This window comes from Moschus berezovskii, chromosome 9, assembly GCF_049115385.1.
Source record: "Moschus berezovskii isolate FMDL1 chromosome 9, NW_MosBer_1.0, whole genome shotgun sequence".
Taxonomy (NCBI): domain Eukaryota; kingdom Metazoa; phylum Chordata; class Mammalia; order Artiodactyla; family Moschidae; genus Moschus; species Moschus berezovskii.
In genome coordinates, this window is record NC_142468.1 from 104,615,080 (window position 1) to 104,687,168 (window position 72,089).

Consider the following 72,089-nt stretch of genomic DNA (forward strand, 5'->3'; position numbering starts at 1 on the left):
TGTGGGAGACCTGGGTTCAATCCCTGGGTTGGGAATGTACCCTGGAGAAGGGAACGGCAACCCACCCCAGTATTCTTGCCTGGAAAATTCCATTGACAGAGGAGCCTGGCTGGCTACAGTCCATGGGGTCGCAAAGAGTCAGATACAACTTAGCAACTGGACAACAACAATAACAATACAGACACAAATATTTTAAATTTATAAAATAAAAATTTACCTGTCAAATTAAACATGTCAATTGTTAGCTTAGGAAAGTACCAAGTTCCTTAAAAATACCCAGAGTTGTTTAGAATTATATTTTAATAACATTTATTGAATGCATATTATGTGCTTTATATGAATAACTTCCTTTATTCCTTAAAAAACGCTGTGATGTAGGTACCATTACCATTTTACAGATGCAGAAACTGAGGCAAAGGTACGTTATGTATCTTGCCCAAGTTTACAGCACCAACAAGCAGTAAAACAGGCATTTAACCCTGGTAGAAACATGCCCGAGTCTAACATTTTTGTAGAAGTCTAACCTCTACACTCAGGGTAGATCCAGGTTCTGCAGAGCCTAAAGTTTAGGTAATATAAGGTGACTTCTAAAAGAAAAAAGGAATCAAAATTAGTGAACAAGTTGTTGCTGGGATCCATTCCAGAGCTTTTGAAGAAACGCATGCAGAGGAGGGGTCTAAACCTTCAATGCAAATCCACCATCATCACACTGTATAATATTTTGAAATGTTCCTCAAATATTTTTGGAAGCATATAAAGTGTATATCATTTTTGGATTTTATTGTCATTAGTTCAGTTCAGTTCAGTCTCTCAGTCGTGTACGACTCTTTGCGACTCCATGAATCACAGCACGCCAGGCCTCCCTGTCCATCAGCAACTCCCGGAGTTCACTCAAACTCATGTCCACAGAGTTGGTGATGCCATCCAGCCATCTCATTCTCTGTTGTCCCCGCCTCCTCCCGCCCCCAATCCCTCCCAGCATCAGAGTCTTTTCCAGTGAGTCAACTCGTCGCATGAGGTGGCCAAAGTATTGGAGTTTCAGCTTTAGCATCAGTCTTTCCAATGAACACCCAGGGTTGATCTCCTTTAGAATGGACTGCTTGGATCTCCTTGCAGTCCAAGGGACTCTCAAGAGTCTTCTCCAGCACCACAGTTTAAAAGCATCAATTCTTCGGTGGTCAGCTTTCTTCACAGTCCAACTCTCACATCCATACATGACCACGGGAAAAACCATAGCCTTGACTAGAGGGACCTTGGTTGGCAAAGTAATGTCTCTGCTTTTTTGATATGCTATCTAGGTTGGTCATAACTTTCCTTTATATCCAATTCCTTAGTGTTTTACAATTTACATGTTGTCATTTCATCTAGACCTGACTTTTACAGTTTTTTTTTTCACCTGCATTTGATAATATTGCTTAATTGTACTAAACAGCTTTTACAGTTTTTAAGAACTCATAGGTTTGGTATTGCCAAGCTTCCCAAACACCTAAGGGAATATGAAGTTGTTTGTCAACATACTCTTCTTGTAAATTCTCCATGTCCCGATGTTCCCTTAAATGTGTTATTGGAAATTCAGATCATTTAAAGCTATCCTCAACCTGGTATGTTTATACTGGTTTCTCTTCATCTAGCCTGCTTTATAAAACATTATTTCTGCCTTTAGATACCCTAGTGGCAAATGGCACCATCTTACCTGTTTTAGGAGCCTGTGGCCATTAGACTGTATTTACCCTTGGTTAAAGAGTGTCAGCAGCATGTTGAGGAGACACGGCAATAAAATAATCCACCAGTGGCTCCTAGTTAAGTTTTTAGTGTTTATGTAATGTGTAGAAGTATCCAGTATGATGACTCCTCATGCTGAGCAATCAGAGAAAGTGGTAGTTCTCTTTATATATGGAAGTTGTCCAGAGGCTATCTATGGTCGTTTTCATTCTCAGCTAGAAAAACTTACTATCAATCCAAGTACTCAATCTCATTATTGACTTGCCTTACAGAGTTACCTGCTGATGAGTTATACTGTTGAGAGTTTGGCAAATGTCCTTGGGTTTTAGAATTATCCACATAAGCACTGAAGATTGATGGCATCCCTTTAAAAAGACTCCACAGTTTTATCTTGCAAAAAGCAGTTCATTTAAAAACATAATTCCTGTTCAAATAAAGATATTATTTGAAAGCATTACTTGGAGCATTTCTAAAACAACAGATAGAAAAATTCTATATAAATGAGTTCTTTAATCCTGAACATATTTGCACATGTAACTGAAACAGAGAAAATTTATGCATACAACCAAAATTTGTCCATCTGTATCCCTATTTCAAATAGAATTAAGCTATGACTTTGCAGCTATAGACACATTTTATTCTTGTGTTAATACTGCAGATGATTTTAGTCAACAATTTCAAAAATGCCTAGTTTAAACACAATATCACACTTTTAAACTGCAAGCATCCCTTAGTTTAATACTTTAATTAATAAAATTAAAAACACACACTAAGGAAGAAAATAATATTTCTCATTATTTGGCTTAAAATGAAAAGTTAAGAATTTCATTTTCTTAAATTCTCTCTTGTTAGTGGTATTTAATGCATATATAGTTCTTGGTTTTCGCTGTTTGTTCAATAATGCCAGGAAAGAATAACAACTTGATATTTATCAAACACTGTGGTGGTAACTGATCTTTCTTCTTGTAAATACAAATTGGATAATATATTGGACACCATATTTTATAAGTATAATTCAGTAAATTCCAAATAACAGTTAATTCTTTAAGATTTGCCATCAACTAAGCCAATGATTGAGAGAAGGCAATGGCAAGCCACTCCAGTACTCTTGCCTAGAAAATCCCATGGATGGAAGAGCCTGGTAGGCTGCAGTCCGTGGGGTCGCTAGGAGTCAGACATGACTGAGCGACTTCACTTTCCCTTTTCACTTTCACACATTGGAGAAGGAAATGGCAACCCACTCCAGTGTTCTTGCCTGGAGAATCCCAGGGACGGGGGAGCCTGGTGGACTTCCGTCTATGGGGTCACACAGAGTCGGACACGACTGAAGTGACTTAGCAGCAGCAGTAGCAGCAAGCCAATGATTTGCAAAGTAAAGCATCCAGGAGATACCACGACTTTCAATGCCTGCATTTCCAGTATCTGCCAGCAGGCGGTAATGATACCTTGTGTACCGTCAGTCTATTTGAACCTGCTGCTGCTGCTGCTAAGTCGCTTCAGTCGTGTCCGAGTCTGTGCGACCCCACAGACGGCAGCCCAGCAGGCTCCGCCGTCCCTGGGATTCTCCAGGCAAGAACACTGGAGTGGGCTGCCATTTCCTTCTCCAATGCATGAAAGTGAAAAGTAAAAGTGAAGTCGCTCAGTCGTGTCCGACTCTTAGAACCTAGCACTTACTTAAAAGTATTAGAAAAAACAAAACAAAAAACTTTCCTGACAGAAATATACTTATTATATTGACAATGTATTACTAATCACAAGTTTCTTATTTTTGCATCCAAATATTAAGAGGAAGAAGCAATTTAACAAAAGTGTAAAACAATATAATACTTTAAAGAAAAGCATAAGCTTTCCATTAATTCCCTATCATATACTGTATCTTTCATTTCATTCCAGTTTCAACTTTCCAGGCATTAAACTGACATTAGGGTCTGTATGAAGCAAAGTGTACTCTTTTGAAACTCATTTCATAATATCTTCTACTGGCAGAATTTTCTGGCCTCTTTTTTCAGTCTGTATTATGAGAAGGAGTTATCATGAATGTGTTTCTTATTAGCTAAAAGTGAGTGTCTACTTACAGCACTCACTTTGGACTTCATCAACATTTATAATAAAATATACTCAGACTTTCTCTAATAGAACTCACAAATTTGTTTAAATGTTAAGTAGTAATGTCAGGAATGTGCATAGATAATCACTGTTTATTGATCAGAGGCTACTCCTATAGCAGTATTGAATTTGTAAGGCGTACAGAAATTTACTAATTGTCATACTTTAGAGTTCTCTGAGTAACTCAGTTGTTAGTTGTATGTAAATGTCATTATCTTCTAGTTATCTTTTGATCAATACTTCCTCTTCTCATTTTCTATTCCTCTTTTCCAATGAATAGAATGCTAATACTGAATTTCCTAACTGAAGCAATCACTCTTGACATTTTTATAGATATTCTTTGCATCTGGAAAAATTTGCTTCTGCCAGCTTGCTTTTCTGAAATTTAAAATGTATTTAAAATACATGTATGAGGATAGTTTTAACATGAACTTGTGATTTCACAAATTTTGGCAGTTTCAAGTTGATAATAACTTGAGAAATAAAAGCCTAACGTGTACTGTGTACACAAAAAACTGTGGCAATTAATGCCCAGGAATAAAACTAGATGTTAAAACTAAAAATATTGCAATGGAGTTGCCTTGTTAGAATTCAGAAGCTTATTCTTCAGTTTCCTCATGGCTGTTTTCACTTCCTGATTTCTCAAAGTATAGATTACTGGGTTCAGAATGGGAGTAAAGATGGTATAAAACACAGATAGAATCTTGTCTATCAGAAAACTGCTTAGTGGCCACATATAGATGACGACGCAGGGCCCAAAGAACGTGAAGACAACAATGAAATGAGCTGTGCAGGTAGAAAGAACTTTAGACGTTCCTTTTGAAGAACGATTTCTGATAGTAACCAAGACAATAACATAAGAACTGAATAAAAGAATAAAGCAGGACAAGGCAATGATGCCACTTGTTGAGATCATAAAGAGGCCCAGGACATAAGTATTTACACATGCTAGTTGGAACACCACAGGAAGGTCACAGAAAAAGCTATCTACCTGATTGGGACCACAGAATGGCAATGTGAGAGCGAATATGACCTGGCTCAGTGAATGCATGACTCCTACAACCCAGGAAGCCACCACAAGGGCCACACACATCTGGGGACTTATGATTGAAGCATAGTGGAGAGGCTTGCATATTGCAATATACCTATCAAAAGACATAGCCATTAGTAAAATCATCTCAGTGCCAGTAAAAAGGTGTAGAAAAAATATCTGGGTGATGCAGCCATCAAAGGAGATGGCAGTGATCAAAACCAACCCCAAGAAAAAGAAATGCAAAAGGCAAAATGGTTGTCTGAGGCGGCATTACAAATAGCTATGAAAAGAAGAGAAGCAAAAGGCAGAGGAGAAAAGGAAGGATATACCCATTTGAATGCAGAGTTACAAAGAATAGCAAAGAGAGATAAGAAAGCCTTCCTCAAAGATCAATGCAAAGAAATAGAGGAAAACAATAGAATGGGAAAGACTAGAGATCTCTTCAAGAAAATTAGAGATACCGAAGGAACATTCCATGCAAAGACGGGCACAGTAAAGAACAGAAATAGTATGGACCTAACAGAAGCAGAAGTTATTAAGAAGACGTGGCAAGAATACACAGATGAACATTACAAAAAAAAGATCTTCATGACACAGATAATCATGATGGTATGATCACTCACCTACAGCCAGACATCCTGGAATGCAAAGTCAAGTTGGCCTTAGGAAGCATTCTATGAACAAAGCTAGCAGAGGTGATGGAATTCCAGTTGAGCTATTTCAAATCCTGAAAGATGATGCTGTGAAAGTGCTGCACTCAATATGCCAGCAAATTTGGAAAACTCAGCAGCGGCCACAGGACTGGAAAGTCAGTTTTCATTCCAACCACAAAGAAAAGCAATGCCAAAGAATGCTCAAACTACTGCACAATTGCACTCATCTTTCATGCTAGCAGAGTAATGATCAAAATTCTCCAAGCCAGGATTCAATAGCACATGAACCGTGAACTTCTAGACGTTCAAGCTGGATTTACAAAAGGCAGAGGAAGCAGAGGTCCACTGGATCATCGAAAAAGCAAGAAAGTTCCAGAAAAACATTTACTTCTGTTTTATTGACTATGCCAAAATCTTTGACTGTGTGGATCACAACAAACTGTGGAAAATTCTTAAAGAGATGGGAATACTAGACCACCTTTTCTGCCTCTTGAGAAACCTGTATGCAGGTCAGGAAGCATCAGTTAGAACTGGACATGGAACAACAGACTGGTTCCAAATAGGGAAAGAAGTACATCAAGGCTGTGTATTGTCACCCTGCTAATTTAACTTATATGCAGAGTACATCATGAGAAATGCTGGACTGGATTAAGCACAAGCTGGAATCAAGATTGCTGGAAGAAACATCAATAACCTCAGATATGCAGATGACACCACCCTTATGGCAGAAAGCGAGGAAGAACTAAAGAGCTTCTTGATGAAGGTGAAAGAGGAGAGTGAAAATTTGTCTTAAAACTCAACATTCAGAAAACTAAGATCATGGCATCTGGTCCCATCACTTCATGGCAAGTAGATGGGGAAACAGTGGAAACAGTGACAGACTTTATTTTTCTGGGCTCCAAAATCACTGCAGATGGTGACTTCATTCATGAAATTAAAAGATGCTTACTCCTTGGAAAGAAAGTTATGACCAACCTAGATAGCATATTAAAAAGCAGAGACATTACTTTGCCAACAAAGGTCCGTCTAGTCAAAGCTATGGTTTTTCCAGTAGTCATGTATGAACGTGAGAGCTGGACTATAAAGAAAGCTGAGCACCAAAGAACTAGTGCTTTTGAACTGTGGTGTTAGAGAAGACTCTTGAGAGTCCCTTGGACTGCAAGGAAATCCAACCAGTCCATCCTAAAGGAAATCAGGCCTGAATATTCATTGGAAGGACTGATTCAGCTGAAACTCCAATACTTTGGCCACCTTATGCGATGAACTGACTCATTTGAAAAGACTCTGATGCTGAGAAAGATTGAAGGCAGGAGGAGAAAGGGACAACAGAGGATAAGATGGTTGGATGGCATCACCAACTCGATGTACATGAGTTTGAGCAAGTTTCAGGGTGGTGATGAACAGTCTATGGTGTCACAAAGAGCGACTGAACTGAGCTGAACTGAAGAAGACTGAGTATCAAGTATATTGCAGCATAGCCATTATCCCAAAGAAAGGCATTCAACTGCTTCTTTATTTCTTTTTTTCCTTAAATAGGAGTATGTTCCTCCTACAAGTATTTGTAATGACGTGATTACATGACTTAAAATTTTACCTTGTCTTCTAAAGGATACGTCTCTTAAGGCTTAGTCCCACTTGTATTTGAATTCTCCCTTCGTATATGCTAACATATGCAAACTGTTTTAATGATCTAACCCTCCAGAGTTAGAAGGCGGAAGTAGGAAAGACACAGGAAAAAAAAAAAGAAAAGAGCACCTTTGCTTACCAGATCTATAGCGGAATCAGGGCTTTATAGTATACACAGTGTCAAGTGACTGAGCGATTGAATGTGGAGGAGTTAGTTGTAAATATAAATAAATGACCGAGGTGAATCATTAGCTGTGTAGCAGCTGTAGATAAAATGGAAGTTTTAGGGACTTGGGAATTGACCAAGAAATCATATTTCAATGGGATCTTTTGAACAACAAAAGTGGTATGATTTAGTTCACAACAGGAAGATATATTAATTTTCTCATGGGAATTTACAATGATTGTTTTTACCTGGACCTGAGAGATTCAGGGGATGGAAGTTGGGAAAGCCAACATTTAGAAGGTAGAAGGAGATGTCAACAAATTTTAATTAGCACTCTTGATTATCTAACCTTGTTCTAGAGGTCATGGGAGAATAAAATCCAGGAACATTTATTTCTGCTTTAAGTAATGTATAATTTTTTGGAGTAACTGAACACTCATAAATAAAGCAATTTGTGAAACAATGTAGTCATATATATCAAGTTTTCAACCTATTCTTAGAGATAAAGAAACTGGATTGTAGATAAGGGAAAAATTGTGGTGTGCTTAATCAATCAAGAAAATGTTCTTACAAAGGAAATATCATGAAGTTGACCTATAATGAAAACTTAAAATTTGTTTGGTAAGGGAAAAAAGTATGTGGGAAATAAAATAGTGGAACTTATTTGCAGGAACAAGATATTCAGTTAGCAGTTTAGAAGAATAAGAATGCCACTCTAAAATAGGACTTGATGTTAAAGACAACAAAGGCTCATTCTAAGACTATAGGCAGAGTTATGGTGACTTGAAATCAATATTTTGTAAGGATTTATACAGATGATTTGAGAAGAGAGAATTTGAAGGCAGGAAATTATTGAATTAAATAGGTATAGAGAGATCCCTTTGATTATAAAGTATTAGCAATGTGTATGTTATTGGGATAAATAAAATAAGAATTCCAAGTAACTATCATTATGAGTTATTTATTAATTGAACAATAGGCTATCTTATTCTACTTAGTTCATCTCTTCAGAGACCCTCCATTGCTGTTCAGTTCAGTTCAGTTCACTTCAGTCTCTCAGTTGTGTCCGACTCTTTGCGACCCCATGAATCACAGAACGCCAGGCCTCCCTGTCCATCACCAACTCCCGGAGTTCACTCAAACTCATGTCCACAGAGTCGGTGATGCCATCCAGCCATCTCATTCTCAGTCCTCCCCTTCTCCTCCCGCCCCCAACCCTTCCCAGCATCAGAGTCTTTTCCAGTGAGTCAACTCGTCGCATGAGGTGGCCAAAGTATTGCAGTTTCAGCTTTAGCATCAGTCCCTCCAATGAACACCCAGTATCGATCTCCCTTAGAATGGACTGGTTGGATCTCCTTGCGGTAAAAGGGACTCTCAAGAGTCTTCTCCAACACCACAGTTCAAAAGCATCAATTCTTCGGCGATCAGCTTTCTTCACAGTCCAACTCTCACATCCATACATGACCACTGGATAAACCATAGCCTTGACTAGACGGACCTTTGTTGGCAAAGTAATGTCTCTGCTTTTTAATATATTATCAAGGTTGGTCATAACTTTCCTTCCAAGGAGTAAGCATCCTTTAATTTCATGGCTGCAATCAGCATCTGCAGTGATTTTGGAGCCCAAAAAAATAAAGTCTGACACTGTTTCCATTGCTGTAAAAGGAGTATAATTCCCACTTTTTTTTTTTAACTAAAGCCTTGGAAACATGACTTAGTTATTTAAAATAATATGGGCAGAAGTTTTGTGCCAGATGTGCCACATTTGAGCAGAAGCTTTAAGATTCAATGCATAATTCTCCTGTTGCTCTTTATCCATCTTCCTGGGTCCAAGGATGAAAAGATGATGGGGACCAGACTGTGCTCATAGATAAAAAGACACAATACTATAAACAAGTTCATTATCTCCTAATTGTTGTATACATTTAGCATCATGCTAATCATTATCCCAGCAGGCTTAATTTATTGTAAAATTAATATGAAATTTCAAAGAACTTAAGATCACAGAAACAATGTGAACAGAACAAATTTGCTAGGCTCACAAAATCTGTTTTCAGCACTTATTATAAAGCCATAGTAATCATTATTGTGTTTGCCTAAAAAATAGATGCATGGAACAGAATAGAAAATCCAGAAGAATTTTACATATGTGATAACTGATTTTCAAAAAAGGTACCAAAACAATTCAATAGGAAAGAAGAGCCCTTTTAGCAAAGGACTGTATAACAATTGTTTTTTGTTATTGGATATCTGTATGGAAAGGGGCTTCCCCAGTGGCTCAGTGGTAAAGGACCTGCCTGCAATGCAAGAGACACAGGAGATGCGGGTTGGATCCCTGGGTCAGGAAAATCCCCTAGAGGAGGGCATGACAACCCACTCCAGCATTGTTGCCTAGATAATCCCATGGACAGAGGAGCCTGGTGGGCTACAGGGTTGCAAAGAGTCAGACACGACTGGAGAAACTAACCACGCATACACATCTACATGGAAAATAAATAAATAACTTCAATCCTTGTCTGTAACTTTATGCAAAAAGTATTTTGAAATATCTCCAGTAAATTAATAAGAAAAAATTTCAATAGGGAAAAAAATTGGCCAAAAAAAAAACAAAAAAAAACTAAATAAGTAATTCCTAGAATAAATTATACCTAATAACAAATAAACCTATGAAAAATATTTAACAAATAAACCTCATTAATGGCCAGGGAACTGCATATTAAAATAAAAATCAATGCCATTTTTTCTCATCAAATTGATCAAAATTTAGAAGAATATTTAAGGATATTTTGTATCATGGACAGGGCTTCCCAGGTGGTACTAGTAGTAAAGAACCTACCTGCCAATGCAGAAGACATAAGAGATGGGGGTTTGATCTCTGGATGGGAAAGATTCCCTGAAGGAGGGCATGGCAACCCACTTCAGTATTCTTGCCTGGAGAATCCCCATGGACAGAGGATCCTGGCAGGCTATAGTCCGCAGTATCACAGAGTCAGATATGACTGAAGCGACTTAGCACACACGCATATCATTGATGAATGTATTAACTGCAGTGTTAAAAACAAACAAACCCAATATCTTGGCAATAACTTCTAAAATTAAAATATACTTTTCTTCAACGTCATTTGACTCACAAGTCTTTCTTTTGAGAATCAATTCATGGAAATAAAAGCAGTGATCCTTTAAACTATGACAAAAATATTTATTTTAACAGAGTAAGCAGTGGGAAAAATAAGGGAAAAAAATCTGATTACCTATTAGTAGAGGAATTATTTAAGTTCCAGAGTACCCTTACATTAAAAAATACAGCTGTCATGAAAAGAAATACTTGAATTTGAATACACTGCATTGTCTACAATAAACCATCAAGTGAAAAGCACACTGTTTGGTCACGTGCATGATAGGATCTTAATTTCGTGAAAATCAGACTGTACAGAGCAGACTGACAATGGCCACGTCAGGGACTGAGAACAAAGAAGTTGATGCGTTTCCGTCTTTATATGTATTTGGGTATTTTTCACTTCTTACTAATTTTGTTTGCAGTAAAATACACATAATATAAAATTTATCTTTAGTGATATTTAGTATATTCTGATTACTGTGCAATTATCACCACCATCTAGTTCCAGAACATTTTTTTGTCAATGACTGGCACTATCCCCTTGCATGTTCCAGAATATTTTATCAAAAAGGAAAACTTGTATTTATTGAGCAAACACTCCCAAATCTCCTTTCCCCAGGCCCTTACCATCAGTAATCTGTTTTCTGAATGTGTTTGTCTATTCCTGACATTTCATACAAATGGAATAATATAATATGCAGCCTTTTGTGTCAAAAACTTGTACATAAATGTTTGTAGTAGCACTATTCACAACAGTCAAAATATGGAAACATCTATAAACTGATAAATGAATAAACTATATGTTGGATAGCCATACAATGGAATATTCAGTTCAGTCCAGTTCAGTCGCTCAGTCGTGTCCGACTCTCCGCGACCCCATGAATCACAGCACGCCAGGCCTCCCTGTCCATCACCAACTCCTGGAGTTCACTCAAACTCACATCCACAGAGTCGGTGATCCCATCCAGCCATCTCATTCTCAGTCCTCCCCTTCTCCTCCCACCCCCAACCCCTCCCAGCATCAGAGTCTTTTCCAGTGAGTCAACTCGTCGCATGAGGTGGCCAAAGTATTGCACTTTCAGCTTTAGCATCAGTCCTTCCAATGAACACCCAGGATTGATCTCCTTTAGAATGGACTGGTTGGATCTCCTTGCGGTACAAGGGACTCTCAAGAGTCTTCTCCAACACCACAGTTCAAAAGCATCAATTCTTCGGTGATCAGCTTTCTTCACAGTCCAACTCTCACGGGAAAAACCATAGCCTTGACTAGATGGACCTTTGTGGGCAAAGTAATGTCTCTGCTTTTTAATATACTATCAAGGTTGGTCATAACTTTCATTCCAAGGAGTAAGCGTCTTTTAATTTCATGGCTGCAGTCACCATCTGCAGTGATTTTGGAGCCCAAAAAAATAAAGTCTGACACTGTTTCCACTGTTTTTCCATCTATTTCCCAAGAACTGATGGGACCAGATGCCATGATCTTTGTTTTCTGAATGTTGAGCTTCAAGCCAAACTTTTCACTCTCCTCTTTCACTTTCATCAAGCGGCTTTTGAGTTCCTCTTCACTTTCTGCCATAAGGGTAGTGTCATCTGCATATCTGAGGTTATTGATATTTCTCCCAGCAATCTTGATTCCAGCTTGTGCTTCTTCCAGCCCAGCATTCCTCATGATGTACTCTGCATAGAAGTTAAATAAGCAGGGTGACAATATACAGCCTTGACGCACTCCTTTTCCTATTTGGAACCAGTCTGTTGTTCCACGTACAATTCTGACTGTTGCTTCCTGACCTGCATAAAGGTTTCTCAAGAGGCAGGTCAGGTGGTCTGGGATTCCCATCTCTTTCAGAATGTTCCACAGTTTATTGTGATCCACACAGTCAAAGGCTTTGGCATAGTCAATAAAGCAGAAATAGATGTTTTTCTGGAAATCTCTTGCTTTCTCCATGATCCAGCGGATGTTGGCAATTTGATCTCTGGTGCCTCTGCCTTTTCTAAAACCTGCTTGAGCATCTGGGAGTTCACGGTTCACATATTGCTGAAGCCTGGCTTGGAGAATTTTGAGCATGACTTTACTAGTGTGTGAGATGAGTGCAATTGTATGGTAGTTTGAGCATTCTTTGTCATTGCCTTTCTTTGGGATTGTAATGAAGACTGATCTTTTCCAGTCCTGTGGCCACTGCTGAGTTTTCCAAATTTGCTGGCATACTGAGTGCAGCACTCTCACAGCATCATCATTCAAGATTTGAAATAGCTCAACTGGAATTCCATCACCTCCACTAGTTTGTTCGTAGTGATGCTTTCTAAGGCCCACTTGATTTAACATTCCAAGATGTCTGGCTCTAGGTCAGTGATCACGTTATCGTGACTATCTTGGTCGTGAAGATCTTTTTTGTACAGTTCTTCTGTGTATTCTTGCCACCTCTTCTTAATATCTTCTGCTTCTGTTAGGTCCATACCATTTCTGTCCTTTATCGAGCCCATCATTGCATGAAATTTTCCTTTGGAACCTCTAATTTTCTTGAAGAGGTCTCTTGTTTTTCCTATTCTGTTGTTTTCCTCTATTTCTTTGCATTGATCACTGAGGAAGGCTTTCTTATCTCTCCTTGCTATTCTTTGGAACTATGCATTCAGATGCTTATATTCTTCCTTTTCTCCTTTGCTTTTCACTTCTCTTCTTTTCACAGCTATCTGTAAGGCCTCCTCACACAACCATTTCACATTTTTGCATTTCTTTTCCATGGGGATGGTCTTGGTCCCTGTCTCCTGTACAATGTCATGAACCTCCATCCAGAGTTCATCAGGCACTCTATCAGATCTAGTCCCTTAAATCTATTTCTCACTTCCACTGTATAATCATAAGGGATTTGATTTAGGTCATATCTGAATGGTCTAGTGGTTTTCCCTACTTTCTTCAATTTAATTCTGAATTTGGCAATAAGGAGTTCATGATCTGAGTCACAATCAGCTCCTGGTCTTGTTTTTGCTAACTGTATACAGCTTCTCCATCTTTGGCTGCAAAGAATATAATCCATCTGATTTCGGTGTTGACCATCTGGTGATGTCCGTGTGTAGAGTCTTCTCTTGTGTTGTTGGAAGAGGGTGTTTGCTATGACCAGTGCATTCTCTTGGCAAAACTCTATTAGCCTTTGCCCTGCTTCATTCTGTGCTCCAAGGCCAAATTTGCCTGTTACTCCAGGTATTTTTGACTTCCTACTTTTGTATTCCAGTCCCCTATAATGAAAAGGACATCTTTTTTGGGTGTTAGTTCTAAAAGGTCTTGTAGGTCATCATAGAACCGTTCAACTTTGGCTTCTTCAGCATTACTGGTTGGGGCATAGGCCTGGATTACTGTAATATTGAATGGTTTACCAATGGAATATTATTTGGCCATGAAATGGAATGAGGTATAAAATAGTGATACATGCTACAACCTGAATGAACCTTGAAAACATTGCAAGAAGTCACATGTGTTACTCTTGAAACTACAGTTGACCCTGGAACAACATGGGGGTTAGGAGCAAGAAGTCAAAAATTTGTGTATATCTTGATAGTAAGCCCTCTGTGTCCACCATTCAACATCCATGGATTCAACCAACCTCGAATTGTGTAGTGTTCTCATATTTACTACTGAAAAACATTCACACATAAATGGACTTTGACAGTTCAAACCTGTGTTGTTCAAGGGTCAACTATGTAACTATGTGAGTGTGTGTGTATAAAGAAATGTATATTGGAGGTGAACAGACTGAAAAAACAACTCTTCTAGGATATTAAGAGAGATGGGACGCAGGCAAATCTCTGCCTCCAATAAGGAGAGAAATGCAGGCAATACAGGAGTCACCAGTTATAAGAGCAAATACTCTTAGATAGAAATGGCCAGGTAACCAGGACAGGGTGGGAAAATTTGAACTGTAATTGACTAATTGTGGAGGCTCAGTATGGACAACTTTGAGTGTTAAAAACTAGAGGACCTGATCACAGGAGCAAAATTTTGTATTATTTATCTCCAAGAGTTAGACTAGATTCTCACAGTATATCAGAGAAAAATGCCCTCCAGCTTGCAGCAGAGGGGGAGAGGGAAAAGAACCATTTTGAAATATGTCAGAGCACACATACACACGTTAACAATGTCTGCCCCAGGAGAAACCATTTAGCCAGAGTCTAACCTGATAGGATATTATCAGAGCCCAGCTGACCTAAAGGATGAGGAATACCCGATCTCTAGTCAGCTTTGGCCTTCCATATGAGAGAAAGGAAAATCTCAACTCTAGCTCACTCTAGACTTTCTATCCCACCCAGTTCAGTTCAGTCGCTCAGTCGTGTCCGACTCTCCGCGACCCCATGAATCACAGAACACCAGGCCTCCCTGTCCATCACCAACTCCCGGAGTTCACTCAAACACATGTCCATCAAGTCGGTGATGCCATCCAGCCATCTCATTCTCGGTCGTCCCCTTCTCCTCCCGCCCCCAACCCCTCCCAGCATCAGAGTCTTTTCCAGTGAGTCAACTCGTCGCATGAGGTGGCCAAAGTATTGGAGTTTCAGCTTTAGCATCAGTCCTTCCAATGAACACCCAGGATCGATCTCCCTTAGAATGGACTGGTTGGATCTCCTTGCGGTACAAGGGACTCTCAAGAGTCTTCTCCAACACCACAGTTCAAAAGCATCGATTCTTCGGCGATCAGCTTTCTTCACAGTCCAACTCTCACATCCATACATGACCACGGGAAAGACCATAGCCTTGACTAGACGGACCTTTGTGGGCAAAGTAATGTCTCTGCTTTTTAATATATTATCAAGGTTGGTCATAACTTTCCTTCCAAGGAGTAAGCGTCTTTTAATTTCATGGCTGCAATCAGCATCTGCAGTGATTTTGGAGCCCAAAAAAACAAAGTCTGACACTGTTTCCACTGTTTTTCCATCCATTTCCCATGCAGTGATGGCACCAGATGCCATGATCTTTGTTTTCTGAATGTTGAGCTTCAAGCCAACCTTTTCACTCTCCTCTTTCACTTTCATCAAGAGAGCTGGTAGGAAAAAAAAGAGAGAGAAACACTTATGAAGTTCACCCAGAAGTACAGGCTTACTGAAACTCTGAGACCTAATCATGGGTCTATAGAAAACTTCCTCTCACCCCTGCATTTCACTGCTACATTATTTAAGGCCTGTTTATGGTAGCTCCTTTTACCCAGGTTTGACCATCCAAAAAAAAAAAAAAGAAATTACAAGGCATTCCAAAATCAAAACAACTTTAAGAAAAACCCATAGTTTGAAGAGGCAGAATAAGCATCAGAACCAATACATTGGGAATATTGGAATTACCAGATTGGGAATTTAAAACAAATGTTATGTACATGCTAATGGATAAGGTAGACAACATGCAAGAACAGATGGACAATGTAAGCAAAGAGATGGAAATCCTAAGAAAGCACCAAAAGGGTAATGCAATAGATCCAAAACACTGAAACAGAAATGAAGAATGCCTCTGATGGGCTTGTTGGTACCCTGGATGTGGCTGAGGAAAGAATATGTTGGCTTGAGGATGCCTCAAATATTAATAGAAACCTTGAAAAGTAAAGAGAACAAAGTTTGTAAAAAGAAAACAGAGAGAATATCCAAAGTCTGTGGGACTGCTACAAAAGGTATAACATACATGTGGTGAGAATTTCAAGAGAAGAAAGAGAGAAAGTAACAGAAGAAACATCTGAAACAATAATGAGCCTAACCATAGTCAAAGCGCATTCCCTGCCCCAGGGAAACTGCCCCAGAAGTATTTTAGAATAGCCATGGGCCAAGTCCCACTATGTGCCTTTTGTTTCTGTTCTTTTTTAATTGGTGTGTCTGTCACAATTAACTGATCAGAGTCTCATCATTGTAGGTTGGGTGTGTGGAGAGTAGAACAGAGATGTCTTTTGATTCATATGAAGAAGATCTGCACCCAAGGAACCACCTACACACACATGCACATATATGTGGAGCTGGTGCAGAAGAAAAGACCCTGGACTTCTAGCCAAATGGTTGAGAATTTGGGAGTCTTGAAATTTACTGGGCATACTTTACATGCAGAAGACTGTAACTAATTGTATACAGACAGTGAACAGAGATAGATTGGAAATCACAACCAGAATATATTACATCTTCTTCAAATAAAAACTGAACATTTTCCCAACCCCATGGATCTTGGCTGGCCTTGAAAATTGCTTTGAGCAATAAAATTTGGTTACAGAGTTGTGTGAGCTCCAGAGACCTGTGCGAGTTAGCAGGGTTCCAGTTTTCATTCCACTGTACTGGGATACAGTTCCTGTGTAAAGAAGTTCAAACTATAGTAGGTTTCCAAGCTGTTAGATTTTTATCTGATATAAATTATTTTGCATATGATAGTTGATAAACAGTGTCTCAGTGTAATTTAACAGCCTTTTTTTTTTGGCTGCACCATGTAGCTTATATGATCTTAGTTCCCCAGCCAGGGATCAAATTCTGGGCCCACTACAGTGAAAGCACCAAGTCCTAACCACTGACCCCCCAGGGAATTCCCTAATACATTTTCTTATTAAAGTTTGAACATCTTTTATATAGCTTGTACTTATTTGCATCATGCAAAATGCCAAGCTGGAATCAAGATTTCCGGGAGAAATATAGTAACCTCAGATATGCAGATGACACCACCCTTACGACAAAAAGTGAAGACGAACTAAAGAACTTCTTGACAAAGGTGAAAGAGGAGAATAAAAAGCTGGCTTAAAACTCAACATTCAAAAAACTAAGATCATGGCATCCAGTCCTATCACTTAATGGCAAATAGTTGGGGAAACAATGAAAACAGTGACAGATTTTATTTTCTTTGGCTCTAAAAGTAGTGCAGACGGTGACTGCAGCCATGAAATTAAAAAATGCTTGCTCCTTGGAAGAAAAGCTATGACAAACCTAAGCAGTGTTTTAAAAAACAAAGACATCACTTGGTTGACAAAGGTCCATATAGTCAAAGTTATGGTTTTTCCAGCAGTAATGTACGGATGTGAGTGTTGGACCATAAAGAAGGCTGAGAGCCGAAGAACTGATGCTTTTCAACTGTGCTGTTGGAGAAGACTCTTGAAAGTCCCTTAGACAGCAAGGAGATCAAAACAGTCAATCCTAAAGGAAATCAACCCTGAATATTCATTGGAAGTACTGATGCTGAAGCTCCAATACTTAAGCCACCTGATTCAAAGAGCCAACTCATTGGAAAAACCCTGATGCTGGGAAAGATTGAAGGCAGGAGGAGAAGGGGGCAACAGAGGATGAGATGGTCAGATGGCATTACTGACTCAATGGACGTGACTCTGAACAAACTCTGGCGATAGGGAAGCACAGGGAAGCCTGGCACACTGCAGTCCAAAGGGTCTCAAAGAGTCGGACACAACTTAGCAACTGAACAACAACAACACATTTGCACATATTTTTCTATTTCTCTACATGGTTGGTGGTCTTTTTACTTGCTCACTAGCTCTTTATGTATCATTGACTCGTCCTTAAAGGTTAGATATTTTCTTAGTATTCATTTGTGTCAGCTCTGCTTTTGCGTCTCTGCCATGAAACCTTTGTTTGTAATCAAAATATTAAATTTTCCCTTATTATTAATGAATTTTGAGTTACAGTTGGGAATGATTTCCTTCCCTAGATGTAGAAAGAAAATCAAGTTTTACAAATAAATATGTGCCCAATTTTGAATAGTGGCAGGTAAATTATGAGGAATTAATGCAGTTCTTTTCCAGGTGGCTATCCAGCTATCTCAAAATCCCTTGTTAAAAAGCACTAATTGCCCCCTACTCATTTTAGAAACTTCACTTTTTATATACTTTATTTCCATGTGCAATTAAGCCTATTCCTTGGTTTTTAATTTTGTTTTTCTAATTGATTTTATATTAATTCATCAATATCATTTGTTTTATTTATGGCATTTTATAGCATGGTTTCATGCACTCTAGAACTCATCCTTTCCCATTGCTCTATTTTTTAAAATGTTTCCCTGGCTCCTCTTGCATGTTTGAATTTTATTTTTCCAAATGAATTTTGTAGTTAGTTTATCTAGATCAAAGAGGCCTGGTGTAATTTATATTTAAATTGCATTAACTCTATAAAATCATTTAAGGCAAACTGACATCTTTGGAATGTACATTCTAATTCAAGATCATGGTTTATGTTTCCATTTGTTCAAATCTATATTTTAGTCTTGTAGGAGGGCTTTAAACTTTTCCTCACATAGGTTCTGAACACTTCTTTTAAGAGTATGAGTTTTTCTGGTCTCAAACAGGGAAACACATTCTCATTTATTTTTCAATGAACTGAGAGATTACATTTGTATCCCCCAAGCCAAATAATAGATCCTATTTGTCTTATCTTTGCTGTGGCCCAAGATAAGGATTCTCCCTTACATCTTTCCCATCATATTCACTCCATGTACAGAGAGCATTTAAGAATAATAATAACACTTTATGATCTATCTTTAACTCTAGACAAAACGTGTTGAATGTTCTAATAATTCCCATTGGAACTTGAATGAGTGTTAGTTCCTCCAGGGAGTAACTGGTTCTTTTCATGCCGTGAAATTTATTGAATCCAGTCATATCAGTACAGATGTTATAAATACAAAGGTCTCAAAGATTTGAGTCTCTTCTATCCAGAAATTAGGCAGCAGATTGATCTGAGGTCACTCTGGAGTGGTCGCCACTGCTTTCAGGGACTAGTTGAGTATTGGAAGGTTAATGTGTCTGTGGAAAGGATCCTAAAACCATCTAGATCAACCCACTTCATCATTATCCTATGAAGAATCAGAGGTACCCGTTAATGCAGTGGATTATCTAATCTTACATGTCTAGGACAAGATTTGAATCCACATTTTCTCAATCCCAGGTCACTGCTCTTTCTGCTACACCAATTTAAGTGTAAGCTGTACTGGAGGCATCCTTTTCAATATCAGGTATGTGAGTGCAGAAGCAAACCTAGTTTCTGAAATGGGTAAAGTCAGAACAGTGTGGAGTTAGAGAAAGGGCACCAAACATCAAAACAGAAAGTCAAGAGAATGAGTACTTGCCTGTGTAGATTTGCTTAGTAATGGAACAATTTATTTAGAATACATACTTACAGCAGAGTTTTGAGAAAGAAAAGAGAAGAGAAAAACTTGGTTTGATGACAAGATGAAAGGACTTTGATGTGAATTCTAGCTATACATCATTTCAATTGACTTTCAGTGTATTTTGTAAAGTCTTCTTAGATCTCAGTGAGGATTTCCTAAGCAGTCTAGTTTTCATGTTTACAGCTTATTGTTTTACGTAACTTCTTCTCCGTTCCGTTCCGTCGCTCAGTCGTGTCCGACTCTTTGCGACCCCGTGGACTGTAGCCTACCAGACTTCTCTGTCCATGGGATTTTCCAGGCAAGAATACTGGAGTGGGTTACCGTTTCCTTCTCCAGGGGATCTTCCCGACCCAGGGATCGAACCCGGGTCTCCCACATTGGAGGCAGATGCTTTAACCTCTGAGCCACCAGGGAAGTTCTCCATTATCTTTCTCTGTCTCTACATGAATTTGTTTCCTATTTTTCCTAAGTGAACTCTAGAAATAGGAAGTTTCCTGCTGCAAACTGCTTTGGTGAAAATCTATAAAATCCAGCGGTTAAAAAATAGCTGACTTCAGGCAGCAGAGTGTTTAACAGAGATTTTGTATTTACCATATACTTGGAACTATATGAAGGCTTCAGGCTTTAACCATATCACGTTCATAAGCCTTTGAGGTATATGGCATTGGTGGCATGGAACAGGATCATACATGCCTGCATAACTAAAATGGAGAACTAAGAGGCTATTTCATTTTTATTCTGAACCATGGCTAATAGAAAATTGAAACAGACTGTTTCTCTGTATCCATTTTTTTCAGGTTGTATTCCCTTACCCCACTCATTGCAAAAACACCAGTGCCTACCCTCCTTTGCATCATTGTGTTCCCACTAATAATCAATCATGATTCTCAAACATTGTTCACTCCAGTCTTTCTCTGGCATCATGATGTTTTGAAGAAGGTTGCCATTCCTTTCCCATTCAAAACTTGGCAGCTACGTATGAGATTTTTTTAAGTGTTTCACAAACTAAGGAGTAATATTCAAATAACTGAATTTTTATTTATTTTATAAAGATTGGCATCATACTTTAAGCAAATTGCAAAATCATAAGAATTAACCTGAACTGATATTTTAATTAGTTAGTTAAAATATCTGGAAAGGTCACGGAGGAAATATTTGAGCAATGTGAACAGAAGAATGATACAACAGAAAACTATTATCTGCTGGAGGGAAACCCCTATATTATTTTATGCAGAAAAATCTCACTTTGTATTTAATCACTGTGTTTTTCCTCATTCTCCTCCATCAAGAAGCCAGAGTCCTTCCTGAAATCAAACTGAATGGCCTGGAATAATCAGTCAGTCATAACTGAATTCACACTACAGGGTCTTTCCAGTTCTTGGGAACTCCAGATCGTCTATTTCCTGTTTTTCTCTATAGTCTATGCAGCCACTGTGCTGGGGAACCTCCTCACTGTGTCACCATTGTGTCAGAGCCACGCCTGCACTCCCCCATGTACTTTCTGCTGGGCAACCTCTCCTTCGTTGACATGTCTCTGGCCTCATTTGCCACTCCCAAAATGATTGCAGAGTTCTTCAGGGAGCCCAGAGTCATCTCTTTTGAAGGCTGCATCACCCAGATATTCTTCCTGCATCTCTTAGGGGGTGTTGAGATTGTGCTGCTGATATCCATGTCTTTTGATAGGTATGTAGCTATTTGTAAGCCTTTACGCTATTTAACCATCATGAACCGGAGAACGTGCCTTGGGCTTGTGACACTTTCCTGGATTGTCGGCATCTTCCACGCTATGAGTCAGCTCGCATTTACTGTGAATCTGCCCTTCTGTGGGCCCAATGAAGTGGACAGTTTCTTCTGTGATCTTCCCTTAGTGATTAAACTTGCCTGCATAGACACATACATTCTAGGAGTGTTCATGATCTCAACCAGCGGCCTGATTGCCCTAGTGTGCTTCGTTCTCTTGGTGATTTCCTACTCTGTCATCTTGGTCACTATTAGGCAACGTTCTTCTGGTGGGTCCTCCAAAGCTCTCTCCACCTGCAGTGCCCACTTCACTGTGGTGACTCTTTTCTTTGGCCCATGCATTTTCATTTACGTGTGGCCTTTCACAAATGTCCCAATAGACAAAGTTCTCTCAGTATTTTATACCATTTTCACTCCCCTCTTAAATCCAGTCATCTACACCCTTAGAAATAAGGATGTCAAGGATTCCATGAGAAAACTTAGCAGCTGTGTCTTGAAGTCTAGCAAGACTGATCATAGCCCTTGATTTGCTTTTGCGCGTACAAAAATGAGCATTTACTTTGTTGGCCAACATTGTCATGCTAGTGCAAGAAGTCATATATTTCATGGCAGAACTGTTTTCATCATCAGTCTCATCAGTTACTGAGTTTTGGTCATATTAAGAGTTCCTCACACAGCATACTATTTACAATGGAACATTATCAAACCAATATCCAAAATTTTACCTCACAAGGACTCACTTTTTAGAATATTCAACCGTTGTCAGATGTAGGTATTTATTTGAGTATTAAGACATTCACATGTTTCAGGAAAGAGTGGATTTCCTTACAGGCTCTTATGATTAAGAAAAGGAATAAATGTGAAAGTACCAACACTTGTACACTGAAATAACAGTTGAATTCTTTATTGTTGATGAATAACATTTTAGTTCAAAGGTCAGAAAAAATACTGCAGTTTCTTGGTAAGTGAGGATGTTTACTATTTAATATTTTGTAACCTATCATCAATAATAATAATAATGTTCTTTATTTCAGTCCCTATGCCCTCTTGTGTGGATTAAACAATTTTAAAACAGTACAGTAAACACTAAGAAAATTCTTATAATCATATTCATATAGAAAGACTCTGGAGTAATATATACCAAATCCCATCCACATTCTTGATCTCCAGAAGATGAAACTAAGATCCAAGGACATGGTAACTTTTCAAGGTCATGTTTTTTAAGGCAGAATTTGGGTCACTCAGGTTTCCCTGGTGGTTCAGAAGGTGAACAATCTGCCTGAACTGCAAGAGACCTGGGTTCGATCACTGGGTCAGGAAGATCCCCTGAAGAATGAAATGACAACTCATTCCAGTTTTCTTGCTGGGGAAAACCCATGGACAGAGGAACCTGGCAGGCTACAGACAATAGAGTCACGAAAAGTCTGACACGACTGAGCCACTAACACTTTCACTTTCTTTCTTTAGATCATTCACCTACAAACTGTTTGTTTTCTAACCAGTACGCTATTTTGGTACCATGATATTTACTGTATCATTTTGTAATCAAATGCCATATTGTAAACATTAAGTTCCTAAAAGATCCTTATGCTTAAACACAGTATTGGGGGAACGCATGTACACCCAGGGGGGATTGATGTCAACGTATGGCAAAACCAATACAATATTGTAAAGTAAAAAAAAAAAAACAAAACAGTATTTGACTTAAGAAATCTATGAAACAATGCTCCTTCAACTTAGTTGATATACCTAATAACTAGAGACTTCAGAACATAGAAATAACCTAGTAATATCTATTCATTTTACTGATGATGAAACTAAGAATCAGGAAATAAGGTGACTTTCCCAAGTTTGTATACCTTTAAGATGATAGTGCATAGGGTCGCAAAGAGTCGGATACAACTGAGCAACTTCACTTTCACTTTTCACTTTCATGCATTGGAGAAGGAAATGGCAGCCCACTCCAGTGTTCTTGCCTGGAGAATCCCAGAGACAGCGGAGCCTGGTGGGCTACCGTCTATGGGGTCGCACAGAGTCGGACACACTGAAGTGACTCAGCAGCAGCAGCAGCAAGATGATAGAGTCCTACTAAGAAAGTGCCTCTTCTCTTTCTGTCTCTCTTCTCCTCTACCAATTGGACAACAGCTAAATTGCCTTTAAGAGCAATTTGACTATTGTCATTCTGAGAGTTATACATAGGAAAAATGTTAATGCTTAAAAATAAACACTTGCAACCATTTATAGTTTGTTTTCCAATTATCCAGTTGGCTGGCATTGTCAAAATTTGCCTAATATTGTATGTAATATTATATAGCTTGGGTTTAGATAAGGACAGATGTATATATTGATAGATAAATAGATTGTAAAGAGTTGAATATAAAGGTAAATAAATTATTAGGTGAATGGATGGGCAAATAGATGGATATATGTGTTTGGGTGGTTAGATGTATAGCAAGATATAGATGGATACTTACAATAATGAAGAAATGAATATACAGCTTAATATATTGACTCAAGTTTCTGTGTCTGTATGTTGAATGTATACAACTATAAATTGCAATTGTGTTATTTTTTTTAAAATCTATTTGAAAAGTTATTGGACCTGATAGAATTCAAAAGATATATTCTTACATATGTTTCTTATGATGAAGTAGAAAAAATTTATGAATAGGCTTAATGTCACTGGGGAGATGGACTAATGAATTATGTTAGTGAAAAAATATTTTTAAAACCCTGAAAATATTCTCTATGAACATTATAAATCTGTCTTCCCACCTTCTCAACTCTGTTACATCAAATCTACAAGTTGGATGAATATTCATATTTAATTCTGATCAATAGCATATGGTTGGCTAACCACAGTAAGGAATGCTCCATTAGTTGTTTTCTATGCCCAGGCTATGAATTTTGTTTTCCACTTTAACATCCTAACATGCACACTGCTAGAATTATAGCCAAATAAATGTCATAGGTTCCATCACATGAAACTTTGCATGTGCTCTAGAATAAGATCCCAAGCATTAGGAATGCTACATGGAATATTAGCCCCAAAGACAAAATCTAGATAGTTGGTATAAGCACCAACCTAAGAAGTAAGAGTAAAGAATGATCCCAGTTCCCATTCTAAGCTCTCCACTGATGGTGGCTTCTCCCTCCTTGTCTCATATTTTCTATCACCAAATAGCTTTCTGAGGTGGTCTTCAATCTTTCAGTCTCATGACCATAGAGAAGAAATCTAACACTTAGTCCCAATAGTTCACTGTAAAAGATCAACCTAGCAAATGATTTCCAGAAATATTGAACCTAACGTATGATTCCATCTTCACCTCCAAGAGTGATTAGCCTGATTAAAACTGTCTACGGTGCTGTTCTATAGAGTCATGGAATGTCACTTTTTGTTTCTCTTATTTAATTAATTGGATTCCCTATTGTCTATTTACTTCCATTGAGTTTAAACTACTTCACATGTTCATTCCAATTATAGTCTAATAAATAAAATCAGAAGTAAATGTATTTTGAAATGTCAAAATACTTAATATTGTTCAGAAAAGTTAAACGTGTATATAAAATAAAATTGAGATTTGTGTTAGATTGGATGAGTGTCGAGCAATGAGCCATCAGCACCAAACTAGTTTCTTGGTCTCAAAATCCCTTTAGATGTGTTTTTCTCCCAGCAGAAAAGCCACTGCTCCTATTCAAAAGCCACACTTTCTAGTATTACTGTCAGAATTTAAGCAGATAAAATAGCATGTGAAAACAATCCAACAGAATAGAGTCTGGCACACTGGAGAAAAAGAAAAGTTAGTGTTCAAGATGGACAGGAATGCAAAATGGAACTGAAGACATAATCAGGATCCAGATGATTCATATCCTACTATACGCTGTAATTGTTGTATATTCCCCAACCATATTGGTTTTTCTTCTGTAACCCATTTAATGAAGCCTGTTATATTATAAGCTTTGGGGAATAAATATTTGAGAATAAATTCATATATTTAATCTTCATAAACAGTGGAATAACAATGTCAAAATCAACATCACCACTGGGGAGACAAGAGCTAAGTGGTATATGCCTCACCAGGGATGTCCAGGTTTCTTCTGTAATCCTTCTTGCTCCCCTCCAGGTATTATCTTACCTTAATGTAAAGATTTCACCAACTTCTGTGTTATTCCCTCAATGAACATGCACCAACATGTCATTCAGAGAGGCAAGTCTTTTCAGGGTATGGGAGCTAAAGAGATTTTGGGAGATAGCTTCAAGGTGCAAGGTGATGAAAAAAGAAGAGAATAAGAAGGAAAAGGGAATCTTCTTTCCGGAAATCGCTGGGCCAACTTACTAGTCATTGGCAAGTCAACTTACCACACAACATAAAGTTCAGTATACATGTCAAATAAGAAGATTCAAAGATACAGGAGAGATTGGAAAGAGACAAGAAAAACCAGGATATCTTTTCTTTTTCATCTACAACAAAGTATTCAAGCTTAGACTGTATATTTTACACATCCTTTTATATACCAAAATAAGTGAAAATAAGTAAACTTCCATCAAATGACTTGATAAAACTGTAAAAAGTTCTCAAAATAGAAACTGTATGAAAATTAGCCTGTTGCTTCTAGCCTTCTCTCAGTTACCCAGTGCTTCCCCATTGTCTCTGCCATATATATCTAGCATCCCAGAGTTGATAAAAAAAGTTATAATCAATCGGTTAAGAAAGATATGGAACATTTTACCTTAGCCAAATTAAGAATTATAACCGTAATGTGTGTGTGTGTGTGTGTGTGAGTCACTCAGTCTTGTCTGACTCTTTGCAACCCCATGGACTGTAGCTCTGGAGAAGGCAATGGCACCCCACTCCAGTGCTCTTGCCTGGAAAATCCCGTGGACAGAGGAGCCTGATGGGCTGCAGTCCATGGGGTCGCTAAGAGCCGGACACAACTGAGCGACTTCACTTTCACTTTTCACTTTCACACATTGGAGAAGGAAATGGCAACCCACTCCAGTGTTCTTGCCTGGAGAATCCCAGGGACGGGGGGGCCTGGTGGACTGCCGTCTGTGGGGTCACACAGAGTCGGACACGACTGAAGTGACTTAGCAGCAGCAGCAGCAGCAGCAGCAGCATGGAGTTGTCTTGTGGATTCTAGGAGAATATTGCTGTTTATGGTTAAGCAGGCCATTCTGCTGTTGGGGGAGGTTTGGTCGATACGCGACGCAGATACACAATGCACAGGAGAGGAGAGTAAGGAGACCAAAGAGCAAAGAAATTTTTTTAATGTTTTTTCACAGTTTTCTTGCCTTGCTATAGAATGTGAATTTTATTTCACACCAAAGATGGTTGGATGGCATCACCAACTCAATGGACATGAGTTTGAGTAAACTCCGGGAGTTGGTGATGGACTGGGAGGCCTGGCATGCTTCAGTCCAAGGAATTGCAGACTCAGACATGACTGAGTGACTGAACTGAACTGAAGCTCTGGCTGCACAATCCCTTTCCACAACCACTAATATTACATCTTGTTCTCTAGAAATAGTAAACCACATTTAGCTCCTCAGTTCCCTGGCAATTTTTTAAATTAAATTTTTAAAAAAAATTTTGGCCATGCTGTGTGGCATGTGGGATCCTAATTCCCTTACCATGGATTAAACCCACACCCCCTGCATTGAAAATGTAGAATCTTAATTACTAGACCACCAGGAAAGTCTCCCCGCTAGGCACATTTATGCTTCTCTGCCTTTGCCTATGCTATTCCTTCCTTCTGACATACTTTCCTGCAACGTGGCCTTGAAATCTCAGATTCAGCACTACCTCTGCAAACCTTCACTTCATGGGAAATAGATGTGGAAACAGTGGCTGACTTTATTTTTTGGGCTCCAAAATCACTGCGGATGCTGATTGCAGCCATGAAGTTAAAAGACACTTACTCCTTGGAAGGAAAGTTATGACCAAACTGGATATCATATTAAAAAACAGAGACATTACTTTGCCAACAAAGGTCTGTCTAGTCAAGGCTATGGTTTTTCCAGTGGTCATGTATGGATGTGAGAGTTGGACTGTGAAGAAAGCTGAGTGACAAAGAATTGATGCTTTTGAACTGTGGTGTCGGAGAAGACTCTTGAGAATCCCTTGGACTGCAAGGAGATCCAACCAGTCAATCCTAAAGGAGATCAGTCCTGAATATTCATTGAAAGGACTGATGGTGAAACTGAAATTCCAATACTTTGGCACCTGATGCAAAGAACTGACTCATTGGAAAAGCCCCTGATGCTGAGCATTGAATGCAGGAGGAGAAGAGGACAACAAAGGATGAGATGGTTGGATGGCATCACCAACTCAATGGACATGAGTTTGAGCAAGCTCTGGGAGTTGGTGATGGACAGGGAAGCCTGGCATGCTGCAATCCATGGGATTCCAAAGAGTTGGAAACGACTCAGCAGTTGAACTGAACTGAATTTTAACAATTTCCTGAACAGTACCATATCTTCACACAAACAGTTCTGTCTTAGTAAATCTATCATATTGCTACATGAACAATTCCCTTATACTTTCATAAGTCTGGACAAAGTCTTTCTGTTGTTGAAACATTTAATAACATGCTATATATAAAATGAATAGATGATTGTCACCATTCATTCCCCAGTTAATATTTTAATACATCCATGTATATATGACTATAAAGCATTTCACTATTTTTTGGACAAAAGTTCAAGAGATAAACATGTGAATGACATTGTATTGCTTTTTAATCATATACATTCTATTTAAAAACATTACAGGGCGGATTCATGTCAATGTATGGCAAAACCAACCAATATAATATTGTAAAATAATTAGCCTCCAATAAAAATAAAAATTAAAAAAAAAATTAAAAACACTCTGTTTAAAAAATGAAATACACTCTATTTAAAAACAACAGCACACTGGCCTATTGAACATTGTGTATTTATTATTTTTTCCCTTGCATGCAATCTTGGACTATGTTGCTGCTAAGTCACTTCAGTCGTGTCTGATTCTGTGTGACCCCATAGACGGAAGCCCACCAGGCTCCCCCATCCCTGGGCTTCTCCAGGCAAGAACACTGGAGTGGGTTGCCATTTCCTTCTCCAATGTGTGAAAGTGAAAAGTGAAAGTGAAGTCGCTCAGTCGTGTCCGACCCTTAGTGACCCCATGGACTGCAGCCTACCAGGCTCCTCCATCCATGGGATTTTCTAGGCAAGAGTACTGGAGTGGCTTGCCATTGCCTTCTCCGAATCTTGGACTATATTTCAACTTAAATAAGAAAGCCCCAAAATATAATACCTCTTTTGAAAAACATAGATGTAAAGGGACAACTTTATTTACAGAAATACATCAAAGATTAATAATTGGCACAAATCCAATATTTTAACATTAGTTAATATTAAGTTATTTGACATATCCTATTACAGTATTAAAACCATGGCTTTAAGTTCAAGTAGGCACAACTATTTATATTTCAGTAACCCTGAAATTTTAATCATGTTTAAAACAACAGCAACAATAATAGTATAATTAGCTAGTATTCATAAACTCTTTCGAGTGCTAAGCACTGCTGGTTATATGTACATGTGTTTTGATTTTCACAACATCCCAAGTTGTTAAATATACCATAAAATGTCCACATTTTATGATGAAGAAATTGAGTTTTAGAAACATCTTAAATACATGCTCAGGGTTACACAAGAAATAAACTGGTGGGACTGGAATTCAACCTACAACAGATGGAACCTATCTATTGCTAAATACATGTCCCTCAAAGACAGAGAAACAGATCTTGTACTTTAATGGATCTCTAGCACCCAACAAGGGCCTTAAGCAGAGTAGAGATTCAGCAAATGATTATTGAATTAAAATGAAAGTTTTAGACCTGAGGTTTATATTTAAAAATAAAGATGATAATTTTTGCTAAAGAATGTATATGAGGCAAAAGTATATTTCTACCTTAACCGTTTTTCATTTGTCTAACTGACTTTGAAGCAAGAAGGAATAATTTATGATTTGGTTAAAATTAACAGTATTTCAAATTAAAAATGTGATTTCATACCTAGTCCAAATGCTACATTTTTCCCTAAAGTGCACATCAGTTAACTTCAGGTATTAAATATTTGGCTTGGTTTGTGTTGAAGCATGTCAAAACATTAAAAGTCTGAGATAAATGAAAGAAACTATTAATGCCACTTCTTTCTTTGCAAGGCAGGGGCTTGTGTTTTTCTCCTGGAACTTACAAACTGTCATAATCCACCATGACAGATTTCTTCCTGAACTCTTTTCATATACCTCAGTCAACTTAAGGAGATGCAACCTATCGGTATATTGTTATTCAGAGAAATCTCAAAGTATTAGGGAATTTTATCTAGTTTTTCCATGACACCCCCTTTTAGCAGTGGAAAACTGGAAAGTGTTTTATTGTTTTTCTGCTGTACATCTTGAGCCACAATATTACAGACATCCTAAAACTGAATATCAAGTTTTGTGTTTGACAAATAGTGGTTGCTGCTGCTGCTGCTGCTAAGTCACTTCAGTCGTGTCTGACTCTGTGTGACCCCACAGACGGCAGCCGACCAGGCTCCCCCGTCCCTGGGATTCTCCAGGCAAGAACACTGGAGTGGGTTGCCACCTCCTTCTCCAATGTGGTTAGACTTATACAATTGTTCTTCAAATGCATACTTATTAAAAATGAAGTACAGTTTAGATAGAAGTCTACCTTGGTGAGAAGAAAAAATGAAATGACATTTTGAGAAACCATTCTGTCCATTTTTCACAAAATAGTTACAACGGGCAATTACATTTATTATCCTCATGTTACAGATTAAAAAAGGAATAAAGAGGTAAAATGACTCTCCAGAATAACACAACTAGGAAATGACAAATCCAAGATCTAATTCTAAGTCTCATGTATATTTAGAACAATGAGCTTTGCCCCTTAATGGTGATTCAGCCTCTGGCTTTATGGATTCTCTAGACTTTAGGTTCTCCAACTGTGAGGGAAATTGATTGACCAGCTGATTTTCAAAGACTTTCTTGTAATAAAAAAAATATATTCAACATAATATTTAATATACCAAATTAGGAAGAATTGTGCAATATATATCTTAAACAATTGCCATCTTTTCTTTCCACAGGCTACCTTATATTGTATACTCAAACTGAGACTAATAATAATTGGGGAAAATTTATTTGGAAATGAAAAATTTATCATGAATTTAATAGTTTATAATTTTTCAAACATTTAGTCTGGGGTATTAATAAATTCATCAGATCTATGATAGCAAACCAGGTTTTGAAAGCCAGTCAGATTTGAGTAGTTTACTTTCTATGGTTTAAACTTTACAATTGATGTTTGATTAATTATTTGCTATATCAAGTGTGATAGTGATCTACATACTTATTGAGAAAGGTATTATTAAATCTTGTATCCTCTGAACTGTTCTCTTTTGTTCAAAATTGACTCAGAACTCAAACAGTTGTATCCACTGAATCAAGATTGTTCAACAATATTCGAAAGAGCTTCTTCATAATATAAATTTTCCACAAAAATATTCCAATGCCATGAAAAGACCTGTTATGTCCAACATTCTTAATTAAGTTCTGCAAGTGGACAACGTCAGAATACCATAACACTTTGAGTGAGAATGTTCTGGGTTAAAAGACAAAAGAGCAATATTTTATCTCAGGCTTCTCTAAGAACCTGGATCTATGTTTCTAGAATTCAGAAGTCTATGAATTCCTGAATTTATGTTCACAATTTTGATAATATGTGCATTTTTCCATAAAGATAACCTATACATTTCAACAGATTTTCAAATGGATCCATAATTGCAAAAGACTTACAAACGTTGCACTAACATTTAGGCATGATCCTTCACATCTCTCAATTTTAACTTCTGATTTTCATGAATTTAGACTAAATGACTTGAAAGATTCTAACTTTAATTTTCTATTGTTCTGAGAACAAAACTGATGATACTAAATCTCAAGTAGGAGATCTCTGCTCATTGTACTGAATATATTGGAGTAGTTTTCCCAAGAGTTAAATATTGGTTACTGAGTTTCTTCTTCACAGCTGTTTTCACTTCCTGGTTTCTCAGAGTATAGACAAGTGGATTCAGAAAAGGGGTAAAGATGGTGTAGAAAACAGAGAGAACTTTGTCCACCAGGAAGTCTGTGAAAGGCCACACATAGATAAAGATGCAGGGCCCAAAGAACATCAACACAACTATGAAATGTGCAGTGCAGGTAGAAAAAGCCTTAGATGATCCAGTGGAGTAGTGGTCCTTGATAGTGACCAGAAGAGTGATGTAGGAAGTGAGCAAAAGCAGAAAACTTACAAGAGCAATCACACCACTGGTTGAAATCATGAAGATTCCAAGAACATATATGTCTATACATGCCAGCTGGATGACCAAAGGAAGGTCACAGAAGAAACTGTCTACAACATTGGGACCACAAAAGGGTAAATAGAGGGTAAAAGCTAACTGGCTCATTGTATGCAAGAAGCCCACTGTCCAAGAAGTTGCCACAAGCCCAACACATACTCTTTGGCTCATAATTGATGAATAATGGAGAGGTTTGCATATGGCAATGTACCTGTCAAAAGACATGGAGATGAGCAGCACAATTTCAGTCCCAGTGAAGAGGTGCAAAAAGAAGATCTGAGAAATGCATCCCTCAAAGGAGATGGTCTTGTGCTGAGCAAAGAAGTCCACGATCATCTTTGGAGTGGCAAAGGAAGACAGACACATGTCGATGAGAGACAGGTTGCTGAGCAGGAAGTACATGGGGGAGTGAAGGTGTGGGGTGGACAGTACCGTGAGCAAAATCAGGCAATTGCCCAACATGGTCATTAAGTAGAAAACAGAAAACATCACAAAAAGGAAAATCTGGAGCTGAGGAGAATCAGCTTGTCTGCTGATAAGGCTGTGAAGGGACGAGTGTAGATAAAGATGCCAGGCCCAAATATAACGATGATGTGGGTGGTGCATGTGGACAGAGCCTTGCTCTTCCCCTCGGAGGAGGAACCATGCACACGGCAGAGGATGACTGCATAGGAGGCCAGAAGCCCCAGGAAACACAGCAGGGTGAGCAGGCCACTGTTGAAGACCATCAGGAGCTCCACCACAAAGGTGTCAGTGACGCCAGCTTGATGACCTGCGGCACATCACAGAAGAAGTTGTCTAAGTGGTTTGGACCACAGAAGGGCAAGCGCAGGATGAGGGCCACTTGGATAATGGAATGAACAAAGCCTCCAAATGACTGAGCCAATAGCAAGGCATAGCAGGTTCTAGGGGTCATAACAGTTGAATAGTGTAAAGGATGACAGATGGCAATGTAGCGGTCAAAGGCAATCACAATTAGGAGTAGCATCTCCCCTCCTCCAAGAAAGTGCAAGAAGAAGAGCTGAGTGATGCAGCCTCTATAGGAGATCACCTTCTTCTCAGAGAGGAAGTCCACCAGCATCCTGGGAGCCACAGTGAAGGAGTAGGATGCATCCAGGAAGGCCAGGTTGCCCAGGAAGAAGTAGAGGGGGGCCGTGAGACCGGGGTCTGACCTGACGGTGAGGATGATGAGGACATTTCCAGGGAGGATGATGAGGTAGAAAAGTAAGACTAGCACAAACACCAGAAGCTGAATATTTTGAGACTGGGTCAGACCAGCAAGGATGAATTCTGTCACCACAGTACTGTTCTCTCGCTCCATGGTCTCTGCCTGTAGTACATAAAGCAGCAGAGTTTATTGTTATTACAATTTCTTACATCTAGACTTGGATTGTTCTCTAAGTAAAAATATCTGAAAAATTCATCACTTCAGTTATAAACAATATGTCTTAAGTAATTTTTTGGAACATGTACAAAGAGACACAAAAACCTTGACAAAATGCTAGTGACTTAGTCACTAGTAAAGAAGGACACAAAAAGAGAGGCATGAGTGAAAAATAAGAAGAACGTAATACAAAGGAAAAAACAAAAAAACAAAACAATATGTACAGTGGTTTGTTATGGTACATATTTTAAGAAATATTAAAAATATCTGCTTTACATCTCTCAAGAAGTGAATGGAATGACTAATATACAGGTACTACCATCCACAGATGAAATTTTTGAAAATCTTCCTTTAAAATGTCAGCATACATATGTATAGAAACACTGCATGCATGCATGCATGCACACACACACACACAGAGCCAAAATGAGACTTAAAATTGCAATAAAAAATATCTTGTATGGCTTCCAATTAGCCTCTCTGCTTACTTCTTGTCTCTACTTCCACAGACACTTATCTACTTATTCATTCCATCTCCTGTCTATAAAAATACACCCAAGAAACCCAGGAGTGTAGTGAAGAGTTCCCTCTATTTCCTCTTCGGTTCACTGCATCCCACAAGCTCACTCAGAGTTGATGTGAGTGATGTGTCATTTCATGATGTGTCAGCATTTGATGATATCCCTAAGACATCAGAAGATTTTGAAGGTTTTTATAATTGAGAGTTATAGGCTCTTCCACTCTGCCTATTTCTTGTCATCTCTGCTTTTTCACTGTTTTGCAACAAAAGGATTCCATGCTGCATGACATACTCGATCCATTCCCTTCCCATATCCTGTTCTTGTCTATGTATTTTCCTGACTGTGATTCTGAAACGGTGCTTCACATCAATCCAGAGACTATGTATCAGTTGAACATTTCTAAGTAAAATAAAATACATTTCCAAAAAAAAAAGGCATACAAATTATGACCATCATCAGAATCAAAAATTATATGTTAGCCACATTAGTGGGAAAACTGTTGTCAGGCTGAGGGTGCCCCTGGTGGTTCAGTGGTAAAGAATCTGTCTACCAATGCAGGAGACATGAGTTTGATCTCTGGTCCAACATGCTGCTGTGCATTTAAGCCCATGTACCACAACTACTGAGCCTGTGCTCTAGAGCCTAAGTACTGCAACTACTGAGCCTACATGTCACAACTACTGAAGCCCTAATACCATAGAGCCTATACTCCACAGCAAGAGAAGTCACCACGGTGAGGAGCCCGTGCACCTCCCTTAACTCAAGCAGAGTAGACCCTGCTTGCCGCAGCTAGAGAAAAGCCCACACAGCAATGAAGACTTCACACAGCCAAAAATAAATAAATAAATAAAATTATTTTAAAAAGAGCACAAGAATCTTGAAAAAATGTATTTAAAAAACTAAAAAAGGAAGAGTCTGAAAGAGAAATCTCAATTCTCAGCACTATATCCCTAATCTCCCTTAGCACGTCAGCTAATTAAGAGACGCATCAGACTCTGACAGTGATGACACGGTGGAGGAACAGGAGGCCAGGAGGCAGCCTCCTTCACTCTTTGGGAAGAGACACAGTCATCACCAGGCAGCGCTGTGCCTGCCTTGAGGGCGAACTGTGGTCAGACCAGCTCCCGGAGCAAAGCACTCCCTGTCTTTGAACATTTCTTCATGCTTCCTTTCTCAGTTTCTCTCTTTTGTCTTCTCTCCCCTATTACTCATCAAGAAGCCTTTCATTTCCTAATTTATTTTATGAGCTCGATTGTGGTTTGTTTTTCCCCTGTTAATTTATTGCCTCTCATTTTCTTCTAATTTTCTTTCCCATTTTATTTTGTTTTCTTTAAATCTCACTCTTTATCATTTTCTCTTCTTTCTCCCATTCTTTTGCTCAGATCCTTTCACCCTGAAATGTGTTCACTCTCTCCACTTCTCATGTTCATTGTTACCCCATTATGGGTAATGCCTGTCTTGCTATTTTATTTTAAAGAGCATCACTGTTGTTTCCTTTCAAGCAAGAATGAGCAATGTGTATGCTTTCCATCATCTTCCATTCTAAACGTTTGGTCTACAAAAGAATACTTCAATATGGAGTACTAACCATTTTCCCAGATTATCAGAAGAAATATCAATAACCTCAGATATGCAGATGACGCCACTCTTATGGCAGAAAGCAAAGAAGAACTAAAGAGCCTCTTGATGAAAGTGAAAGAGGAGAGTGAGAAAGTTGGCTTAAAGCTCAAATTCAGAAATCTAAGGTCATGGCATCCTGTCCCATCACTTCATGGGAAATAGACGGGGAACAGTGGAAACAGTGGCAGACTTTATTTTTTTGGGCTCCAAAATCACTGCAGATGGTGACTCCAGCCATGAAATTAAGACTCTTACTCCTTGGAAGAAAAGTTACAACCAGCCTAGACAGCATATTAAAAAGCAGAGACGTTACTTTGCCAACAAAGGTCCGTCTAATCAAGGCTATGGTTTTTCCAGTGGTCATGTATGGATGTGAGAGTTGGACTGTGAAGAAAGCTGAGCCCCAAAGAATTGATGCTTTTGAACTGTGGTTCTGGAGAAGACTCTTGAGAGTCCCTTGGACTGCAAGGAGATCCAACCAGTCCATCCTAAAGGAGACCAGTCCTGGGTGTTCATTGGAAGGACTGAAACTGAAAACTCCAATACTCTGGCACCTGATGTGAAGAGCTGACTCACTGGAAAAGCCCCTGATGCTCGGAGGGGTTGAGGGCGGGAGGAGACGGGGATACAGAGGGTGAGATGGCTGGATGGTGTCACCAACTCGATGGACGTGAGTTTGAGTGAACTCCGGGAGTTGGTGATGGCCAGGGAGGCCTGCAGTCCATAGGGTCGCAAAGAGTCGGACATGACTGAGTGACTGAACTGAACTGAACTAACCATTTCCTCTTGAAAGAAGAAATTTCTTTTCAATTTACCAAACTTGAACCACTCATTAATTATTATCCATTTCCTCATATATTTTTTCTGCATATAAATGAAACTGATACAAAAAGTTGATTACCTTTCTTAAGAAAAATAAATCTCATTACTATCATTCTAATGACCGAATATATTTAACAATATTTCCAAAACTTTGAGTGCAACATCTGTCATCATATTGATTGAAGCTTGTAAATTATTTAAACATATATTAACAAGTTTACAGATTCTGAAAAATGTCACTTAGGTGACATGATCAAATGTTTAATTGATACTTATGCTAATAATGAATATATAAACAATCAAATAAATGAATGCACCTTCAACAAGGAATTCCCTCATCAATAGAACAGATTGATTATTTAAATTACCTTTAATATCCTTCAAATGCTAGCTTTCTAGACAATGTCCTAACTGAATTTGATTTGGAATCATTTTATCTGATTATGATGACTCTGCTCAGCAATTCACTAACTCTTCACCCTGGACAAGTCACTTAGATTTCAGAAGTCTGAATTTTCATTCAAGAAATAGAATAATGTGTTGACTCTTTCTGACAGGGTTTAAATATCAGAATCAAATTGAGCTGATGATTGTAGTAATAGCTCATTGAAGTAAGTTTAAAGAAGAGCTAAAAACCTGGAAAATATTTAGACATTAAATGGTACCTCCAATGAATGGAGGTACTAGAGCCTCTGTAAATGTCTTTAGGATGAACCCTGGTTGATGGTAGCTGCACAAATCTGAGTGATAAATAGAGATAGGAAACTGTGCAGGTGAAAAAGACTTCATATAAAATTCTCAATGTCATCAGTTGTTTTTACAGGAAACTATTCTCTGTTTCACAGCTTTCTATCTAACCATCAAAATCCTGTGTTGAAAAATAACAGAACCACAGGCAACACAAGAAGCTCTCATATATGTTGAGCATGGAAAATAAGATCTGGGCTAATGTTCTGCAAAACATAAAATCTGTGAAGCTTTTCTCTGGAACCCTTGGCCTACCCTCTTTGCATCTTCTTCATCTGTACTTTAAAAAGAAAAAAATATGTATCAGTCATTTGCATGCTTCTTGGTTTTAAATGAGATGTCAACTCTGAAAGCTATTGATCATTTCACTTAATTATGGAAATAGAATGAAAGTGTTTGTCCACCATTAAAATAATTCTAAGTACCAAAAATAAATGGAAATCTACTGGGGAGAGGGTAGAAAATGCCACACTCATGAATTTAGACCTAAGCCTCTGACTATTCCTGCTCAAACTCTGACCTTTAGTCCATTGCATTCCAAGGCAGCCGATGAACCAGTAGAATAGTTATAGTATTTTTCCATTGTTCTCTCCTTCTTGTTTCTCAAAAATATGAATAGCTCCCAAACTTCAGAAATCTGAATCTCCCGCTTTTACACAACTCTCATAATGTTGCCTTCCTCTCCATTCCCATAAAACATTAACTGACCATCCTTGTCATTGTTCATAAATATTTGTCATCACATAGAGAACATTAGATTTTGAAATCTCCTCTCTTTATGATGCAATGGAGAAACCGCTTTGGAGATTTGAGACTGCCACAACCCTGTTGACTATTTCCAAAGGGAGTGATTAGATTGTCAACTGAATTTGTCAAGGAAAATACCAGAGCTTTGTAAAGGGCAAATATTTTAGAATATGTCATCTACTGCCCCAGAGGGTTAATCCTGAATTCTGACACCAAAATCCTATCAGTGACTGAGGTAGTATGACCTTGTTTGGAACTCTATTAGAGCAAAAGTAAGTAGAAAGTTAAGAAAAGTTTATTTACATCTTATAATACAATCAAAAAGAGAAAAAAATGTAAATAAATGATGAGAGATTGATATATACATACCAAGGAAGCAAGCAGAATCAGGTTGAGGATGAGACATGTGAATTATTGCCTCAGGTGCAAAATTTACCCTGATACCAAAAGCCCTAGTAATCAAGGTAAATAAAATTTTAATGCAATGTTTAAAAGTCAGAGTCAATGTAAAAATTATGAACAAGAATATCAATTTTTCAAAATAAAGACACCAACATTACAAATGTTTCCTTTTATCTCAGTTTCCAATATGGCTCAAAGTGGCACTATTACTAACCCAGCATTTATTTAAAATTTACTGTTTATTTTGTTTATCATAGTTTTTCAAAATTAATTTTGTTTTTTTACAATATCAATTAGGCCTAGAGAATATTGTGCTTAGTGAAATGTCAGACAAATACTGTATCATATCATTTATATGTAGAATCTTAAATACTAATGAATGTTCATGCTAAACAGAAACAGATTCACAAATACAGAACACAAACTAGTGGATATCATAGGGACAGGGCAAATTAGGGGTATGGAATTAGGAGATACAAGCTCATATGTATAAAATAGATAGGCAACAGGATATATGGTATAGCACAGGGAATTATAGCCATTATCTTGAAATAGCTTTTAATGGTGTGTCTCTGAATCAGTATGCTATACACTTGAAACTAACCAAATATTGTCAATCGACCCCACTTCAAAAATTTGATTAGAATATTGTTTATTACTAACTTTTTGTCACTCCCTTAGATTTTGCCCTCACGGCATAGGCATTACTCATTCCTCTATCTTCACCATCATTCTGACCCCAAAAGCAAATAATGTGATCAAGTCAGTAATGAGTATGTAAGATTCAGCATGTTGCTGGTTGCTGGTGATGCAGACATAGCAGACGGAATATGAACAATGCTCATGAAGATATTCAAAGCCTAGTACTTCTTAGAAAACAGAACTGTGCGGGGTAAAATGTATCACTTCCTCAAAGGTAAGTGAACTCCTAAACTGGATATGAAAAAATGTATCCTGATCTTGGTATTTGTTGTTTACTCACTTTTTCTTTCCTCAGCTAAAACAAGGAGTGGGGAGGTGTTGTTTTTTTCACTGACTATTACCAAAATAAAAAATTTATAAAAGCTCAGAGTAATTAAATGCAACTTAATTTAATCTTTTTATATCTGGTTGTTGTATTCATTGTTTTGCTTTAAAAGGAAATCTGAGTTTGTGGGTCACTTCAAAACCAAATCACTAAACACACATTTTTGTAAACTAAATAAAATTCATAATCAAATATGTATTTGTTCTAATCTGTTTTCATCTCAAGAACATAGTGTGAGAAATAAAAAAAGAGAAGAAAGAAAAAATAAAGAGGTACAAGGTTAGAATGACCAAAACAGACCAAGAAAACAGGGAAAAGAAAGACTCATGGAGACATATGGAAAGACAATTGTAAAATTTTCAACGGTCAAGAGACAGAGAGACACTGGTCTGTAATACACGTTCCACAAATCCACAAACTACAAAAGTAAACCAGTGATAAAGAGGCCTGTATATAGGAAAAAGAAAATACACCGGGTTAGATATGCACTTAGCTGGAGTAAGAGCCCCACTTTGAAGCAGGTTAAAGTTCTGCCCCCAAAAAGTCTTTGACTTTGAAAACTGTTTTTCCATAATTATAATCTGAGGCTTTCCTCATTTCTTAACATTCATCCCAATATGTAAGACAAAATTAATATGAAGATCTAAGCTAGTTCTTATAAGAGAGTCTTTTTAAAATGGGGTATTTTTTATTTTAAAAAAATTGATATTATTTATCTCTATTACTGAGTTTTTCGACACATCCTTAGATTTTGCCCCGAACTCAATTAACTTATTGGGTGTCTCCCCTGAGCCTGACAGTATTGTGTCAACAGTACAGTACAAACAAGACAAAAGTCTTTTCCTTTAGAATTTTACATTCTAATTCAGGGAGACAGACAATAAGCAAACAAGCAGGAAAGAAAACATCAGATAGTAATGAGTGTGTGAAAGGAAATATAGCAGAGTGTGAGTTAGAGAGAGCTTGGGAAAGAGATTGCTGTTTTAGAAAGGATGGTCAGAGAGGATCTTTCTGAGGAGGTTTCATTAAAGTAAAATCTGAGTGTCTAAAAGAAGCCATTCCAGTAAGTGGTCATCAAAAAGAAAGATCTGTATATCAAACAGTAATATCCACCTTTTTCTGAAAAGGCTAGTAGTCTTCTCTTTTCCAATTTAAAAAGAAAGGAAGATCTGGTGTGTTAAGGAATAAAACAGGGGTCAGAGTACCAAAAGAGTGAAAAAATTTATACAGAGAGAAAATTCCTTCCCATTTTTTATCCCCCACTCAAACTTCACAATAGGAAATAGCTATTACTCTTTGTGCATCTTCCCCGAAGCATTATGAATATAAAAACTAAAGTCACTATACAGTCTTTCTCTCTATTAATAAAAAAGTGATAAATATGAAAAAGTAGAGTTTGTTTAAATGAATTTTAATAGCTGCATACAACTCAATACTTTACAGGTGTTTAAAATATAATAGGCATGTATAACATATACATTCATGCATAATATAGCTTCCAGAATATTTTTAAAAAAGCAATTTAAAAAACAACATATAAATACATCCTTATATTTAGACAAAAAAGTTTAAGTATGTACCCAAAATGTGGAAAAAATATTTTATGTACATTCTCTGACCTTTATTTTTATTATATATATTGCTGTTGTTCAGTCACTAAGTCATGTCTGACCCTGTGACCCCATGGACTGCCACACACCAGGCCTCCCTGTCCTCCACTATCTCCCAGAGTGTGCTCAGATTCATGTCCTTGGAGTTGATGATGCTGTCTAACCACCTCATCCTCTGACACCCTCTTCTTTTGCCTTTAATCTTTCCAGCATCAGGGTCTTTTTAATGAGCTGGCTCTTCTCATCAGGTGTTATATATGTTTCATCAATTCCTTTCTACCACAAACTCAGTTTTTAAAATTATTATTAACATAATCACATTAAGTAAAACTCTATATTGGTTTCTATTTAAAATTTTTCAAGTCAGCTTTGTACAATAAGAAATCATAATGCGTGCATTACTCATTCACTTCTTACTAGCCATTATTGAGAATCTATCAGAGCAAGTCATTGTGATGAAACACAAATTTAATAGTACAAACTCTAATTTCAAAGAAGGTAAAAAATTTTAAACACAGACACATATAAAATGATGGTAAAATCTTTGTAAAAGAACTGTGCTTAGAGCATCATGAGAGCAAAGAGGAGAAAACACTGGTGTGGGCACTGGAAATGTATCAAGAAGCAGGAAGCACCACGGTTCAGTCTTCACTGAAAGGTTCATCAGCAAGAGGTAAAGGAGAACAGTGTGCAAAGTCACTCAAGAATCAGACTCCCTTCCTGTGCTGAAACAGTGAGAGGCAAGATTGGAAAAGTGGGTAATTTCTAATAGATTATATTTGATTAAATTTATAATTCATTGGAAGAAATTCAGGAGATAATCCATGAGACTGCTGTTCTACACTACACATAAAGGATATATCTAACTGATGATACAATTGACAACTTCTCGGCTATGTTGTGGAGAAGGCAATGGCACCCCAGTCCAGTACTCTTGCCTGGAAAATCCCATGGACAGAGGAGCCTGGTAGGCTGCAGTCCATGGGGTCTCAAAGAGTCAGACATGACTAGGCGACTTCACGTTCACTTTTCACACTCATGCATTGGAGAAGGAAATGGCAACCCACTCAGTGTTCCTGCCTGGAGAATCCCAGGGATGGGGGAGCCTGGTGGGCTGCCTTCTATGGGGTCGCACAGAGTCAGACACGACTGAAGCGACTTAGCAGCAGCAGCAGCAGCTATGTTGAGCTATTGTTGCTGTGTCCTGTAGATATATCATGAGAATTTTTCAAAAGTATACTCATGTTTTAAATTCAAAACTTAATGATGGCATTCAACATGACAGGCATTAATCTGATAAATTTATTCTGGGACATAGGACAAATTTCAAACTTTTAAAAACTGAGATCATATTAAATATGTTCTTAGACTACAATAGAATTAAACTAGAAAGGCATTAGGCATATTCTCAAAACTTTAGGGAAAAACACACTCTGAATAACACAAGAGTAAGAAAATCAAAGTCAAAATTAGGATATATTATTCAGTTCAGTTCAGTTCAGTCGCTCAGTCGTGTCCGACTCTCCGCAACCCCATGAATCACAGCACGCCACGCCTCCCTGTCCCTCACCAACTCCCGGAGTACTCTCAAACTCATGTCCACAGAGTCGGGGATGCCATCCAGCCATCTCATTCTCTGTCGTCCCCTTCTCCTCCCGCCCCCAACCTTTCCCAGCATCAGACTCTTTTCCAGTGAGTCAAGTCGTCGCATGAGGTGGCCAAAGTATTGCAGTTTCAGCTTCAGCATCAGTCCCTCCAATGAACATCCAGGATTGATCTCCTTTAGAATGGACTGGTTGGATCTCCTTGCAGTATAAGGGACTCTCAAGAGTCTTCTCCAACACCACAGTTCAAAAGCATTGATTCTTCGGCGATCAGCTTTCTTCACAGTCCAACTCTCACATCCATACATGACCACGGGAAAAACCATTGCCTTGACTAGGCGGACCTTGGTTGGCAAAGTAATGTCTCTGCTTCTTAATATACTATCAAAGTTGGTCATAACTTTCCTTCCAAGGAGCAAGCGTCTTTTAATTTCATGGCTGCAATTAATGGAATGCAAATGAGACCACAAATAAAAAATATGCAATATGTAGATAAAGTAGTGCTTAGAGGGAAATTTGTCGGAGAAGGCAATGGCAAGCCACTCCAGTGCTCTTGCCTAGAAAATCCCATGGATGGAGGAGCCTGGTAAGCTGCAATCCATGGGGTCGCTAAGGGTCGGACACGACTGAGCGACTTTACTTTCACTTTTCACTTTCACACATTGGAGAAGGAAATGGCAACTCACTCCAGTGTTCTTGCCTGGAGAATCCCAAGGACGGGGGAGCCTGATGGGCTTCTGTCTATGGGGTCACACAGAGTCGGACACGACTGAAGTGACTTAGCAGCAACAGCAGCAGAGGGAAATTTGTAGCATCAACTGATTTCATTTAAAGGGTTTATAAGAAAGAATTTAACTTAGTCTCCAAATTTAGGGAAAAAAACATGAAATTAAATCCAAAGAAAGAAGAAACTAAATAATATAGGTGAAGGAAGAAATATATAAATTTCTTTAGTAGAGAAAAATAAATGAATCCAAAAGTTAGTTCCTTGTAAAGAACAATATAATTCATAAAAATTTAGACACATTTTCAAGGGGAAAAAGAGATTACACAAATTAATAGTATCAGGAGTTAAAAAACATTTATTATTAATATTACTGAAATTAAATGAATGCTAATGGAACCTTCTGAGCAGTTTCATGCCAATAAATTTGATAACTTAGCTCTAATGAACAAAATCCTAAGACCATTAATTACCAAAAATAACTCACGAAGAAACAGATAACTTGAATAGCTGTATATTTACCAAGGAAATTTAATTTGTACTTTAAAATCTTCCCACAAAGGAAGTTTCAGACCCAATTGTTCATCTGAAGAATCTGCCAGTTATTCAAGAAATAATCAAACTTTCAGAACATAGATTATTAAAGGAAAAATATTTTTAATATCCCCTGTATTTCCTTTTGGTATACATTAAGTTATTAAAAGCATGTGAATATATTTGCACGTATTTGAGGAATATGTTTCTCTTCTCAGTCGTTTCCAATTTAGATTCATTGTGGTCAGAGCATGTATTCTATTTGAAATACAGTGAGACTTTCATGGGCTAGCGTATGATCTATCTTTGAGAATGACTGGTGCACTTGAGAAGAACATTTGCTTGTCACTGTTGAGCGCAGTAGTCTATAAATAGCAACTAAGTCAAATTTGTAGATAGTGCTGTTCAAATATCCTGTAAGCCTTAGTCGCTCATTTGTGTCCAACCCTTTGCGACCCCACAGACTGTAGCCCACCAGGCTCCTCTGTCCATGGGATTTTCCAGGCAAAAATACTGAAATGGGTTGCCATACCCTCCTCCAGGGACTCTTTCCAACCCAGGGATTAAACCCGGGTCTCCTGCATTGCAGGCAGATTCCTTACCGTCTGAGCCACCAGGGAAGCCCATCTCTACAGACAACAGCTCACACATAATGTCAATTTTTTAAAAATTAATCTCACTATAAGCTGTTGGATTCTCTATTTCTTTATTAATATATGTTTATGGATGTGAGAGTTGGACTGTGAAGAAAGCTGATCGCCGAAGAATCGATGCTTTTGAACTGTGGTGTTGGAGAAGACTCTTGAGAGTCCCTTGTACCGCAAGGAGATCCAACCAGTCCATTCTAAGGGAGATCGATCCTGGGTGTTCATTGGAAGGACTGATGCTAAAGCTGAAACTGCAATACTTTGGCCACCTCATGCGACGACTTGACTCACTGGAAAAGACTCTGATGCTGGGAAAGTTTGGGGGCGGGAGGAGAAGGGGACGACTGAGAATGAGATGGCTGGATGGCATCACCGACTCTGTGGACATGAGTTTGAGTGAACTCCGGGAGTTGGTGATGGACAGGGAGGCCTGGCGTTCTGTGATTCATGGGGTCACGGAGAGTCGGACACGACTGAGCAACTGAACTGAACTGAACTGAACTCCATAAAAGATTTTATAAGTACCTAATTTCCCACATTAAACCCCACTATACTGAAAATAACTAGGGTGGTTTATGTAATCTCCAACAGAATACAATACCAATAAGTATCATTTTCATAATCAGATTGAAATCAATTGAGAGCAGATTTTAACATCCAGGGAGGATTTGTAATAGCTCATTAGTAATGATCAGGAAACTCTGAAAAACAATCAAGTGAAATAATTACATGATATTTTTCCATAAAACCAATTATTTTCCTTTCATGTCAGTCTACCAACATTGAGGGAGGAAGAATATATATGTTTTCAAGAATTTTCAAACTTTTTAAGCTGCTCAAAACAAGTTTGCAGCATAACATTTGGCTTTTAATGACGTTTTGCTGGTTATTGATCTCTGTCTAGAATCCTGATGATGTTCCTCTAAATCATAGAAGAAACTATTTCAGATAAGTCAACTCTCTTGCTTAAAGTATTAAAAATGAATTCTTACTGCAATTAGAATAAAATAGAACTTCTGATCTTAGCCCGAGACCTCAGTTATTTGACCCTTACATATAAATTAACACCTGAAATCTCTCACACTTATTCATTATACTGCAACCATTCTGGTGTTTCTTTTATGTTCTTTAAACACACAAAGTGTATTCTCTTGTTATGCATAACTTTCCCCCACTAGTTACAATAAAGTGAAGTCTCTCAGTTGTGTCCGACTCTCTGCAACCCCATGGACTGTACCCTACCAGGCTCCTCCATCCATGGGATTTTCCAGGCAAGAATACTGGAGTGGGTTGCCATTTCCTTCTCCAGGGGATCTTCCCGGCCCAGGGATCGAACCCAGGTCTCCCACATTGTAGGCAGACACTTACCATCTGAGCCACCAGGGAAGTCCCAAGTTATAGTAGTACATGAAAAATGGAAGGCATTCAATGAAAAGCAGTATTTGTTAAATGAATGAAAAATTTGCAGCCAGAATTTCCCCTTCATGACTTCATATTATAAAACCAATTCAGAAAAACACATGCTGGCTCAATATCCTCCTCATGGAAACTTTCACTTCCTGGTTGCGAAGGGTATAAATCACAGGGTTCATCAAAGGAAAGATCACTGTGTGGAAAAAGGAAACCACCTTGTCTGCTGATAAGGCTGTGAAGGGACGAGTGTAGATAAAGATGGCAGGCCCAAACATGAGAAGTATAATAATGACATGAGTGGTGCATGTGGACAGCGCCTTGCTCTTCCCTTCAGAGGCAGACCCACTTACATGGCAGAGGATGACTGCATAGGAGGCCAGTAGGCCCAGGAAACACAGCAGGGTGAGCAGGCCACTGTTGAAGACCATCAGGAGCTCCACCACAAAGGTGTCAGTGCAGGCCAGCTTGATGACCTGCGGCACATCACAGAAGAAGTTGTCTAAGGGCAAGCGCAGGATGAGGGCCACTTGGATAATGGAATGAACAAAGCCTCCAAGCCACAGAACCAATAGCAAGGCATAGCAGGTTCTAGGGTTCATGACAGTTGAATAGTGTAAAGGACGACAGATGGCAATGTAGCGGTCAAAGGCCATCACGACAAGAAGTAATCCCTCCCCTCCTCCGAGGAAGTGCAAGAAGAAGAGCTGAGTGATGCAGCCTCTATAGGAGATCACCTTCTTCTCAGAGAGGAAGTCCACCAGGATCCTGGGAGCCACAGTGAAGGAGTAGGATGCATCCAGGAAGGCCAGGTTGCCCAGGAAGAAGTAGAGGGGGCCGTGAGGCCGGGGTCTGACCTGATGGTGAGGATGATGAGGACATTTCCAGGGAGGATGATGAGGTAGAAAAGTAAGATCAGGACACAGACCAGGAGCTGAATGTTTTGAGACTGGGTCAGACCAAGGAGAATGAATTCTGTCACCGCTGTGCTGTTTTCTGTCTTCATCTCCTGTGCCTGTAGTACCTGGGAGAGTAGAGAGTTTATTCCCAGTTCTTCTCCCACTAAAACCTGTGAATTCTACGTCTGTGTTACACCATTACTCTCCCACAAATGAAGAAAGCTCCTCTACTCTTCACCTGCACGCGTGCTACTGCTTCAGTCGTTTCTGACTCTTTGTGACCTATGACTGTAGCCCGCCAGGCTCCTCTGTCCATGGGATGCTCCAGGCAAGAATACTGGAGGGGGTTGCCATGCGCTACTCCAGGGAATCTTCCCTGACCCAGGGACTGAAGCCGCGTCTCCTGCACTGCAGGTGGATTCTTTACCCATGAGCCGCTGGGGAGGCCACTTCCACCCTTTATTCTTCTATAAATCATTAAGTGCCAACACCGAAAGCTTGACGCCACACTGTTCTGCTTCTGTCCTGTGCTCCTGTTAACTGCTCTCTCCTGCAGCACGCTGTCCTGCCCTGCATTTGTTTATGGTTCACATGAGGCGTATGAACTTCTTACAATTCTTCAAATTTTTATTTGAATGGGGGGAGGTGGTAAGATGGAAATTGACAGCAAAAAGGAATGGCAGAGTTTTTTAAGGCAAGAAACATTCCATATCTCGTCTGTAATGGTTACAAGTGTCTTTTTTCTTCAAAATTTATTGAACTATTAAATGATACAAAAATTCATACATTTACTGTATGTAAATTATACCTTAGGGAATGTTTGCTTAAAAAGTTTTTTAAAACCTGCTTACTTAAAATATTTCCTTTTTTTCTATTAACCCATCATCCTGGTCTAGATAAAAATAATCCTGGTTGTTCTGGAGAAATTGAGATCTGTGGCTTATCTGTACAATTGTCTCTAAATTGGCAGTGTGCTTATCCAGTGTACAGGATAATTTATGGCTATGAAAATTTGAAGGCCCAGTGTAGACCACCTCAAAATATGCCTCAATAGCATACTGATTATTTTGAATTAAAGTCACTTAAGAAATGGTCAATGCAAGGGAGACACTCTGCTCCTTCTTTCTGTCTCCCTGAAAGCAGGAAAAAAATCTCTTCATGTGAAAAGTGCACCACCTGTATCTAGGGGTAAAGGGACGCCCTTGTCCCTAGAGACAGGGATTCAAACGAGAAACTCATAGAAACAAACCTTGTTATTTTTTATTTTTCTACCCCAAGCCCAGACTCCATTTAGATTCTTTACTAATTGACCATATAAAGCCTAAATTTCTTTGTCCTATCTGTTACAAAGTTGCCTTGAGTAAATTTTATTATAGTCCAGCCGCAAGAACTCAAGATTGATAGAGCAGAAATTTCCCCATCCTACACAAAAGCAATAACAGTAGAATTTCTATGTATATATGATGATATTCCATTATTTGCAATTCTATTTTTGAGTGTCATAATGAAAATGAATATGAAAATGTACAAATAAAATAAACATGCTGTTTGCACATGCTAAAAAGTTGTTTATTTTTAGGATGAAACATTTTCAAAACTTGAAGACTTGAACTGGATGATAACACTGCCCTGTAATATAGAAGTATATCTATTCAAAATGTAAAAATGTCTGATTTTGTGTGCCTAAACCCAAATAGATGAATTAAAAGCAGATGTTTTTGCATATAGCTAAAACCTGGAATTATGAAAGAGGTAGTTTTCATCACATAGACACATAGATATGTGTACAAATGCACGTATGCACACACACATGCACAAGCACACGAATTGTTTCCTAAGCAAAACTGAAGCACCAACACTTACAAACGGCACAATCCAAATTAACTTTTCCACTCTGTTCTTTCCTTCCTTTCTTTTTTCCTCTCTCACTTCCTCTTTCCCTCCTTTCCTTCCTTCCTTCTTTCCTTTTTTCCTAGCATTCCTTGGCTTAAATATTTATCACTTTTTTCTGTGTATAATAAAACCTGCTGCTCGAAAAGTAAGTCAGGACTCTGTCTGTACTTATTCCTAACTTATGTGCACCTTGCACTCTGTTATACAATTGGTTATTTCATACTGTTTCAAACATCAAGACTGTCTTTAGGACATAAAGGAAAACTTAACGTATTAAAGTTTAAGGGTTGCAGATTTTTCCACTGTGCTTGACTTTCCTGTCATGCACTTATGTTCTTCTATTGACTCCTTAACAGATCGTATTGATTACCATCTAACATCCCTCACTTCTTTCTCTAGTAATATGATATAGAAATTTAAGACCAAGAAAAGTGGTATCTTAATAAAAGTTTTATGTATTCTCAATAAAGTAATTCTAAATATTCAGAGGAACAAGAGTTATATCATTAAGAACAGATAAAAGATGTTACTGTATTACTGAAATCAGATTTCAAATAATAAAAAACGTTTGTTTCTGCTATAACAGCTCACCATTGCATTATGAGATAGCAGATGTCCCACCAGAAAAGTTGTAAAATGTTTCCATTTATTCCTTCTTCCTGTTCCTTATAATGTGAAGATTGACAAATATATTTACCTCTCTAGCAATCCAACATTGCTCTTACACAGCAAGCTCCACCTCTTAACAGAAGGGACAATAAAATTTTATTTCCGCCGTTATTAAATTTAATTTCTCTCGAAGACAGACCTCTTAACATTTGAAAACAACAACCAATTTGTGATGCAACAGAGAATGCACTCTGGGAATTCTAAGGCTAACCAAACTATAGAACTCTTCTAAAGGGAATTTTTAGAATGCCAATGAAATCAAAATATTAGAGTAGAGATATCTTAGGTGCAAATACTCAGACATCAGTTAGAGAGACATGGTCTCTCTATTGGAATCTAAAATTAACATTCTATCAGTGACAGAAATGATGGAATGATGAGAATATTTATTAGGTCTGAATGAATAGAAAGTCAAGGGAGGTTTATATTTTATACTGTAATTCAAAAAAGAGAAAAGTAGTGCAACTGACAGGAAATCCAAGGTATATCAAGAAAGAAAATAATGTGGTCAAGTAGAGAGTAACTATGTCAGATTCAACATAACTTCTGGTGACAAAGGGATAAGCAGGGAGAAAATAAATGATGGTCACCAAGCCTCCTTTGAATCATCATTCTACAGAAAAAGAACTGCATGTTGTGGGACTAATTAAAACCCCAGAGATGTCCTCCATACAGAACCTATTTGGCCTTCATATTTGCTGTTTTTCATTTTAAGTTTTGTTAAAGCAATGATGGGGTTTCCTAGGTTGCAGAGTGGCAAAGAATCCTTGCCTATGCAGAAGACACGGGTTGAATTCCTGGGTTGGGAAGATGCCCTGGAGGAGTAATGGCAACCCACTCCAGTATTCTTGCCTGGAAAATTCCATGGAGAGAGGAGCCTGGTGGGCTACTGTCCATGGGACCACAGAGTCAGACATAACTGAGTGACTGAGCATGCAAATCAATGATGCAGAGCTATTTATTTTTCAATTTAATATTATTAAGCAGAAGAAAAATAATTAGGAATCATGCAGGAGGCAACATAATTTAAGCTTTAAGGATTTGATTTTGTTTTAAAGAGACAGATTTTCTATTTAAAAAATTAAAATACTAACCTCATATTTAAAAAATAAAAACAATACATAATCAAACATATTTCATTTGAATTTATAACCAGTTCATAAAAAGCAAGGTAGGAGGAATGACAAATGGGAAAAGTAAAGGAATAAAGAGATATACAAAGCTATGAAGATAAAAATAATACATAAAGAGTAAGGGGAAATTAAGGAATAGCAATACATGCAAATGTAGCCATGAAATTAAAAGACACTTACTCCTTGGAAGGAAAGTTATGACCAACGTAGATAGCATATTAAAAAGCAGAGACATTACTTTGGCAACAAAGGTCCGGCTAGTCAAGGCTATGATTTTTCCAGGGGTCATGTATGGATGTGAGAGTTGGACTGTGAAGAAAGCTGATCCCTGAAGAACTGATGCTTTTGAATTATGCTGCTGGAGAAGAATCTTGAGAGTCCCTTGGACTGCAAGGAGATCCAACTAGTCCATCCTAAAGGAGATCAGTCCTGGGTGTTCATCAGGACTGATGTTGAAGCTGAAACTCCAATACTTTGGCCACCTGGTGCGAAGAGCTGACTCATTAGAAAAGACTCTGATGCTTGGAAAGATTGAGGGCAGGAGGAGAAGGGGACGACAGAGGATAAGATGGTTGGATGGCATCACCAACTCAATGGACATGGGTTTGGGTGGACTCCAGGAGTTGGTGATGGACAGGGAGGCCTGGCATGTTGTGGTTCATGGGGTCGCAAAGAGTTGGACATGACTGAACGATTGAACTGACTGAACTGAGTACATGAAAAGACTGTATTAGGAAAATAAAAAATAAATATGAAAGGATACAGAGGCATAAAAATGTATATTCTGAAAATCACATGTTAAAGTAGACAACAGATAAAAAAAAGTTATCTTTTTAAAAAAAAACAAAAATTAAAGTTGCAGAAAAACATGTAGGAAGAAAAATTCACATTTTCGGGTTCATTACAATCTTTATTGCCACCAAAGACTTTTTTAAATATTATTTTTTCATAACTATAGACATAATCAGGAACCTTGCTTCCTAATATTTGCCACAATACTTAAAATAAAATTAAGTTGATGATGTAACTAGTCCTCAGAACAGAGACTTCATATTATTGCTGGTAAAAATTGATAATTTTAGACAATCTTAGATATTAAAGTCATGAACCATGCTGTATTTTAGTGCTCAGTTCAGTTCAGTCACAGTCGTATCCAGCTCTTTGTGACCCCATGAATCACAGCACGCCAGGCCTCCCTGTCCAACACCAACTCCCGGAGTTCACCCAAACTCATGTCCATCGAGTCGGTGATGCCATCCAGCCATCTCGTTCCCTGTTGTCCCCTTCTTCTCCAGCCCCCAATCCCTCCCAGCATCAGGGTCTTTTCCAGTGAGTCAACTCTTCGCATGAGGTAGCCAAAGTATTGGAGTTTCAGCTTTAGCATCAGTCCTTCCAGTGAACACCCAGGACTGATCTCCTTTAGGATGGATTGGTTGGATCTCCTTGAAGTCCAAGGGACTCTCAAGAGTCTTCTCCAACACCACAGTTCAAAAGCATCAATTCTTTGGCGATCAGTTTTCTTCACAGTCCAACTCTCACATCCATCCATGACCACTGGAAAAATCATAGCCTCGGCCCCGGCGGCGCAGACGCGACGCGAGAGATGCCAGCCCCGGCACAACGAACCACGCAAAGAGGTGCGGCCGTGAGGAGCTACCCCACGCCTGAGGCCAGGGCCGGCGGCCGAGAGGAGCTACCCCACGTCCAACAGGCGGTGGCTGGGCGGGCGCAGGAGGGCCGAGAGGAGCTACTCCGCGTTCAAGGTCAGGAGGGGCGGCCTCGAGGAGATACCCCTCACCCAAGGTAAGGTACAGCGGCTGCACTTTGCTGGAGCGGCTGTGAAGAGATTTTCCACGACCAAGGTAAGAGAAACCCAAATAAGACGGTAGGTATTGTTAGGGGGCACCAGAGGGCGGACAGACTGATATCATAATCACAGGAAACTAGCCGATCTGATCACATGGACCACAGCCGAATGTGGTCCACTGGAGAAGGGAATGGCAAACCACTTCAGTATACTTGCCTTGAGAACCCCATGAACAGTAACAAAGGGCAAAATGATAGGATACTGAATGAGGAATTCCCCAGGTCGGTAGGTGCCCAGTATGCTAATGGAGATCAGTGGAGAAGTAACTCTAGAAGGAATAAAGGGATGGAGCAAAAGCAAAACCAATACCCAGTTGTGGATGTGACCAGTGATAGAAGCAAGATCCGGTGCTGTAAAGAGCAGTATTGCATAGGAACCTGGAATGTTAGGTCCATGAACCAAGGCAAATTGGAAGTGGTCAAACAGGAGATGGCAAGAGTGAACGTTGACATTCTAGGAATCAGTGAATTAAAATGGACTGGAATGGGTGAATTTAACTCAGACGACGATTATATCTACTACTGTGGGCAGGAATCCCTGAGAAGAAAGGGAGTAGCCATCATGGTCAACAAAAGAGTCTGAAATGCAGTACTTGGATGCAATCTTAAAAATGACAGGATGATTTCTGTTCGTTTCCAAGGCAAACCATTCAATATTACAGTAATCCAGGCCTATGCCCCAACGAGTAATGCTGAAGAAGCCGAAGTTAATCAGTTCTATGAAGACCTACAAGACCTTTTAGAACTAACACCCAAAAAAGATGTCCTTTTCATTATAGGGGACTGGAATGCAAAAGTAGGAAGTCAAGAAACACCTGGAGTAACTGGCAAATTTGGCCTTGGAGCACGGAATGAAGCAGGGCAAAGGCTAACAGAGTTTTGTCAAGAGAATGCACTGGTCATAGCAAACACCCTCTTCCAACAGCACAAGAGAAGACTCTACACATGGACATCACCAGATGGTCAACACCGAAATCAGATTGATTATATTCTTTGCAACCAAAGATGGAGAAGCTGTATACAGTTAGCGAAAACAAGACCAGGAGCTGACTGTGGCTCAGATCATGAACTCCTTATTGCGAAGTTCAGACTTAAATTGAAGAAAGTAGGGAAAACCACTAGACCATTCAGATATGACCTCAATCAAATCCCTTATGATTATACAGTGGAAGTGAGAAATAGATTTAAGGGACTAGATCTGATTGATAGAGTGCCTGATGAACTCTGGACGGAGGTTCGTGACATTGTACAGGAGACAGGGACCAAGACCATCCCCATGGAAAAGAAATGCAAAAGAGCGAAATGGCTGTCTGAGGAGGCCTTACAAATAGCTGTGAAAAGAAGAGAGGCGAAAAGCAAAGGAGAAAAGGAAAGATATAAGCATCTGAATGCAGAGTTCCAAAGAATAGGAAGGAGAGATAAGAAAGACTTCCTCAGTGATCAATGCAAAGAAATAGAGGAAAACAACAGAATAGGAAAAACAAGAGAGCTCTTCAAGAAAATTAGAGATTCCAAAGGAACAGTTCATGCAAAGATGGGCTCGATAAAGGACAGAAATGGCATGGACCTAACAGAAGCAGAAGATATTAAGAAGAGGTGGCAGGAATACACAGAAGAACTGTACAAAAAAGATCTTCACGACCAAGATAGTCATGATAACGTGATCACTGACCTAGAGCCAGACATCTTGGAATGTGAAGTCAAGTGGGCCTTAGAAAGCATCACTACGAACAAAGCTAGTGGAGGTGATGGAATTCCAGTTGAGCTATTTCAAGTCTTGAAAGATGATGCTGTGAAAGTGCTACACTCAATATGCCAGCAGATTTGGAAAACTCAGCAGTGGCCACAGGACTGGAAGAGGTCAGTCTTCATTCCAATCCCAAAGAAAGGCAATGCCAAAGAATGCTCAAATTACCGCACAATTGCACTCATCTCACACGCTAGTAAAGTCATGCTTAAAATTCTCCAAGCCAGGCTTCAGCAGTATGTAAACCGTGAACTCCCAGATGTTCAAGCAGGTTTTAGAAAAGGCAGAGGCACCAGAGATCAAATTGCCAACATCCGCTGGATCATGGAGAAAGCAAGAGAGTTTCAGAAAAACATCTATTTCTGCTTTATTGACTATGCCAAAGCCTTTGACTGTGTCGATCACAATAAACTGTGGAACATTCTGAAAGAGATGGGAATCCCAGACCACCTGACCTGCCTCTTGAGAAACCTGTATGCAGGTCAGGAAGCAACTGTTAGAACTGGACATGGAACAACAGACTGGTTCCAAATAGGAAAAGGTGTACGTCAAGGTTGTATATTGTCACCTTGCTTATTTAACTTATATGCAGAGTACATCATGAGGAACGCTGGGCTGGAAGAAGCACAAGCTGGAATCAAGATTGCCGGGAGAAATATCAATAACCTCAGATATGCAGATGACACTACCCTTATGGCAGACAGTGAAGAGGAACTCAAAAGCCTCTTGATGAAAGTGAAAGAGGAGAGTGAAAAGGTTGGCTTGAAGCTCAACATTCAGAAAGCAAAGATCATGGCATCTGGTCCCATCACTTCATGGGAAATAGATGGAAAAACAGTGGAAACAGTGTCAGACTTTGTTTTTTTGGGCTCCAAAATCACTGCAGATGCTGATTGCAGCCATGAAATTAAAAGACGCTTGCTCCTTGGAAGGAAAGATATGACCAACCTTGATAGTATATTAAAAAGCAGAAACATTACTTTGCCAACCAAGGTCCGTCTAGTCAAGGCAATGGTTTTTCCCGTGGTCATGTATGGATGTGAGAGTTGGACTGTGAAGAAGGCTGACTGCCGAAGAATCGATGCTTTTGAACTGTGGTGTTGGAGAAGACTCTTGAGAGCCCCTTATACTGCAAGGAGATCCAACCAGTCCATTCTAGAGGAGATCAATCCTGGATGTTCATTGGAGGGACTGATGCTAAAGCTGAAACTGCAGTACTTTGGCCACCTCATGCGACGAGTTGACTCACTGGAAAAGACTCTGATGCTGGGAAAGGTTGGGGGCGGGAGGAGAAGGGGATGACGGAGAATGAGATGGCTGGATGGCATCACCGACTCTGTGGACATGAGTTTGAGTGAACTCCGGGAGTTGGTGATGGACAGGGAGGCCTGGCGTGCTGTGATTCATGGGGTCGCGGAGAGTCGGACATGACTGAGCGACTGAACTGAACTGAACTGACTAGACACACCTTTGTTGTGCAATGCCTCTGCTTTTTATATGCTGTCTAGGTTGGTCATAGCTTTTCTTCCAAGGAGCAAGCATCTTTGAATTTCATGGCTGCAGTGATACTGGAACCAAGAAAATAAAGTCTCTCACTGTTTGCACTGTTTCCCCATCTCTTTGCCATGAAGTGATGAGACCAGATGATCTTAGTTTTTTGAATATTGAGTTTTAAGCCAACTTTTTCACTCTCCTCTTTCACTTTCATCAAGAGGCTCTTTAGTTCCTTTTTGTTTTCTGCCATAAAGGTAATGTCATCTGTGTATCTGAGGTTATTGATATTTCTCCTGGCAATCATGATTCCAGCTTGTGCTTCCTCCAGCCTGGCATTTCACATGATGTACTCTTCATATAAGTTAAATAAGCAGGGTGACAATATACAGCCTTGACGTACTCCTTTCCCAATTTGGAACCAACCTGTTGTTCCATGTCCAGTTCTTGTTGCTTCTTTACCTGCTGTATCAGGAGGCAGATCAGATGGTCTGGTATTCTCATCTCTTTGAGAATTTTCCACAGTTTGTTGTGATCCACACAGTCAAAGGTTTTGGCATAGTCAATAAAGGAGAAACAGATGTTTTTCTGAAACTCTCTTGCTTTTTCGATGATCCAACGGATGTTGGCAATTTAGTCTCTGGTTCCTCTGCCTTTTCTAAAACCAGCTTGAATTGGAAGTTCATGGTTCACACACTGTTGAAGCCTGACTTGAGGAATTTTGAGCATTACTTTGCTGGTGTGTGAGATGAGTACAATTGTGTGATAGTTTGAACATTCTTTGCCATTTCCTTTCTTTGGAATTAGAATGAAAACTGACCTCTTCCAGCCCTGTGGCCAGTGCTGAGTTTTCCAAATTTTCTGACATATTGAGTACAGCACTTTCATAGCATCATCTTTTAGAATTTGAAATAGTTCAACTGGAATTCCATCACCTCCATTAGCTTTGTTTGTAGTGATGCTTTCTAAGGCCCACTTGACTTTGCATTCCAGGATGTCTGGCTCTAGGTGAGCGATCACACCCTTGTGGCTATCTGGGTCATGAAGACGTTTTTTGTATAGTTCTTTGTATTCTTGCCACCTCTTTTTAATATCTTCTGCTTGTGTTAGGTCCATACCACTTCTGTCCTTTATTGTGCCCATCTTTGCATGAAATGTTAATAAATAATACATTCATACATTTTAAAGTTAATTATTTAAAAATAATCTGTAGTGAGGCGCTCTCCTTCCCATCTTAATTCTCCTGTGTCCATTTCTCCTCACATCTCACAGCAGAAAATTAATATTAATTCCTGTTGTGTCCTACAAAAATTGCATGCATTTACAAGAAAGCATGAAAATAAGTTCTTGATTATATTTCTTTAGATATAATTTATAAGCATGAAAAGGCACAGGTAAGTGTTGGACTTAAATATTTGTGTCAGATGTTAGCACTCAAGGAACCACTATTCCAAACAAGATGTAGAATGTCTCCTTCATTCATTCCAGAAAATCTTTCTGTGATCTTTGTCATTCTCCTCTGCAAATACTACCCTGGTTAGCAACCACTTTCTAATCTCTAACATCATAGACTAGTTTTGCTTTACCTTGCTGCTGCTGCTGCTAAGTCACTTCAGTCGTGTCCGACTCTGTGTGACCTCGTAGACGGAAGCCCACCAGGCTGCCCCTTCCCTGGGATTCTCCAGGCAAGAACACTGGAGTGGGTTGCCATTTCCTTCTCCTTAGGTTTCAAAATGGAATCACATGACATGTATTCTTTTTTATCTGACTTTTAATTCAGCATTAAGATTTTAATGTTCATGCGTGTTGCATTATCTGCAGCTGTTCCTTTTAATTCAGAGAAGGCAATGGGGTTCTTTTTAATTACCAAATAAAGTTCCATTGTGTGTATAGAATCCAAAGGTTTTATTTGTTTTGTCCACAAGTTTCCATTTCTCTTGGCTAACCACTGACGAGTAGGATCTCTGGATCCAAAGGTAGATGTAAACTAGCAACATATGAGAGAGTTCAAGTTCTTTCATCAGTTGACCAACGTTTGTTGTAGTGTGTTCATTGTGCCTTTTTATTTTTTGTATTTCTGATGCTTGGACATCTTGGGCCCTGACAACCCCAGAGAGTCTGAGCCTCCCAGAGTTTTCCCATTCCTACAGATAATTAATGACTCACCTGCAAAGCCACCTTTCATATGCAAATCAACAATTTAGAAATCAGTATTTCAATTGCTTCCTTTGTCAGGCTTTCACAGTTCTGATCCACTGGGCAACCTACTCACTTATGTGAAAGTGTCTGGTATCTAGGATGTTATATACACCTGGGGGCACTTGATAAACTACATTTTTGTTGCCTTTTGAGTTTTACTGAGGCAAATTTATGCCTGTTCTGTGGAGTGGTGAGAGTGTGCTCTGTCTGAACACGTGGTCACATGTCTTGGGCCATTTCCCAGATGACTAATGATGTGCATCTTCCCACGAACATAACGATCATTTGTATATTTCTTTTCTGAAGTGTCTGTCCCAATCTTTTTGGGGTGAGGGGCTGTGCTTAGCGACTTGCAGGATCTTAGTGCCCCAACCAGGGATCCAACCGGGGCCCTCTTCAGTAAGAGTCTTAACCACTGGACTACCAGGGAAATCCCCATTTAAATGGGATTAGGAAATTTCAAATTTCCCTCCCAGTGCATAATTTGCTTATTAATTTCATAATGGTATATTTTGATGAACAGTAATTTTTTATTTCTTAAGGTTTAATTTATCAGTTTTATGATTACAGCTTCTTTTGTGCTATTTAATAAATCATTGCTCATCCCAAATATGAAAAAAAAAAAAACACTCTTCTACGTTTTCTCCAAGGAGCTTTATAGTTATAACTGCTACATTTAGATCTATGATCCAACTCCAAATTAATTTTGTATGTGCAGTGAGCTTGATGTCCAAGTTCATTGTTTTCCATACACATATTCAGTTGCTCTAGCGTTATTTGTTTAAAACTTTCCTTTCTTGGTGAATTGTATATGTATCTTTGACAAAAATGAATTTACAATTTGTGTGAGTCTGCTTCTGCCTACTCTGTTTTGGGCCATCAGTCTGTCTTCACATCAATACCGTATTCTCTTGGTTAGTATAGCTTTTTAATGAGCCAATCATGTTTATGTAATGAAGCCTCCATAAAAACCCAGAAGGATAGATCTTTGGTACTTTTTGGAGAATTTACATATCCCAGAAACTCTAATCTTTAAACGATTAAAGAGCATTAATGGGTCCACATGCTCCTGCGCCAGGCTCCAAGCTCCTTTGTTCAGAACTTTACCCCATATGTCTCTTCATCTGGCTGTTGATGCATATCCTTTGATATCCTTTGTAACAAGTTGCTAATGGTGAGTAAATAGATTTCCCCAAGTTCTGTGTGCTGTTCTAATAAATTGAACCCGGGGAAGGGATTATGGGAATCTCTGATTTATAGCCAATCAGGCAGAAGCACAGATGACAACCTGGGCTTGCACCTGGCATCTCAAGTGGAGGTTGTCCTTGTGGAACTGAGCAGTTTACCTGTGGAATCAGATTCTGTTTCCAAGGAGACAGTTTCCAGATTTGAGCTGAATTCGTGGACACCTTCTTGCAGTCCAGGAATTGCTTATTAGTGTGCAAAAGCTTCCACACAAATGTGGGGAACCCCACTGTGACATCATAGGGAAAGCTTCCCAAAGCAAAGAATAGACGGTCAGTACCATTATTCCTTCCTATGTGCCTGAGGTACACTGGATCTGGAACAGATTACCTCCTCAATTAATAAATAGTATCCAAATAAAGAATAACCCTGGGATTATTTTAATCATTTATTTACACATATTCATTCCTGATACTGACAAGAACCTATTTCCCTCAAAATCTAATCATAGTACGTTGTCAAAAACATATGACTAAAGCTCAAAGCTCCCCAAGTGCTCTTGTCCTTGGATGAAATGATCCTCTAGTTTTGAAATGGAAAAGTTCATTTAAATTTTTAAAAATTGCATGAACTCAAACATTACAATCTTTTATATTCTGAAGGATGGTCAGTAATTGGGTTCTGAGTATAGGGAATTAATTGATCACTAACAAATAATTCACTAAAGAATTCTCACTAGAGAGTTAAAAAATTATGGAAATTATAAGGCTCTTCCATTTATATTTTAAAGAAATATAAAATTTGATTTAATAAGAAAGAACTCTTATTTATAGTGCTAACAAAAACAACACACCACTAATTTAACTTTAACATAAATGGCAGAATAAGCAAATACAGAAGACATAAAGACTGACAAAAGAGGTGATCTTTAAAACAATCACTCAGCTGGTTGTCTATCAATCCCAATCAGCCTAGAATCCCTTTCCTCCAAGTCTGTTTTCACACTGGAGGGTATAAGGAGAGACTGACTTTAAAAACTACTATCCGACTAGCAACTTCCTCTGAGAGAGGGGTGTCACACAGTAATCAAACTACACTCAGCTATGAATTTATAAAATTGGTTTCCAACGTGTGACAAAATTTGACTTCTGTCACCAATACTGTTGAGTGGTTACCACCTGGCATGAGTTGAAATGGCTTATATGAATAAACGCTCACTTTCCATTCTGTAAAGAGGAAGAAGATAAAGGAGTAAATAATCTATTTTTTCAGTACCAGGAAGATGGTTTACCAAACATCATCCCACTGGACTAAGACTGAAACATGACAATAATATTTAATTAGATCACTTGGAGAAGAAATTGGCAACCCACTCGAGTATTCTTGCTTGATAAATCCCATGGACGAGGAGCTTGGCAGGATACAGTCCCCTGGGGTCACAAAAGAGTGGGACACAACTTAGCAACTAAACAAAAACATAGTCTCTTGAAACTACTCCTACTCATATACTAGCCACTTACTTCTTTATATTCATAGTGGACACATCTTCCAGGTCTTATTAGTTTTATTATTTCTCAACATACAGTCTCCTCATAGCCAAATCCTCTCCAGAAAAGCCACTCAATAAGCAATTAGTGAAAATGTGTGTTTTATCAGATCATTATTATATCTTAAATTTTGAGGGTGATCTGCCAGAAATTTCAGGGAGAGAGTGAGTAAATTTATTTCCGTCCTAATTTCTTTGTTTTTTCACCAATTAGAGGGAAACCTAGTGGGATTTAAGACCTCAGACAAAAGGAGGTAGTGAAAGAACCAATACTACTGCAAATACTTCCTTCTTTAGGACAAAAACCTTCAGAAGGACTATAGAAAATGCCATTAATCTTTCACTTCTCTTTACATAAAATGTATCGGCTGACCAGCTTCCTCATGGCCATTTTTACTTCCTTGTTTCGCAGTGTGTAGATGATGGGATTAAGTAAAGGGAATATCACAGTATGGAACACAGATACCACTTTATCCAGGGGGAAAGAGTCAAATGGGCGAGCATAAATGTAGATGGATGGCCCAAACATTAGTACCACAATGGTGATGTGGGAGTAGCAGGTGGACACGGCCCGACTGGTACTCTCACCTGAACCCGAGTGCTTCTTGAGCATCACCAGGAGGAAGGCATAGGACATGAGAAGAGCAATGAAACACACCACAGAGATCAGACCACTGCTAAAGATCATCACTAACTCCTCTGGGAAGGTGTTGCACAGGCAATCCGGACAACCTGTGTAATGTCACAGAAGTAACTGTCCAACTCATTAGGCCCACAGAAGGGAAGTCGAACAATGAGAGCCACCTGTATTGTAGAGTGAATGAAGCCCCCCATCCAGGAGAAAGCCACCAAGATACAGCAGAGACATCGATTCATGATGGTAGCATAGTGGAGGGGGCGGCAGATAGCAGCATAGCGGTCAAAGGCCATCACCGTGAGCAGGAACATCTCTGAGGCCCCAACAAAGTGCAAGAAGAAGAGCTGAGCAATGCATCCACCAAAGGAAATGACCTTCCTTTCCACAAAGAAGTCTACAAGCATCTTAGGGGCTGTGATGGAAGAGTACCAAATGTCAAGGAAGGCCAGATTAGCCAACAGAAAATACATGGGTGAAGTCAGATGTGGGTCAAGCCTGATGGTGCAAATAATAAGAATATTTACTGGAATAATGAACAAGTAGAAGGACAGAAATATAACAAATAGAACTAGTTGCACCTCCCGAGCCTGGGAGAGGCCAGTGAGAACAAATTCTGTCACCCTGGTGTAATTTGCAGTTTCCATTTCTTCACTTTTTTTTCATGATATGGCTATGAAAAATAAAGAAATTGTTATTACTCCAAAGAGCATTCAACACTTTAAAAATCATCAAATCTGGTCTGCCATTAAGAGATTTTACTAGCATAAGTTTGGTTGCCTGATTTCATATTGTATAAACCAAGATAAGGAAAGAATAAGTGATGAACTGAAAATTAGAAACATTGAAACTATATGAAACATGTCATATATCTGACACCAAAATCTCAAGTTCTTACTGTTATTTCTATTTTTTATGAAACTCAGAAATGCACTAATCCTTCCCCTAAACATCTACTTTAGTAAGCAATATGTGCAACTTCTTCCAAGTTTAGCCAAATTTTAGACTGGTAATAAAAGATGCAACCTGTTCTTTCTAGATTTTTGTGGTTGTTGTTGCTGTTAATGATGATGTGAAATCTGATCGATTTGAAACTTGGGCCTGTAGTCTAATATTGGGTGTGCTGATCTGATGATATTTTAGTTATAAACCATCAAAGAGATGCTAGGGTTTCAAGTTTAGTGAATGGATATCTTTTCCCTTTAACCAAAACTTAGAGAACTTAACCCTTGATTATATGTAAACAATCACAAAACACAACAATGCAGGGTCCTATATGAAAATTCTTTATGCGGATTACTCCACTGGCCATGCATTTTACCCCCTGTTTCAGGTAGGTAGGAAGAAGATGTAGTAATTAAGAAATGGATATGCTTGCCACCCAAGCCAACCCATTCTGTCATTTCAAGGTGGCAGTGGGAAAAAGATTATTGATAAAATTTTTCTTAAGGCCTAATGTTGAACCTATTTCTATTAGATCTAACAAAATCACCGAATAAAACTAAGACAATCATTTACTTTACCAAATATACTTCCTCTTTTTAGTAATGTAAAAACTGCGACACCAAAGTAACAATTTCTTGTGAACAAAAGCCAATGCTAAAGAGTTGCTTCTATTCTACTGATGCGCTGTTTTATAGTATTGCCTTTCCTCAGGAAGTACATGTTTACAAAAGTTAGGGTTCTAGAAAACCAAATAGATACCACAGTGTCTGTGCACTAAAGCTTGTGTATAATATTGACCAAAGAAATTCAAAGTTTCCACCATGGAACCTACAGCCTCAACTCGTGCATGATTTTAACAAACACAGACTTCAAAATGTGTTATAAAAGCATTTTATTATGATCAAGGGATGGTTCATTACAAGTGAACACCTCTCCCCCCACATTCTCTCAAAAAACAGTGTTTGCAAGGAATTTGACACAAGAGGCAGAAAAACAAAAACACCAAGGAAGGTCAGTGGAATTATTTAGTATTTAGCAAAGGGGAAATATTCTGACATTCATGAATGGACCAGTATGGGTCCTCAGTGAGTTAATTAATCATGTTAAGTAAGACAGGAACATTTACAATTCAGTTTAGAAATATTTTAATCAAAAGAAAGATAGATGATGCTGCCAGTTTTCAATCCTCAACTTTCTTAAAAGAATGGTTATTCAGAATGACATATTTCCTAGGATAAAAAGTGTTACTGTACTTACTTGGAGAAGGTGCCCCATAGCCTCCATACTAAAAACAGAAAAAGTAAATAATTGCAAATTCACAGCATACTATTCATTTACACTCACTGATAAGTCAGCTATGAGTTTCCAACAATCAAAAGTGTCTCTATCAAACACATCCAGAACCTTATGATTACTTAGTTTACTTGGATATTTTGCTATTATGGTATGCCATTTTCAAACATGTGGAATGATTGTTTGCTGTTAATAAAATAACTGCCCTCTTGTTACTAAAAGTAAATGAATATTTCAATGCAGTAAATACTGTTACAAGACACTAAGTATTTTTAATTCTCAAGGGGACACTGATACGATAATTCTGATTATTGTCACACAGGTCACGCTTTCCTCTTTGTCATACTCTGAACCTATCCCATCAAAAAGAAGAGAAAATGGCACTAATCTAGAAAGAAAGAATCTGGGTGAATGTGCGTTGATGTACTGGGAAAGCAAGCATACTTCAGGGGTTATGAAATAGAAAGGATTATTTTACCAGAAAAATAGCGTTAAAGAGATTTATTTTTGTACCTCAATGTCTGATATATGACATACAATTAGAAACTAATAATATACACCTCATGAAGATAACTTACCTGACTTATTCCTCGGGGAAAAAAATAGCAAAGCATTTCATCGTTCCTCCCTCCTTGGTGAATGCCTATCTCCTCTGCTAACAATCAGCAAGTTACCAAACTCCTACTCTCCAAGCCAGCACTCAGCTCCTACTCATGAAACACAGACACACATGCAGCGCTCTATCGAGGACAAGCCAACATATATACACCCTACATGAACACGGCCACGGCCTGAATGTTATAGAACCCACAGCAATCCTGACCCTGGTCTGTATTTGTGATTTGTGCTGTGTGCTCAGTCAGTACTGTCGTGTCCGACTTTGTGACTCTATGGACTGCAGCCTGCCAGGCTCCTCTGTCCATGGGATTCTCCAGGCAAGAATACTGGAGTGGGTTGCCGTGACCCCCTCCAGGGGATCGTCCCAGTTTCGGGATCAAACCCATGTCTCCTGGATCTCCTGCATTACAAATGGATTCTTTACCTGCAGAGCTACCAGGGAAGCCCACATTTGTGATTCAATGTGTATCAAAGCAAAACTTCACACATGACATTGAAAGCTCTGTCTCAAAATGTGTAGCTTCTCTGTCATTTCTCTAGTGTTCACTTGCTCACCCAACCAGTATTTAGGGAATATTGACCACTTGTTAACACATGAGAAGACAACAGTGAGCAAAGGAGACGTTCTGCCTCGTTGAGCCGCCATTTCAGAAATACATACAGATGATAAATGAGTCAGCAAACAGTGAGTAAATAAAAGAAATATAAATAAGTGAAAATGAAATAAATATCACTATTGATAAAAGAAGTAACTAAAAAGGAAATTATGGTTAAATAAATGATGGTGGCGTGTGGCAATGTGTAGTGGTGGCTTTCTTTAGGAAAGATTCTCGGATTGGCATTTCAGTTAAATTTGAAATTCAGGAGAAAAGCATTTTAGGAATAGAGAACAACACATATAAAGAATGTGGCAAGGAAGAGTCTCTATGGACTCCAGAAGACCCGTGACTGATTGAAGTACAAACAGAATAAAGAGACTAGACAAAGACCAAGCCTTTGAGTCTTTGTTAAGGAATTGGATTTGAGCCGTTTCCGATACATTTTAGAGTAAAATCTCGAGAATGGCTGATTGCTTTGTGGGTAAATTGCAGTGGAATTACATGCAGGAAAAACGTTGTGGTTTAATCTTTAAGTTTAATCTTCAGTAGCTATTTAGAGAAAAGAATTGCCTGTTTAGAAAATTATTTAGGATTGGCAATTGGCAGGATTTAATGTTGAACTGTATGTTATTTCCACACCACCAAAGTCAGCTGGAATGTGAGCAACATAATACAAAAATTTTTTTAAAATGTATCTTTATATCTTTTATGTCTGAAATGAGGTTCATCTAGCACATTTCAGGTTCTTAATAAAATTTGACTGCCAAAAATACTTAGATATGTTGTGTCATACTCTAAAAAATCTTGGGATTGTGCCAATAAAATCCAGAACAAGGAATTATGTTTGTGGGGAATTCTTGGAGGGAAATTCTTACGGTAATTCATGGAAATTGAGTCAGGACATTTCTTAAGAGTCGGACACGACTGAACGACTAAACTGAACTGAACTGCATGATTCCAAGCCAAGAAGTTTTTACTCAGAGCAGGGGTCAAGAGGGTTTTACTTCATTCTGCATTCACCCACCTATACCTCTTAAGCTTCTGGATGCAAGTCTGCTTGTTTTGTTTTTTTTTGGGGGGGGCTTTTATAAAAGATAAAAGTTTGATACATTAAGGTGTCCTACATGATGATTTGATATACATATACACAGTGAAATGATAGGGTAAACAAGTGAACACTTTGTAGAAATGACAGAGAAGTTATACATTTTGAGACAGAGCTTTCAATGTCATGTGTGAAGTTTTGCTTTGATACAGATTAAATCATTCCACTATGAAATGATAAGCTATTGAATACATAATCACTTCCACATAGTTATCATTTTTTCCTATTATGGGAGCACCTGAAATCTATCATGTTAGCAAATTTTCAGTATCCCAATAGAGCATTATTAACTGTAATCATCTTGTACATTGGATCTCTAGACTTATTTATTCATTCTGCATAACTGCAACTTTGTACATTTTGACCAGTATCTCCCTATTTCCCCCACCTCCCTACCTCTGATAACTGCCATACAATTTTTAAATGGATAAAGAGATTATGATTGTGTATATACATCTATACACACATATTATTCAGTGTTAAAAAAAAAAGGAGATTCTACCATTTGCAAAAAAAAAAATTGATGAAACTGGAGGATGTTATGCTAAAGAATGTAAGTCAGACAAAGACAGAAAAAAATATTGCATAATCTTATCCGTAGAATCTTTAAAATGTCTGCTCCTCCTTTAACAGTATCTTGTGAATTTCCATTCTGTGTTTACTCTGCAGGGATGAAGTATCTGGAGGATGACTTTAGAGATACCTAGGGGTACAGAGGCCCTCCCTATAAATGGGTGAACTGTGAACTCTCCTCAAGGGAGTAAATGCTTTGGGGAAAAACAATAATCTGTGAAGAATTTCTTTGTTACTAACAATATAATGTTCATTCGTGTACCTAGCCAAGCTCTCTATAGCCAATTTAAGTAACTTAGGGAGGGTTTCACATAGATCTTGAAATGGCAAAAGATTAAACGACTCAAGTTACACTCATACTAGAGGCTTAAAAGAAATTAGCTATCATCTACAACCATTGTCCATTCTCTTTGCTTAGATGAGGATGTGAATGAAGAAAGTAGTATCTCTAAGAGTGAAAGTCACCTATGCTAGCCCATCTTGATAACCAAAACCCAAAAACTCACAACTGAAAGAAATGCTTTTAGATTGTACTTCAATAGCACTGAGTAGAAGGATCGTGATGTCACTGAGAAATGGGTGAAAATGGAAGAGAAGGAAAGGTTATACTGATGAGAAGGAAGGAAGCTGTGAAAGAAAGAGGAAGTTATTATCCTGTATTTCTTCTGCAGATGAAAACAGCCCATCTTTATGGCTTACATTGCCACCAGTGGAATGTTCATTTAAAGGAAACAAAACAATTTAAAAAAAACTATAAAATTTCAAGTTCTGATTAATTGAAAACCATTTTATAGAGAAAAAAGGGCACTTTAAAGCCTCTCAAACTTGCTAATTAGGGGAATATGGTACAGGTTGGGGAGCAGAACTTTCACTTCACTGAGCCATGGGCAAGAAGAGCAAAGAAAACACCAAAACGGAGACTAGGGGTTGGGGAGGGCATGAAGGTAAGTACAGCAGGAAGGTGCTAGATATTTAGAAACTTTAAAGATATGGATGTTTATTTTTAGAGGGTATTCCACCTGAGTAAGATCTGTGTTAGAGCACAACACTCAAAAAATACATTTTTTATAACAATGGAATGAGGAATAAAGTCATTATTTAAAGGCTTTTATCTTTATAACTCTTCTAATGCTTCTTACAAGCTCAATACTTTTTTAAAAATTCTCCAAATTCTTCACAAAGAATCACATTTTAGAAAGTGTAGGATTTTTTTTTTTTAAACTGGAGGAAAATTGCTCTACAATGTTGTGTTGGTTTTTGCCATAACCTAGAGCCTCTTATACAAAAGTGTAGGGTCTTAACTGACACACACTCCAGTTTGAAAAGCAGCTGTAAAGAGCACTGAGCAAGAATTGAGAGACTCGGCTTCTCATTAGATCTCAGCCACCAAAATCTGTGTGATGTTGGAAAGGTCATCGACCTCCCGCTGTGTCAGTTTCTTCCTAACAACATAATGGATTTTAACACTAGAATTTTAAGAAATCTTCTAGCTCTATAATCCTAAGATTCTCTGAAAATAAAAGCAGATTGAAAGTAAAGGTCCCAGAAAAGTTAATTAACAACTTTTTGTGGTTGGCACTTTGGAGGGACAGTAATGTAATCTTTCTGAATATATCCATATATAAAAGAAATTTGAATTAATTTCTCCTATTCCCTAGATATTAAGCTCAACTATCTTCTTCTATAAGATAGGGAAGAGGTAGTATACGAAAAATTTTCCCCATATAGATGGGTATGTGGAGACCAAGTTCCCTGAGTCTCATAATTAAACCAGTAGCAGAAAATACCAATATATACTTCTCTAGATTTCCTATATACTCTGTTGCCCACAGTAAGCTAAGGAAGAAGAAAGGCTTAGAATCAGAGAAGGGCTGATCCCAGGATGAGTGTTTTGAGGATTATTTGCTGCTTGAGCATTTCTCGTGTAATAGACTTAGATACGGAGCATCAGTGCCCTGGTTTGAAACACAGCTGACCACTTACTAGCTCCTGTAGCTCCTGTGATCATCAGTAACTCGCTTCACTCTGCCTGAAATGCCCAGTGCTGCAATGGAGATAATAATCATATCTTGCTCATAGGTATTATTGTAAGGATTAATGAGCCAATGCATACAAAACTCAGAAAAATGTCAGGCAAATAGCTCACACTTTCTTAAATTATTATCATTATTGCTGTTGCTGTCATTGTTATATTTCCCCAGCAAAATAGCAAGTCCAGTAGAGAAACTATCATCCTAATATATGATTCCCAGAGTATTATCCTTAACATCAGTTTATACTTCTCTATTCCCAGCTACTATCCTTGGACTTGGAAGACTAAGATCAAGTTTAGGAACAAGTTTAGAGAGGAGGACAAGAACATCTGATTTCTACATGCTACCATCTCCTCCTGTTTTCCCCAGATTACAGTCCTATGTGATTGTTGATATATCACTACTATTAAATCTACCAGCTATTCTCAGAAGCCCTTCTTTCCAAAACACCTGGAAGTTTGCATGAATAATTTCTAACAAGCGCCATAGAAATTTGGGCTCCTGTAGCAGGACTCTGTTCACATCTCCAATAGCAATTTATCCATTGCATTGTAATTTTCAACTTGTGTTTTGGCCAGAGTAGAACAGACACTCTGATCCTCTTGAGGTCATGAAGCATGTCTCCTTTATACATCTCTCTAGTGCTTAGATTATTCCTAGCACACTAAGGTCTTTAATAAATGTTTATTGAATAAATAAATGAATGATTAAATCAATTTTAAGTGAATACATCAATGACTTATTAAGAAAAAATTGTCAAATACTTCCAAATCTAATTGTTTTATTAACTCATTTGATGTTTTTTTGATTCTGCTTCATGATTCCTGGCTTTGTTTCCTGGAGTCTTCTTTTAAGAATTCATCTCCAAGAATGTTCTCTGAGAGTAAGAATGGTTGATCCTGTAAGCAGGAGATGACTAAAGTATCTTCTCAGTCCCCTGCTGAGCCTTTAGTTATGAAGATCAAGCAAAAGGCATCGTTTGTCCAAGCCCATGCTTAAGATCTGGTCTATATGACCACCATGTTTTCCCTAAGACATTTCATTACTTGAGTCTTTCTGCTTCTTACCACTGTTCTCTGAGTATTTTACTTAATCATCCCCATCATTATATTCACCCCATGTCTCAAAAATATAGTGGTTTATGTAATTATTCCAGCACCATTTTCTACCTACCCATCAGAGGTGCCAGTCTTGGTGTAGTCAGGAACTATAGACGGGGGAGAAGGTGCCTCTTTCCCCATCCACAACAGAAAGCTTTGTCTTCTATATTTTGGTGTGTGTCAGTTCCTTCCCTGATGTAACAATGAGCTAACTACCACTGCAGGTTGTGACTAAGAAAACTGATTCTCTGGAGGCCAGGACCAGCCAGCTAGGAATCAAAACCCTGAGGGAATAATTTAAAAGTTGATGTGTATTTCACCCAAAAAGCATGGAAACACAATTTCTGAATTGCCCACCCAAGGAAAATGGCTAAGGATTAGAGGTGGAAAATGTTGTGATGTGTGATATGCCTTCTAGACTATGACATTCATTTCTAATTTCACTATCCTATAGTACTGTATCACTTAGAGATACTGGGTCATTAGGAAAACTGGGACCTGTCCAAACCGTTATTAATACTACATAATTTTCTTGAACAGTTTATCCATGTTTGCACTGAGGGCCTTAAATGATAATTCTATAACATTTCTAACTTTATTCAATGTCTTCGATATGTGTTTAGTATTAATCTATTCAATACTACTTGTCAGTCACTGTACTAGGCACCAGGTATACAATGATTAACAAGAGAGAAACTGCCCTCATTTCTCTAAATAAGTTGATTATGAATCCTTAAATACTTGTATCACTCACGCAGAAATGTTCTATGATAATTAACATTAGGTTCTATCTCAGTTTTATTCCATCAGCCTGATTGCTATCTCATCTTTCTCAGAATTTTTTCCCCAAATTATCTTCATATTTTACTCTCAATAACCATACCTGATGCTTGTGTAGTGAGGATAACAGAATTTTGTTTTAATTAAAAAAAAAAATACATTCTCACTGATCTGGGGATTCTTCCACAAACTGTTGAAGATTTAAACTGGAAATGAAAAGACACAGAGAGGGCTTAAAATATAATTTGTTCTGAATGGCCTCAAAGGACAAACAGAACAAACATGTATTTTTAGAGAGGTTAGACAGAGAAATTTTCAAAAACTTTGTTTTAAATAGTTGAAAAACACTTCACTTTCTTCCAAATTTTTACTAAAGGTACAGGAAGATACGAAATAATAAAAGTATCAGGTTACCTATAAATTCTGACAAAAATAAATGATCACAAAAATAGTAGAAAAAAAAAACATGCTTCTTTCCATCTTTTTTTTATTTTAGAAGACTTCCTAACTCCATTTCATTGGGCAAGTTAATATCTCTTAGAACTTAATTTTCCTTATCTGAGAACTAGAGATGCTAAGAACATATAGAATTGTTATAAAGTAAAATTGAAAAGCCATATGTCACCAGTCCAGCAGAGTCTGGTGCATATTAGAGGCATAAATTGTAACCATGACAATGAAAAAACAAAAGAAATAATGAGAGTGTCAATAAGACTTAAGATAATATATTCCAAATTCAAGTGAGAATAAACATTGATTAACAAGGAAACACTACCAAATTGACTGTGTTAAAAATCTACCTAAATTTTAGCATGTGGCACGCCCTAGGACTGCTTCATGAAATAGAGACCAGTTGAAGAATTCATGGCAGTTGCCCTGGACCAGAGAACCTGAGTCATCATCCTCTTTCTCTTCCAAATGTTCTTTGAAGGAAAAACAATCACAGTAACATAATTCCAGTAACAAATTAGGAAAAGTTAGAGGTAGATCATATCTAGTCTGTACAGGTATGGTGCCATAAGTGTAAGCTGTGGGAGGAAGGATTGTGACTGTAAGGCAGGCTGGAGGACTCATCTTTCTTGTGTCAGATTTGCTTAGTAATGAGGTCAGCAGTTGAGATAAGAGAAAGACAGATCAATAACAAAGTAGGAGTACTCAAATTTAAATCATGCCAGTCCCTGGAAACTGGACTAGTTGCCAAAGTTGGTTCTTCAGGTATATTTTTGAGAAGAAGGTTATAGAGACATCCAAGCAGGATATAGAGTCTAAGTACTTAAGTCCTTGTTTGAGATTGAATTAGAATAAAATAAGTAGTATGAGATTAATAGAAAAGCAATTGGGAACAATGGAAAAGAAAAGTGTGAAAGTTTAAACAAAAGACAATACATGTAGAAAAATGCTCTAAACAATTTTTTTATTAAAATGAAAGCTTTAGGCTTGCATCATTATACAAATAATTTAATTCCCACTTTTACAAACAGTATCTTTTATGTTGTTGCTTTGCTAAATATTCATACAAAGTTTGACTGACAAACATGAGAGTAGATATCCATTTTTATTTCTAATTATATTTGCAGACTCTAAAATTTGCAATATTTTAACCAACTTTAGCATGAAAATTAATAAGCAAAATATATGCCTAATTTAAAAAGCACAAAGGACTTATATGACTAAGTGACAATTTCCGCTAGAATACATGAATAACTTGAATAAACAGAAAGAGATAACATAGTCTTGAATAGACAAAAGTAATACTGAAAAATGATAATTTTTCTTAATATATAAACAGTACAAAGCATATTGAACATATTTTGGGGATACTAAAAGAATTATTCCAAACTTCAAATCTGAAAAGAAATATACTAAAAAATCAAGATATTTTGTAATGCAAAAAATAAACTTTCATGTGGCATTGTCATCAAAGTAGAAAGAACTATTAAAGGAATAATACAGTAACCTATCTGAGAAATAATAAAATTCATTAGTCAGCACAACAGATTTTGGCCTCAAATTAACTAGGAGATGACAAATAATTTGATGAGTTGTGTTGAAGCAGCTCGCTGACCACTTTTGAAAAAGTGAAATTGGATCTTGTGCCTTATGGTCCATGCTCGGTCACTGTAGTCTTGTCCAGCTCTGTGACCCTGTGGATGGAAGCCCGCCAGGTTCTCTGTCCCTGGAACTCTCCAGGCGAGAGCAATGGAGCAGGCTGCCACGCCTTCCTCCAGGTGATCTTCCCCACCCAGGGAAGGAACCTGAGGCTTCTGCATTCTGGTTGAGTGGCTCTGGTTCTTTGCAAAAATAAATGTTATAAAC

General features: G+C 38.3%; 2 protein-coding genes and 3 pseudogenes across 2 annotated transcripts; 1 reads left to right on the forward strand and 4 right to left on the reverse strand.

Moving 5' to 3' along the window:
* The first annotated feature begins 20,855 nt into the window (after window positions 1-20,855).
* Window positions 20,856-21,802, forward strand: LOC148776886 (olfactory receptor 4K3-like; annotated as a pseudogene).
* Window positions 21,803-31,282: 9,480 nt separating this feature from the next.
* Window positions 31,283-32,272, reverse strand: LOC148776887 (olfactory receptor 4K2-like). Its single transcript, XM_088840245.1, has one exon. It carries the CDS (start codon window positions 32,270-32,272, stop codon window positions 31,283-31,285), a length of 990 nt encoding a protein of 329 aa, XP_088696371.1.
* A 121-nt stretch (window positions 32,273-32,393) lies between these two features.
* On the reverse strand, window positions 32,394-32,987 carry LOC148776888 (olfactory receptor 4N2-like). The gene has a single exon (XM_088840246.1). It carries the CDS (start codon window positions 32,985-32,987, stop codon window positions 32,394-32,396), a length of 594 nt encoding a protein of 197 aa, XP_088696372.1.
* A 12,576-nt stretch (window positions 32,988-45,563) lies between these two features.
* Window positions 45,564-46,510, reverse strand: LOC148776889 (olfactory receptor 4N4C-like; annotated as a pseudogene).
* A 13,923-nt stretch (window positions 46,511-60,433) lies between these two features.
* Window positions 60,434-61,383, reverse strand: LOC148776890 (olfactory receptor 4M1-like; annotated as a pseudogene).
* Between the last annotated feature and the right edge of the window lie 10,706 nt (window positions 61,384-72,089).

Coding starts and splice junctions, on each gene's coding strand:
- LOC148776887 (XM_088840245.1), bottom strand. CDS start 32,272: ATGCACCACCCACATCATCGTTATATTTGGGCCTGGCATCTTTATCTA.
- LOC148776888 (XM_088840246.1), bottom strand. CDS start 32,987: ATGGAGCGAGAGAACAGTACTGTGGTGACAGAATTCATCCTTGCTGGT.